This window comes from Telopea speciosissima, chromosome 5 (genome assembly GCF_018873765.1).
Source record: "Telopea speciosissima isolate NSW1024214 ecotype Mountain lineage chromosome 5, Tspe_v1, whole genome shotgun sequence".
Classification (NCBI taxonomy): Eukaryota; Viridiplantae; Streptophyta; class Magnoliopsida; order Proteales; family Proteaceae; genus Telopea; species Telopea speciosissima.
Window position 1 is genome coordinate 22436872 of NC_057920.1, and position 72089 is coordinate 22508960.

A 72089-nucleotide genomic window follows, 5' to 3' on the forward strand; every position below is an offset into this window, starting at 1 on the left:
TTCCTACAACATGGTAAAGCATATGCAATTGAAATTTTATGGACAAAAAGGCCTCAAGATCCCCTGCTCACATGTTAAATCTAAACTCAAATAAAGTTGACCAAATGGAAAACCAAAGTTTTGAAAAGTTTAAAACTATGGGTGGGCATATGCCTATAGGTGAATGACTGAAAAATAAAAAGATACATTAATATTTGATATACATGAAAGGCTATCAACGGTTAAGTTGCACTCTTGCAACCATCAGGTTGTGGGTTCAAAACTTGGAAACATCTTCTCTGCAAAGCAGGGGTAAGGCTGTCTACATTTGCCCCTCTCAGACCCTGCAATAGTGGGAGCGTCATGCACTGGGATGCTCTTTTAGACAAGAAAGACTATATGATTGAACTAACGTTTAAAATTCGATACATTGTTAATGTAGAACATTTTGTAGATATAAAATAGTTAGAATTACCATATCCACCTTTTACATGGGACAAATAAATTTGATATACATTGTAGAAAACCTTTTGCCTTGAAAATTTTGAATTAGACTAAAATAAATAGATGATGGTACAGACAATTGGTCCTTGTGGAAGATATCGAAGTTGTCAAAGATATTAAAGGAGACGAGGAAATAAAGGAAACCAATTTATGAGTCAAAAAGAAATTGGGAGTTTTTATCCTTTATTATAATTTATAAGCAATAAATAAGACTTTAAAAAGGAGAAATAAACAAGGTAATTGGGATTGTATGACAAGAATGAACCTTCATCCAATTAAATCAAACTATCTTAATGTGTTTTATGTTTCTATTCTTTCTTCAATTGTACATCTTCAGTAGCTTGGGTATCATCTGTCTCTTAACACATTTAGCACACACATTAGTTTATTCAAAACACACATCACGCCATCGTTTTCATATCCAAAACACTTAATAAATAAATGAAACCATTTTGGTTACAATCTGATTTACTCTTTGCTAAAAGTTTCAAAGTAATAGAATTTAGGGAAAATTACTTAGACACCCCCTGTACTATGGCCACTTTGCTTACGATTACCAACGTTTGAAACAATTACTTGACACCCCTTGAAACCTGACGGTGTTAGTCTACTGCTAGTGTTTAAATGAAAATATCCATTTTACCCTTATCCCCTATTCAAAAGAAAATAGTGGATAAATTACCCTTCTTCTTCTTATTGCAAACATCCCAGAGTATCCTACCGCCGGCCATTAAAAAAAACCCCAACTATTGTTTTCGTCACGACGACGACAGAATCTTTCTCTCACTCTCTTCGCCAAACCCCAAAAAATTATGTAAAATTACAAATCCAAAGAACTAGTAGAGAGATCGATTAACAGGAATAATCAATCTCTCTAAATTACCCCTGTTTTTATTTGAAAATAGTAGAAGATCTGTCTCCCGGACAAATTGACCATACAAAGCTCGCATTACGCTTCTCCAATCTCTTCTCTCTTGATGTGTCTTCAACTGCGAAGTGGTAGAGAAATTTCAACGAACATGTCATCTTCGAAAGGCTTTGCTGCCACTATAGGAACGCCAAGAAGCCGTCTCAGCTCATTGCTGCGTAAGAAAGGAGGCGAAGAAGGTGTGAGTAGGTGGACGAGCCCAGGTCACCAAGAGCAACCCAACGGTTACCTCTTCAATAGGACCCCACTTCCACCTGGGCAGTCCAGGAAATGGGAGGACTGGGAGCTTCCTTACTATATCACTAGTTTCCCACCAAAACAGGAAGAGAATTAGAATTAGAAGGTTTAAACTAGGGCTTAAACCAGCTAGCCAAATAGACCTTTAACCTGGATCGAGTGGAGCTCTCTAGAGAAAGAATAAATTCTTCGAATATGGGCCTGATCAAAAGAATTCTTGCAGAGAAGCTGCATCTTGAGATTGCAGCAGAGACAATCCTAAAACCAGTGAGCCGATATGAATCCCATGAGAAAATTCCAGATCTGATAGATCTGTGTTCAACAGGCCTTCAAAGGCAGGTCGAGTACTTCTTGAATGGGGCAGGAACAGCCCTCCAAATCTCAGTCCTATTGGTTGTATGATGGCTGAGATCTGGGTCTTCGAATATCCAACAGAAAACAGAAAATATGCACATGAAAAAAAACAAAAAAAAGGCAGCCATGGCTGCTGCTTCAATAACCGGCAGTCAATCTATTGTTTAAACATTTTTTTTAGCCCTTAACAATCAAAAATAAAGGAAGAAGAAGATGTTGCTGACTGTTTTCTGGGCAACACGGCAGCGGTATCTCAGATTAATTTTTTTTATTCTTTTCATCTGAATCAGCCATGAAAGAGATTTATTAAGGTTTGAATCTGAAATCGATTAAGGGTTTTGGGTTATTTTGATTTGAAATTTGTTTAAGAAAAAAGAATTTTTTTCTTAAATCTGTTAGGGTTTGAATATGAAATCGATGGGTTGTAAGGAGAAGGAGGAGGAAGAGGGTAAAAGGGTCACTTCACTGCCCTTTAAGGGTAGTTTAGGCATTACAAAAAATTTAACCGATGACATCATCACTAAACTAACGGACTTGACTTACTTGAAAGAAATGGTATACTGCAGGGGGTGTTCAAGTAATTGTTTCAAACGTTGGGGAGACTAAGCAAAATGGCCATAGTACAGGGGGTGTCCAAGTAATTTTCCCTAGAATTTAATATGCATTACTAAATATATTTATCATTATACAATTTATTGTATCCAATAGTAATCAAACAGTTTTTATTTATGGATTATAATTTATACTAATAAATAAATTATAAGATGAATTATTATTATTGTCACAAAGATTTGCTATTTTTTCCAAATGTCACAAAGTATCTATTCTGCCACGTAGACCGATGATATGGCCATTCTGATTGTTGGATGGAGAGGGCATGGTCTAGATTAGCCACTTGCCAAATTTCAAAGTCTAATTCAATCAAGGGGGAAAAAATGCTGCTTGGTTGTGTGGATCATGCCCAAACACAAGAGCATGAGAAATTACTGTCCCGCCCCTTGAATAAGTGCTGATCAAAAGATTCTTACTCAGAAAAAATTTTAGCGTAATTGAGAGTTTTATTGAATCACTATGGACCAGTGATTTTTATATTTATTAACACTGTTTCGGGTACAATTGATACATCGCAAAATAACCATGTCTTTGTGTAGGTGCAGTGGACGGAGGGTCGTTGGCGTGTGCACTTGGGGGAAAGAAGGAAAATGGAAAAATGGGAGTCACCACCTAGATTTAGGGTCTAGGACTCATGAATGGTGCCCCTGCTTCACAGAAGAGGCGCTAAATTAACTCTAATGACTCAATGGATGGTCTGCCCCAGACCTCTGGGTAAGTGTCAAGTTACAAGCTAGGAAGGTGTTAGACACCCAGCAACCGCCCGGGCGACAACCGATCTTCCTAGACCAAACTCTATTGTGTACTGTTGTGTTATACATATAATGCACCTAATTAAACTAATTTTTTTGTGTTTTATTCAAGTTAGAAAACCTAACCCTATGGTAAAAGTAAGGTTAACTGTACAAAAGTGATTAAGACCCTAATCCTATGATTATATCATGAAGAAGGACAATTACCTAGAATACAAACTTACTTAAGAGCTGAAATGGTCAAAATTATGAAAATACCCCTAGAGGGCCAAAATATGTACAAAGGCATGAAATCATATTTACATGCTGAAAAGATTAAAACATGACTAAAAATTATTAACAGCATACGTATGAATCAACAAAAACACATAAAATGCTATGGAGATGCAAGGTGGTAAAAATGATCAAAATGCCCCTATTAGGGCAAAAATATAAATATGCATGAAAATGCAAGCTTATACTTAAAACATACTTATGAAAGTTAAAACATGTAAATACAGCGACAACAACCTTTCCAAGGCCCTAAACTTGATTCGGTCACAAAATGACCAAAATGCCCTTAAAGGGCAAAATGGTAAAAATGCAAGAACATGCACTTTCAAGTAATCTCAGGCATTTGATATGTCATTAAACATCCTAAAATTACTAAAATGCCAAATGCCAAATAACGCTAGTGGATGGTACATTGGGCCCACATTTGGTTAAATTACCAAAATGCCCCTAAGGGCAAGAATGAGCATTATGCATGGTTATGACACATGATATGCATGTATGCATATGAAAACATCTTAAAACAACTTAAAACAGCCTGTAATGCATAAACATATTTTTTTCCTGATTTTTTTGAGATTTTTTCATCTTTTTTGGGTTTTCACATATGAAATTACCATTATGCCCCTGGTGGCAAAGACGTACATGGGAAACACATACAGAAGTCATCTAAGCATGAAATACAGTAGCTACTGACTATAACAACTTAAACATAACATAAGGAACGCTGTAATTTTTTTTTTATGATTTTCTTGCATTTCTTTGATTTTCCATGTTTCCTAGAATGTAAAAATCAATGACTAAAAAGGAGAAAATACAAAACAAATGTCAAATATTCGAATCAGACCAAACCAAAACAGAGACATACTAATATAAACATGCTCTTCACACCTATATCATTTTCTAAACCCAAATCCAATTTTGTGGGACCCACCCTTGCAAAACCTCAAAATGTTCACAAGGGCAAAAGTGTCCCGAAAGACATGATTTGGACCTCAGGAAAATTGATGGACATCAAAGACAGTGGGATACATATCCCCTAAATATTCCAAGATTTTATCAATCTTGTATTATTTTTAATATTTTTGTAACTAAAAAACAGCCTCTTTATGTAAAGAAAATAAAAATAAAAAATATAAAAATATATAAAAAACACCCTTGAAGCGTGGAAGAGCCTAGGCTCAGCTTGGGTAACCTTGTTTGACCATAAATAGTCGCCAAAAACATCTGAAAGCCGTTCCAAATGTGATTGGTCAGAATGGCAAGAGTGGTGAGCAAGGGGTATTTGTGGAATTTTATATATCTACTGGAGCATGGTCTCAGGATATATCTAGTATTGATTGAAAGAGGGGAGCACGGGCTTCACGCAGGTAATTTTATCATGATTTTTATCTGTCTTTAAACCCTCCAAATGGCCTCCTATTTATAGAAAAAATCTGTTCGAGAAAATGACTGAATGAGCCCTAGGGACTTAATGGCTGGGGATAAGGTGGGTGGGCAGCTGGGGCTTGCGTGTGCCTAGGCCGGTGCAGCCCTCCTTGACTTGGCTGGCACACATGCATGTGGGCATGGGTGATGGGCCTTGTGTGGCTCAGCCTACATGGTGGGGGTTTGTCCCCTGCCGACAGTCAAGCTGGGCCGGGTCAGACTGGGTTGGCCCGATTCGGGTCAACTCAGTTTGCCCCACTTTTTTAAAATTTATTTTTTATATAAACCTTTTAAAGATTCCATTTTAAAGGTCCACGTTCAAATGCTAATATCTTTAAAATCGAATGGCCGATTTCGACGCATCACATATCGCCGCGAAGGTCTCAATCCGTACTTTCCATCCATGTGGCAGATATGGCCGGATTTTGCCTAAAAGTGGCACAGATATCGAGGAAGGTACATAAATGGTGTTTCACACCGATCAAGATCCAAATGATACTAGAATTACATGAAATTTTACATGTAAGTACAATATGACCAAATAAAGTTATCCAAATGGTTTCAGGTCACATCGAGTGGCTCGGGTATCAAGAACCATACTAGGGGTAAAACGGTCATTTTCATAAAAGTTATTCGATTTGGCCGAAACTTTACGTGAAAGCTTAATATGACCAAATGAGGTCATCCATAGTGTTTTGGACTAAATCGGGTGGTCCAGATACCGAGAAACGCGCTAGGGGCAAAATGGTCATTTTCATAAAAGTTATCCAATTTGGCCGAAACTTTACGTGAAAGCTTAATATGACCAAATGAGGTCATCCAAAGTATTTTGAACTAAATCGGGTGGTCCAGATACCGAGAACCGTGCCAGGGGCAAAACGATCATTTTCACAAAAATGTTGGATTTGGGTGAAACTTCACATGTGGACTTCAAATGGTTAAATACGGCTATGTTAGGGGTTTAGGCTCTATTTGGAACAGTTTGGTTACAAAAAGTAGGGTAGGGGTAATTTGGTAATTCTTGCCATTCAGTCACCACATGAGTTACGTCATTGACCATCATTGTCAAGACACACTTCCAAGGTGTCAAAATGTGGTGTCTACACTCTGACATCTTTACCCTTATCCTTTACTTGGTCAACTTTAGTTGGACTGAAACATATGAACCACGTCCTACAACTCATCTTCCCCAAATCGTTTAGGGTTTGAAAAAGGGGAAGATCAGTTGCTGGTTCTTCTCTCCTCTTCTCTTCCCTATTCTCCTGCTCTATTTAGTTTTTCATGTCTCAGTCTCTATTACTAGCTCCTGGAAACCCTATGCTTTTCCCGCCGCCTCCATGGCTGATGAGCAGGAGCAGAAACCTGAATTCATTCTTATGCGGTGGATTTCTTAGAGCTTAGAGACCTGTAAGTTTTTCAAAAATTCTCATTCCCCCTTTTTCCTTCCTGTATTCATTGATGAACTTCTTTGGTTTATAGTTCAATCAGAATTGGTTATTGGTTTCCTTTTCATCTTTCTCCTCCTTTTTTTTCTTTTTTCTATGTATTCGTTGATTTTCCAAGAACCATGAACGCCTTCCCTTGATTAAATGTTGAATTTCTATGGGTGCGGGGATGGGTAAATTTGGTGTAGAAGTGTTCGTGTCTTGCATTTCCAATCTCTGAAAGGGAAGGTTATAGACTCTCCTCCATGACACCCACCCAAAATATTCCCAAACATATGTAGAATCACCTGAAATATTCTTCATCACCCAGGACCCAGTTAGTTACAAAGTTCTCAACCTCAATGTGGAAATCAAGACCTTTACAAACACAGAGACTCTTGGCAAGGCAAGCCGCTTCCTTCACCATAGGATGTAGCTGGAAAGATCTCATTTCTCAAGCTGCTTCCAACCTCTTTCTCGAGCTCCCAAGCCTTCTCCTTTAAGAATAGCTCTCTGACCTTTATTTTGAGATGCAGAGGGATAAGGGTTATAAGGCCCAGCGGCACAGGAGACCACAACAGTGAGAAATTTGGCTACGATGGGGGGGGGGGGGGGCTAGCATCAGCTGGAATGAGTGTGGAGCATAAGTCCAGCCATTAAGCAAATGGGTCAGCCCACAGAGGACAATGAAGGCGATGAACTGAAAGAGTAACCATTTGAAGGGGACGTTGGAGCAACTAACGAAGTAAAGGAGTTCAATGGGGATGGAAAAGTAGGATACAACGATCAGGAAATCCCTCACTCTGGCAATCTAGGATGTTTTCCATGCTCCAGAAGCAACTGATCTTTCCTTTTTCAAATCCTAAATGATTTGGGGAAAATGAGTTTGAGGTTTTTTTTTTTTCTTGAAGGGGCATTTTGGTAACTTTACCCTTTGATTTTAACATTAGATTTGAACATTGTTAGTCATAAACTAACGGAATGGATATAAGTGTTAACATTTGTAAAGCTTAGGGGGTATGCAGAATTATCCAAAACTGGGGGGTAAAACTATATTTTCATCAAACCTCAGGAGTGGTATATGTAAATTACCATTTGTTTTTTTTATAAGTCTAAATCACTAATATTTTTTTTTGGTAAAAAAAAATCACTAATATTAGTGCTTTGCGATAGAGACTAAGAAGTGTTAATGATAATAATAAATAAGTTATAGATAGAGAAAAAAAAAAGGTGTTGCCGTGTTGGCGTTAGAAAGGAGGATGATTGACGGAGGAGGAGGAGGAGAGAGAGTCCCATTTTCTCAGTTTATCCTGGCAAGCAGCCATCATTAAGATCTTCCTCCTATCTCTTCTCGTGCCTCTTTCGCTCCCCCCTGCTTTCGCACGCACACAGTCACCCATACACAGACCAGTGGACGTATTTAGAATTTAGAAGAGAGAGAGAGGGAAGGAGATTCCCGAATTCTCTCTCTCTCCACCCTTCCTCTCTGCTTCTGCTGCTCTTCCTTTCCTTCTTCTTCTTGCCGCCGTCACCTCAATCAAACTACTCAGAGTTGGGTAAGGGTGTAAAGGGATAGAGACAGAGTCATGGGCTGCTGTGAATCGTCTCCGTTACGGGAGACTGAACCAGAGAAAGGCAAAGTACAGCATCATAACCAAAACCCGCCATTTAACCACCCACCTCCCTCCGGTGATGCCGACGCCTCTCCCGCTGCTGCTGGAGTCCCTCCTTTCTCTGAGTTCTCACTTTCCGACCTCAAAGCTGCCACCAATAACTTCAGCTCCGACTTCATCGTTTCTGAGAGCGGCGAAAAAGCCCCCAATCTTGTCTACAAGGGCCGTCTACAGAACCGCCGGTGGATCGCCGTCAAGAAATTCACCAAAGTGGCGTGGCCTGATCCCAAGCAGTTCGCTGTATTGCCTCACCCCATCTGGCATTTGGGTCTTTAATTTTATGCTTAATTAAATCCCTTTTTTGAACATTCTTTCTTTGTTTTTGCCTTTTCTTTTTCTCGCTTTCCTTAGGTTTTGTTTATGTTTTTTGATTGTTGTCTTTTTCGGTTTCTGTCTCTTTCCTCGGTGGGGTTTAGGAGGAAGCGTGGGGAGTTGGGAAATTGCGGCATCGTAGGCTTGCGAATTTGATTGGTTACTGCTGCGACGGCGAGGAGAGGTTACTTGTTGCAGAGTACATGCCTAATGATACCCTCGCGAAGCATCTATTTCACTGTATGTGCAGTTGTGTTCTCTAAAAGTCTAATTTTTGGTTCTCACATAAACACATAGCTCTTCTTACTGGTCTTTCATTGCTCAATTGCTTGAACATGTACGTCTTTCTCTTCTTTCTTTTCTTTAATTGATCTGGGAGATCTATTTGCATCTATTGTAATTTGGCTTCCATTAGTCTTGTCCAGTTGAGTAGCTAATGCCTAAATGAGATATATTTGCTTCTGATTGATATTGCCATATTGGGGATCCTCATCGAAGAATTGTATGGCCGACTATATTATGTTTGTTTGGGTAGCGTAGAGTACCAAATTTTTGTTTGCACAGTCCAACCTTTTGTAGTTTCAGTGAAGGAGGCATCGACCCTTGATTTCTGCCCCTTCAACCCCTCTCCCATGTCTTTTCTTCTGAATTTATGTATGCATGCTAAGGTAATTCTCCTTTGAAAAAATGGTTGTGAGCTAATTAGCAATGCGATACTAGCTTCTTGATGCTCAGGGTTTAGCAATTTATGTGACACTGGCTTTAAATTTGTTACTTTTTGTCAGGGGAAAATCAAACCATAGAGTGGGCAATGCGTTTAAGAGTTGCTTTATATATTGCTGAAGTCTTGGAGTACTGTAGTACAGAAGGGCGACCATTATACCATGATCTTAATGCTTACAGGGTCTTATTTGATGAGGTGTTCTACTTCATCTTCTCTCAGCCGTGTATCTATTTTTTTTTTTTTGTTTTTGTCTTTTGTGCCATGTACTTTGGTACTCAAGTGGTCGTATTTTGATGATGATGCATCTGTGCTTGTAGGATGGTGATCCACGGCTTTCCTGTTTTGGCCTTATGAAAAATAGCAGGGATGGGAAAAGTTATAGTACAAATCTTGCATACACTCCTCCAGAGTATTTAAGAAATGGTATCTGCTTTGCTGGTTGTGGTTTTGTTTTTTTTTTGCTTTTCTATGCTTGTGTTGTTACTGGCCCTGATTAAAGTACCTGGGAACATGTCTTTTACTGAAGCCTGAATCTATAGGTTCCGACATTTGTGTCTTTCTTTCTTTGTTAGCTTAATAAATGAGATTTGAAAGAACATGCATAAAATGAAGATTGTTGTTGGAAAATTGGATTGGACATTGAACATCTAGATTTAGGAATCTATTAGAGTAATTAAGTTTATATGAGATGTTACTGGATCCAAATGTTATACTAAACTTCTGTTTCACGAGCCTGGGGATCATCACCACTGAGCTGTATAACAGATAATTTTCAAAACCTTGTCCTCCTGTTAAATCTTCCAATTTATTGGGAGATTGTCTTTGCATTTCACTTTCAAATTTTAAGAGGTCTTTTAAAGTCTAGCTTGAAGTTTTCAGTGTAAAAGCTTGGAGATTCTCATAAGAGTTAAACTTGAAGCAGATTTTGATTTATTAATTAAAACTTTCCTACTGTATGATGCTTTACTAAAAACTATTAGTAACAGAAAGTGCTAACATAATAACTTGTGGACTAGAAAATTAATTTCAATTAGCAATTTACTGGAACCTTAGTACAAACCTAATCATCACTCCATTTATAATTGTGTTAAAGTGTGTTGTCGAACTCAAGGTGAAAGAGGTTCTAGGGTTGGAAGCTTGCAGTTTAAATAAAGATGACTGGGCTTTTTTGTGGAATTGTGCGGGCTAAAGGTGTGGAAATCTAATAAAAAATTTGGGATTTAAGGTACTGGACAAGTGATGTAAAAGTGAGGTTAAGGTTTTTCAGTAGAACTAGTAATTAAAGTATGAAATCAGTTAGAGAAAAGAATAAGAAATTCTAATCACATAGTATATATGATGTAGAAGAACCTAGAAACCACCCTAGCACATAAAGTGTCACACCTTTGAAGAAATCTGTGTACAAATCTGATGATTCTGATCAAGCAGCAAGAAGAAAAGTTTCTCAAGTTGTGTGAGACTGAAGTACAAAGGGTTCTGTGTAAATATCTCATGAAAAGACTCCTATTTTGACTCAAACTCCAAAAGATATAAATCCCATCATGGGCTGAAATCTTACCAATAGTTTGCTATAGGTCTCCATGACCACATCAATTGGCAGGATCTTGGATTCATTAGATTGTTAACTGACAAAATTTCTATTACTGCAACCTTTATAAAAAAAATTTCTATGATGACACCAAAATCTAGTAACATGGGTAAATTTTGTCTTGCAAAGGTGGAAAAATGACTGAAGGAAACAAGGCCCTGATTCAACTAAGACGTCTATAGATGAGATAAAGACAACTCAATGCTGGAATATAGTTTATAAATCCAGAAAAGATTAAAATTGATAAGACTAAATTTCACATTTAAAGGTTAGAAACTAAAATTTCAAAAATAACCTTGCAATACCAAAGAAGTGAAAACTAAATAAACAAAATGGCAACGGAACACAAACTTACTTGGCTGCTCCACAGATTTTAGGATCCTCTTCTATCTCAATTGGTCCTTTGGATGCCAATGTTGCACTATGTGGAACTCACCCTAGGTTTGACTACCGATCACAAGGTTTGACTCAACAGAATTGCCACTCTTGCTGTACAAAAAGGATGCCTCAAAACTTCATTCAATGGAGTAGACTAGCTTACAAAAATAGAAAGTACTACCTGAAATTAGCAACTGTTTGGAAAATAGAAACTAATGAAAATAGTAACAAACTAATGAAAATAGTAAAAACTCAGCAACTGTTTGGAAAATAGAAACTAATGGAAATAGTAACAAACTGAAAATAGAAACTACCTAATATAAACTGTAAATAGAAACTAAACTATGGCAGCTTAGGATAGAATCTTCCTCCACTTGATGGGCCCACAAAATCTTCTAAAAGTCAATCCCAAAACAAGGCAAATTTTGGCTTTGACACTGTTCACTTAAACAGTGTTTTGGTCTTGTTTTCTTCATATTTTGATATACATCAACTCTCCCCTTCTTGAAAAAAACTCGTCCACGAGTTTGATAAAGAAATTGAATCAGACTTGCATGAGCAACCTTTAGTGGGGAGAAGAAGAAGCAACTGTCAACTCCATCTGCTGTCCTTCGATGGCTCTGATGCCAAATCATGTAGAAGTCAGTTCTAGTAAGAACCACTCTACAGTAGGATCATTGATAGGTCAGAATTGATGCTGACAATTGATATTCAATTAGTGGACAGAATAGGAGATCGATCACATTGTTCAGCAGCAGATTTACTCTTTGATCGCAGGACTTGTAGCAAATCACAGTATCACACAATGAAAATAAAAAAAGGAACCCCAATGGGTCAGCTCAGTTGGCAAAAGACCAACTCCTCAAATAAGAGGTCATTAGTTCAAACCACCTTGGGGCCTATCCCCATCCCCTATCCCCCCCCCCCCCTCCCCCTATTAAAGCTCTCCAATTCCAAAAATAAAAAATAAAAAAAGGAAAAATAGAAGATAGGATAGGAGGATAGGGTAAGCTATCTCAGCCTTGGTGGTGTGAATGCCTGCTCCAAATCTGGTCCTATTCTGATGGTCAGAAGTGTAGATTTGACGTTTTGACTTGGTATTGAAAATAGAAGGTAAAGCTTAGAATTAGAAGGTTAGGGTTTTCAAACCAAACCAAACCAGCCTGTAGAATGTTTCCAAATTCAGATCGAATGGAGATGATGTTGAAGAGAAGCTGCACTCTAAATTTTAGCCAATTATGATGGCTAGAGGCTGAGATATGAAGATAACCCAAAATTAGAAGGTTACACAATAACTTGCAGACCAGCACTGTGTTTGGGCTCCAAGGAGGATCAAGTGTAGGCCTTGAAGGGATGAAGCTTTTCTGTAAGTTTGGTTCAATCCTCAAAAGGTCTGCTGGAACAGGACTTAGACTCCGGAGAAAAGCAGGTTCTATTGTTGCAGGAAGTAGGGCACACACAGATCTGCAGAGGTCTACTTCGATCCTTCTTTTGATGTTGAACAGAAGCAGCAGTCAAGAACTTGATTGGAGAACAACTTCTGGAATTCAGCAAGGATCAATTGCAGCAGTTGTAGTCACAAAACACAACAGAGGAAGGCTCGGTCGGTGTAGAAGAGAAGATAGAAGAAGAAGGGGGTAGGGGGATGGGCTTTCTCAGCCCTGGGTCTCTCACCCACAGATATCCCAGCTGTTGAAACGAGGATTTACTCCCATAACTGAGTGCAAGGATGCCTCAAAGCTTCATTCAATAATTCATTGTCTAACTATTACAAAAGGTCTGCCTATTTAATGGAGTAGACTAGCTTACAAAATTCATGGTTTGAAAACTCGGTTTTGGACCTTGTTTCGCTCAAGCCAAAAATCGAGTTGGACTGAGATCTCAATGAGTTGGTTCACTTTTTTTTTTTGAACTCGTTTGATGGTTTCGGTGGGTTTTTGACCTAGTTTGGGCCTGAAACTTGGTAACAGCCTATTTTGGGCCATTTAAACATAATTGCACTATCAGATTTTCCAAAATCATAGTCCAAAAAGGTGGGCACCAAAAAGCTGGGAGTGGGCGTTTCAGCCTTGGTATTGGTGCCAAAAGGCAGAAGAATTAAATTATCTCTAGAAGACCCCAACCGACCAAACTTGGAGGGAAGCTGAATTTCTCTCACCCAACCTTTAATGCGCTCAATAATTGAGCCAGCGGCACGCCTTATCTCTCCATGCCTTCTATTGTTTCTCTCCTTCCAAAAGTTCCCAAACAATCAAAGAAGGCAAAATCCCTGTGATGTAAGCACTTAGGCTGTTACAGCTCGCCGATTCTTGCCAAAGGATTACTCGACCTCTGACCTCCTGGGAGGGAAGAAAAGATATGTCCAAAAGCCGTGAAAAATAGCCCAATTTAGTAGCCATTATACCAGAACCCAGGCAATGATCAGTAGTTTCCCTCCTTGGCTGCCCACAACAATTGCATTTGGAAGCCAGAGGGATACCAACCGACATTAAAGAATCATTGATGGGGATCTTTCCATTAAGGAGCTGCCAAGAAAAAAGGCCACTTTCAAGGGCAACGCTTGATTCCAGACCCACTTAGCGTAGGATGTAACTGGTGACACAAACCGTACCTCATTCCACGCCGACTTAGTTGAGAAACAGCCATCACTAGGAGTCCACACCAGAACATCGTCTCTATCTGAAAGAGTAAAGTTATCCAGGGTGATACTGTTTCTTACTGTTGCTGAATCAATGTGGTTTAAAATGTCCTCCCTCCAAGAGCCGTCCTCATTAAACGCATCCTTTACACACAACTCCAGATCAACCAGAATACCATTGTCAACAAAGTCAATCAAGAGGCCAACCCCAGCCCAATTATCAAGCCAAAAAGAAACATTGCCAGAACCAAGTAGCCACCTTGAATTATCCATCATGAACCCGTTGTATTCCAAAGTCTTTCGCCAAGTCTTTGAGCCAACCCCCACCGACCTAGCCAAAGTAGCATGAGTATTTTTAGAATACTTTGTCCTTGAATAATTTCCCATAATGCTTATTTAAGTTGTTTACATTAATTGTATTCTTTGATTGCTTTCTATTGCTAAATGGAAAATTACGTCCACCCTTGTAGTTTGAATTATTACGTCTACCACCCCTGTAAATTCATCTATTTCAAAAATCTCCCCTGTATTTTGAAAAAATCTTACAACCATACCCTTATTGTTAGATTAGAACAGTTAAGTGATGATGTCAGCACCCAATTTTAATTTAAATGCCTATAATACCCTTGAAAGGGTAAAATGACACTAATGCCCTGTTCTTCTTCCTCTTCTTCTTTTTCTACACCACCATCACCCACCATAAGGAAAAGACAATAGCATAGCAGTAGTGGGGAAGAAAGCACTTCTAGTGGCAGCGTTGGCATTGATTCTCTCCTCTTCTTCTCCTTCTTCTTCAGCTTTTCTTTTACTGTTATTCTATTTTCTCCCTACTGCTACATGAACTGAAACCTATTTCCTCCTCTTGTCCGGTAAAGCCTCCTGAAGGCACCGTCCCTATTCTCCCTCTACACTCTTCTTTACTTTTTTTTTTCTTTCTTCTTGAAACCCGTCTTCCACTAACCGAGACCACCTGCAACCTATAACCCATGCCCTTTCGTTTCTGAAACCCCAAAAGAAATCCCACTTCTCTGGAATCCACTCACCTAATCAAACCCTCTCCACTCCTCTCCGTTCTCTCTTTCCATTTCCACCATTCCAAAATCCATTTTCACCATAACCGAGACCTTAATTCAGCCTCCATTACCTATCATACCATGGCCGAACCTATTTTCCCTTCCCATTTTATTTTTCAAACTATCACCACTAACGCCCAAATCTCAATCCCCATTACCCATAACTGAAACCCAATTTTTGTTTATTGGTTTTGTCTGAAGAATTCGGACTGAAGGCAAGGGACGAGTGTCGATCGAGGCATATACCCTGTTGCTGTTCACCAAGAAGGCTTTTGCATGAAGGACAAGAGCAGGGTGGGGGCGGAGTTGCAAGAGGAGGAAGAAGAGGAAGAAGAAGAAGAAGAAGAAAAAGAAGAAGAAGAAGAAGAAGAAGAAGAAGAAGGGTAAATGGGTCATCTCACAAGGACTAGGGTTAGTGAAAAAAAAAGATTTTTTCTTTAAGTATTAAGAAAGGGTAAAATTGTCAGTTCCTTCCCAAAACTAACAGAGTTAGCACTTAGGGGTACGGACATAATAGATTAATTTACAGGGGTGGTAGACGTAATAGATTCAAACTACAGGGGTGGTAAACGTAATTTTCCCATTACTAAATTAAGTATAGAATAGGGCCTATTAGTACCAAGGTTCACCTACCAACCTAGGGTTCGAAGTCAAACTCCTATGTGGGTGCCTTGTCGCCTAGGCACCCCTCCAATGCCTTGGATTGCCTTGACAACTATGCTGGTGATTCTATTACTAGGATAATACCTTAGTGATGCATACAAGGAAAGGAAGGCATCGCCAATGGGCCGCACATGATCAGTGGACCCACAAAACGGCATATTAAATATGAGGGTTGTAGCCTTAGGTGGTGTTTCTACCTTATAACAATAACAACAACAACCCAACCTTATTCCAACAATAAATGGGGTAGGCTACATAGATCCTTTCAAAAACAAAGTAGGAAAAACTGAGGTCCTCATAAAAAGGAAAGTAAAAAAAACTTAAAAGAAATTGGATAAGCAAAGTAAGTAATGGAAAGTGAAAGATGTAAGTAAGAGGAAAGAGGATAGCCAACAATTCAGGAAAATCTCAGCTACATGGTGTCGATAACGTGGATCCTTACCCTCCAATAGGCTCTATCTGAGGTCATACTCGGTACAAGACCTAGACTATGCATGTCATTCTTCACAACCTCACCTATAGTCATTTTAGGCCTGCCCCTAGCTCTTTTAGCTCCCTCAATTGGCATCAAATCACTTCACCTTACTGGAGCATCCCCAGGCCTCCGTTGTACATAGCCAAACCACCTTAAGCGACATTCTCGGAGCTTGTCGCTGATCAGGGCGACTCCCACATCCGATATACTACGTTCGTTCTTCACTTTATCCTTCCTAGTTTTGCTGCACATCCATGTTAACATTCTCAACTCCGCAACACATAACTTCGTTATGTGGCACTTCTTATCTGCCCAACATTCCGCCCTATACATCATAGCTGGCGGACAACAGTCCTGTAGAACTTTCCTTTAAGCTTTAAAGGAATGTGTCGATCGCACAGGACTCCGGACGCCCCTCTCCACTTCATCCATCCTACTTTAATTCTTTGTGAAACATCATCAACTATGTCACCTTCTTTGTGCATGATAGACCCCAGGTATCTGAAACAGTCACTTGGCGGTATCTCTCGCTCCCCAATTTTCACTATGTCATCATCCATCATAGTGTGACTAAAGTTACACACCACATACGCCGTCTTTGATCTACTAATCTTAAAGCCTCTTGATTCCAAGGTCGATCTCCACAACTCTAACTTAGTATTAATCCCTGCTTTTGTCTCATCCACCAAAACGATATCATCGGCGAAGAGCATACATCATAGTACCTCATCTTGGATGCTCTTTGTTAATTCATACATGATAAGCGCAAACAAATTAGGGCTTAGGGCTGATCCTTGATGTAACCCAACCGTAATTGGGAATTCCTTGCCCTGGCCCCCCACAGATCTCACACTAGTCACCACACCTTCACACATATCTCTAATTACATCTATATGCTTACTCGGCACCCCTCTCTTCACAAGAACATACCGGATTAAATCTCTAGGTACTCTGTCATGGGCTTTCTCCAAGTCTATAAAGACCATATGGAGATTCTTCTTGCTAGCTCTATATCGTTCCATAAGCCTCCTTAAAAGGTAGATAGCTTTTGTTGTGGATCTACTTGGCATAAATCCAAATTGATTCTTTGAGATATGAGTCTCTCTTCTCAGCCGGGCTTCAATAACCTTCTCCCAAAGTTTCATTGTACGACTCATCAGTTTTATGCTTCTATAGTTATTGCAGCTCTGGACATCACCCATATTTTTGTAGACTGGAACCACAATGCTTCTCTTCCAATCATTAGGCATTCTCCTTGTGATCAAAATCTTGTTAAATAACTTGGTTAACCAACCTACCCCACATTCTCCTAGGGCCTTCCACACTTCTATTGGTATCTCATCCGGTCCTGTAATTTCCACACAGTTTTCAAAACTGGCATCTAAATCTAAATTTCCACCTGAACAACCCTTAAAGCTCTAGATTTCTTTCTCAAATAGCTAATCCCTCCACCAAACACTAGCCTGGACCCCAAGAAAATCTTCTGTAAGTCTCTAACATCCCGCACTGTTCCTCAAAGTCCCACTTTCCTTGTTTGACCAGATTTTCAGTAAATGCGCCTAGGGACTCCCCTTTTAATCTCCACCATCTTATCTTAGGGTTTATAGGCTTCCCCCTCTTACGCTTCTACCTTGGTTTTTTCTATTTATAAGCTCCACCTATGTTTGGTTCATCAATGGCAGTTCTGTAATTTTGGGGCAATGATCTAGATGTGGTTGTTTAGAGTGAAAATGGTCCTGACTAGAGTTTATTTTGTTTGGCTTCCATTAATCTGGGTTTTATTTGTATTTATTAGTTTTCTATAAGTAGTGTTATTGCATTTTCAAGTGTTAGGGGTATGTGACTTTTTTCTTCAATTGCTGTTATAAACATATTACAGTTCCATATATGAGGTAAAATTTGAAAGCCAATACAATTATTTTGGTGAAGAAGGCTCCAATATTCTGAAATCCTTGGTCCTCTCTACCTCTTCCACTTCTCCTCCTCTTTTCTCTCTCTCATTACCTATTCTTCTCCATTTTATTTGTACTATTAGTTTTCTCTATTCTGATTACTTTTTCTTTTCTAGATCTGGCTTCAAAGTTTCTCTTTGCCATGTCTAGACCATATTCCCTAATCTGAATCCAAAATTGGCCCCACTACCCAACATCAAACCAAATGGTCCAATTCCTTTCACCCTTTCCAATCTCACCTTGTGTCTCTCTATTTTTTGAATCTTTGGTATCTCAATTCTCAACCATAAATTTTTTATCTTCCCTTTGCTGAATTCTAATTTCCACAGTTTTCAAAACTGGCATCTAAATCTAAATTTCCACCTGAACAACCCTTAAAGCTCTAGATTTCTTTCTCAAATAGCTAATCCCTACACCAAACACTAGCCTGGACCCCAAGAAAATCTTCTGTAAGTCTCTAACATCCCGCACTGTTCCTCAGAAATTCGCTGCTGATTTGTAATTAGATGATAAAGCCACTGCCAAGTGTCTTAGAATTCCCAATCCAAATATAGGACTTGTTTACATTGTTGATCTTATATCATCCTGATTGAATCCATGAGTACTGAATTTTATTGAGTTGGATTGATTAAGAAAGGAATCAGAATCTAATGCTGCAACTCTTGGAATCTTGGATCTTTACTTAAGCGACTTGGTTGATGGGGTCTGGTTTCTATTGTCTGATGTTGCTTGTTGTTGTATGCTTTCGTGGTTTTGGCCAGAAAGAACCCTTCCTGATTCTGTTCTAGAGGACTCCCAAGGTCACTAGGATCATTTTGTTAATGTTTAACGACATCTTTGTCACAAATTTATGGTTTGTGATGTTTTCTTATCTTTTTAGTAAAGGTTTATTTGTCGAACTCACTGTTGCTTGATATGCCTAGATTAGGAAGTTCCCTTTTAACGTTAAAATTTAATAATGCAAAAGCCCACAGATAACTTCCAATCATAATTAGTTTATCAAATGAAACAACATGAGATGTTTATGTTTGCCATGTGGCTAATGAGTTCCTCGTTATTGGTTAAGCTAGTTGCTACCTTGGCACCCAAAATCCAATTGAGTATGAATGAGGAAGTGGGAGTATGTAAGTGACATGCCCGATTAAAAAAAGCAATTAAGCTGATTTTTTGTTTAATAAAGTATAAAGATGATTTAATATAAAGATTCTCTTAATGGACATTGATTATGTACATGACAATATTGACACTGCATAGTGGAAATAAGATGGCCTCTATTGAGTTTTCAATGTGTAGGAGTGTAGGACTGGCAGATGGGTACAAGTGGGTGGATAAAGGTAGTAAGACCTGAATTAGTCCAGATACATTTATATTTTTCATTTAATTTTGTCTACAACCTATTGCATTTTTATGTGTCATGGATGATAAACATCAACTCTGATACACTTCTCAAGTAATTGATGGCATGCCACTAGTTAAGTCTTCTGGAAATGTGTCACATTCATATGGTATCTATTGTTGGTTAGGGTAGGAGGAGAAATGACATTTAATTCTTGACTTGAACTTGTTAGATTTTTAAGTAGGGGCATCACGTGAGTAGAAGATACTATATCTGTTAATACTCCATGCATTTCAAATTGTTGACTTGGTCTCTTATTATTTTTTCTCCACTCATGAATTTATTAAGTTTGTCCAGTATTTAAACCTCACAAGATTCCAAATGGTTTTCTGTATATCATCCATTTTTACTGGCATTTTTCTGTTAATGTCCAATTCTCGAACTTGTGTCCCGTACCCTAGCGACCCACATACATGGATCTTTAAAGGCCTTTTCAGCTTTGGAACTATAATGATCCTATGCTCAATGTTCCAATGATTTTATTTTTGGGATTTTCAACTTCCTTTTGTTGTAGCCTTATATCTCCTCTTGGCTCTTAGTTGTCTCCTGCATGGCTTTGTTCCTAGCCTTAGTTCTATAAAAGAAATGATGAATATCTCGCAGGACTATTGTGTATTCTGGTTTTGATGAGTTTAGTCTCTGTAAATTATTGTGTATTCTGCCATTTAATGGTTTTATTCTTTTTTTCGGTAAGATGTAATGATTTAATTCAGTCATGTTAAGTTGTGAACATTCTAAGCTGCCACTATGTTCATTATGTTCTTCAAAAGGATGCTTTAATCAGTGATGTTACTTCAGCTAACCATGTGCATGATTACAGTTTTTTAATTCATAGAGAAAATTACACTGCCACCCCTTGAGGTTTGTACTAAATACAGAGCGACCCCCTGTGTTTCTAAATTATACAGCCGCACCCCCTGAGTTCCCACTCCATTAGTTAAGTGTTACGGTGTTGGTTAAGTTTACCTTCAAATGACTAACATACCCCTTTCAGGGTTTAGGATTACAAGTCTCTGTTTCTCACTCTCTCTCGTTGTTTCCACGGAAGTGCTTTCTTCTCACAGAGACCAAAAACCCAAACCCTAAAACCTGGAAAACCCTAACCATCAGTCTTCACACACCCTCTCGCTCTCTCTCTCTCTCTCTGCTCTGTGCTCTTGGGTTTCGTCTATGCTAAGTGATGGACTATAGAAACTCCAACACCAACCATACTTCCAAGCGAAAGAGAGACGACTCTGAACTCCCCATCGAGAATGGGGCACCGCCATCGGTGGCGTCGATCTCTTCCTCAAAGCCGTCGAGAAGTTTCAGAACTCGGTTGAAGTCCTTAACCTCCGAACCCTAAAAAAGATTGTCCTCTACTTTGAATGCCGCCTCCGCGACCTAGAGTCTCGCCTCAAGTACCCCGACCAGCCTGAGCGGTTCGCGGATTCTGAAGTGGAACTTCACGAAGAGTTCGACAAGCTTAAGATCCTTGCTGGTGGTCCTGAGCTCTACCCAGAGCTGGTAAACCTCAATACGATTCCGTCTTCTAGGGTTGCTGAGTGATGATAACACAGACATTGCAATCGATCTGGTTGGATTGCTCCGAGACCTCACCGATGAAGATGTACTTGAAGACAATGCTGAACCGGCTCGGACTCTAGTCGATTCCTTGATGGAAAACAATGCTCTTGAATTGCTGGTTCAGAATCTTGGGAGGTTGAATGAGAGTGACCCGGATGAGATGACTGCGATTTATAACACTCTTGCTACTATCGAGAACATGATTGAAGGTGAGAGGACCAAGTTGTTGCGGTGGCTATTGGGGAAAATCAAGGTTCGAGAGTTTGATAGCAACAAACAATATGCTTCGGAGATTCTTGCCATTCTGTTGCAGAATAGTACTGCTAACCAGAAGACTGAGAAGAGATTGGGGCAGATGAATAGTGTAGATGTGGTATTATAGGCGGTTGCCCTTTATAAGTCTAGGGACCCAAGGACTTCTGACGAGGACGGAATGTTGGAGAATTTGTTTGATTGTTTATGTTGTTTGTTGATGCCTATGGAGAATAAGGGGAGGTTTCTGAATGCGGAGGGTGTTGAGTTGTTGATTATTATCATGAAACAGAAGAAATCAGCTTATGGGTCTGCAATACGGGCATTTGATTTTGCAATTACGAAATACCCTCCTGCTTGTGAACGGTTTGTGGATGTTTTGGGGTTAAAGACTGCATTTGCTGCTTTGATGAAGCGTCAGAGATGGCAAACTCATGATTGACTCCAGTTTGGATTAATGGTGTTTTTGGGAATGCCAGTCAAACCATCATTTTATCCAAACAACAATAGCACCAACATCCCTGTCTCGAGAATCGAGAGAGACAGACACAAGAAATGAAGGCATGGCCACTGGGCAGAGTAGGCATTAGGCAAACTAACCATTAAAACAAAACCAAGTAGATGAAGACACGTTGTTCCACTCTTCCTTGATCCTTCCTTCCTTCCCTCTGTGTGTAGTGTCTGAGAGAGAGATTGGATAATCGAGACGGTAGAGATAAAGCTTTGAGGTTTTGGCCTGTCCTTGTTTCTACTCTTCTTGATTCCCACTATAGTATTCCTTAATGTCCTTCCAATGAAGCCTTCCTTAGTTTTTCACTTTAAGCGGCCATGCAACACCAAAGCATCATCAATGACCAACCAACCTACCCCTCTCTTCTCCTTCTTCTGCTTCCCTGTACATAAGTAAATGCCTTCACATAATTGCATTTAACAACTAACAACTAAACCTCCAATACAGAGAAGCACTCAAGAAATCGATAACGAAATTGAATCCGCCATGATCATGAGTAGTAGTAGTTGCAGAAGTGGTTGGGTGGTTTCTCTAATCCTTCTTCCGATGGCTCTGTCGACGCTTGCAGCCACCGTCTCCTATGATCACCGTGCGCTGGTGATCGATGGTAACCACAAGGTCTTTTCTCCACCACCCAGATTGACTCCAGTTTAGACTCATGATCATTTTACAGACTCATTATCCTATGTTTTGGGGTATATTAGTCATTTGATGGCAAACTTCAACACCATAACATCTAACTAACCGAGTGGGAACTCAGGGGGTGCGGCTGTATAATTTAGAAACACAGGGGGTCGCTCTGTATTAAGTACAAACCTCAGGGGGTGGCAGTGTAGTTTTCCCTAATTTATATTATCTCATCTGTTTTTCCTAGTTGATATTTACTAATACTTTCTGCAATCTTCAAAATATGTAACTTGGCAGGAAGAGTCACTCCTGAAAGTGTCATCTTCAGTTTTGGTACTGTCCTCTTGGATCTTCTTAGTGGGAAACACATTCCTCCAAGTCATGTAAGATTTTTACTTTATTATCCACTCAAACCATGTTTTTTTTAGAGTAAAAATGATGCAATATCAACCTTGGCTGGTTGGACCAGCATGATAGGATTTGGAGACCCAGACCCAAATAGAACCGGTCCAATGGTTTTTGGTCCAACATGGGTTGGAATTAGTTATTTTAGTAGGTTATTTATTTAAGTCTTTTATTTTGAGTTAAGTACGTAGGAGTTAGAGTTAGAGTTCCATATTGCTATTTGTTATTTCAGTTTCATAGTCTAATTAGGAGTCATGTTATTTTCCCTTTATATATATTTGCAAGTAACCCAACAATAGGCAGTGAAGTGATTAATAGAAGTTTATTGAATTTTTCTCTTTGAGAGCATGTGATCTCTTTTCCCCTTCCCCTGCAACTCTTCCTTCTTCTAACCGGTCCTCCACCAAATCTGGTATCAGAGCCGAAGGATCCATCTCCTTCCCCATCAACCTCTCACATTCCTTTCCTTGTCAATCTCTCTCATCTCATTCTCCTACCTCGACCAGGATTTCGTGTGACTCCTCCTTTGAAATTGCAGCCCTCCTGATGTAGTCTGGTCCGACTCGAACTCCACCTTTGCGAGTCGTCCACTGGTGCTTGGTAGAAGACCTCACGTCTACCCCAGTGAGATAAGCTCCTTTCTTAGTCTATATTCCCTATATTACCTCTACCTTTTACCGTTTTATTTCCCTTATATCCTCTTTTCTTTTATTTCCTGAATTACTCCTGGTTTCCTCTCTTATCTCATCTACTCCTTTATTTCTTATTTTGTTCCAAGATTACCCCCTTACTCTCCTTTTTATATTGTTCCTTTTTTATTCCAGAATTGCCCCTCTTTATTTATTTATTCTCTATTTATAGTCTTCATTAATAGTACTCATCTTTTAGTCAATTCCTTTTAAGTCCTATTCTTTTTATTACTTACAATATTTCAGTATTGCCATTCTATTAGGTAGTTTGATCTATTTACTATTTTGCCATTTAACCTTGGTCTTTAAGTGTTTTCTTGTTTAGCTTAACCATGGTAGCCAACAGTGAAATTTTTCAACAATTTAATTTTGTTTAAGGATAAAATTGATGCAAAATTTGATACTCTCAGTACCCGTCAATTCCATTAAGACAATGATGGAATCTATGCAAGCTTCTATTGATCAACTGAAAGTTTCAGATAAAGGAAACAGTCCCATGCTATGTGGGGATTCTTCCAACTCCGTTGCATAGGATCCGCCTCATGATGCGCTGGCATTCCCACCAGGCCACCACCACCACAACATACACCCCCACCGCCACCACCCCCACTTTATGGAGTTGATCATTATGATGATTATGGAGCTGAAAGAGCAGCAAAGTTGGATGTTCTTGATTTTTATGGGGATAATAATACAGCACAGTACCTTGACTAAATTCACAGTTTGGAGACCTTTTTCAGATGGTACGGTTTGACTGAGGCTAGGAAAGTTTTATTTGCAGAGGCTAAATGTTAGCAGTCAATAACAAAACTGAGTGCTTGAGTGATCAATGAGATCACCAAGCCCCTTTATTTATAATAAAAGAGGAGAGAAAAATATAACAATAATGTCCCCCTTATATAGCCGACTCTAACTAATGAGTCGGCTATGGGGGAAAAGTAACAAAATGCCCTTAAGGCTACATAACACTCCCCCTCAAGTTGGTGCATAGATATTACACATTCCCAACTTCAACAAACATGGATGAAACAATTTCCCACCCAAGCCCTTAGGGAAGACATCAGACAATTGATCATCTGACTTCACCAGAGGCATACAAATCTGTCCACTTTCCAACTTCTCCTTGAGGAAGTGTCTGTCAATCTCCACATGCTTCGTACGATCATGCTGCATTGGATTATGGGCAATACTAATTGTGGTTTTGTTATCACAATACAACATCATTGGGAGACGAACAGAAACACCAAGGTCTTGAAGTAAACCTTGAATCCATAGTAACTCACAGATACCTTGTGCCATAGCACAAAACTCTGCTTCAGCACTGGACCTTGCCACAACATTTTGTTTCTTGCTACGCCAAGTGACAAAGTTCCTCCCTACAAAAGTACTATAACCTGAAGTAGATTTACGGTAAGGAATTCCACCCCAGTTAGCATCAGTATATGCCTCAATACGAAGATGACCATGCAGCGACAAGAGAACCCCTTTTCCTGGAGCTGACTTCAAGTAATGAAGAATGTGACGAACAACAACCATGTGTGTGAAGTAGGGATCATGCATGAACTGACTGACCAAACTCACAGCAAACGCAATGTCTGGTCTAGTATGTGAGAGAAATTAATTTTCCCACTAGTCTTTGAAAACGGCCTTTATCAACAGGTTCACTATCTTTATCCTTCAGTCGAGTACTAGCCTCTATAGGTGTATCACAAGGATGGCAACCCAACAAACCAGTCTCAGATAAAATATCTAGGACATACTTCTTTGAGAGAGAAAGATGCCTTTTGAGGAACGAGCAACTTCAATCCCAAGAAAGTACTTTAATTTCCCTAGATCTTTTATTTCAAACTCATGTCCTAGAAAGCTCTTCAGACGGGAGATCTCTTTGCACCATCATTTCCTGTCACCACAATATCATCGACATAGACTATGAGAATAGTGATCTTGTCACTAGACCGTTTGATGAACAGAGTATGATCAACATTACTTTGTTTGTATCCCACCAAAAACATGGCCTTGTGAAATTTACCAAACCAAGCCCGAGGAGACTGCTTCAGCCCATAGAGTACACGTTTTAGTTTGCAGACTTTACTATGAGTTTTGTCAAATGAAAAACCTGGAGGAATCTCCATATATACTTCCTCCTCAAGCTCTCTATGAAGGAAAGCATTCTTGACATCAAGCTGCTACAAATCCCACCCAAAATTTACAACACATGATAATAAAATACGAACAACACTCAATTTCACAATAGGAGCAAAGGTCTCCTGATAGTCGATCCCATAAGTTTGAGTATAACCCTTGGCCACAAGTCTTGCTTTGTATCTATCAACTGTGCCATCCATCTTCTGCTCGACTACAAACACCCATTTACATCCAACTGGCTTTTTCCCTGGAGGAGGAACAAGATCCCAAGTGTTATTTTTTCCTAAGACTTCCATCTCTTCCACCTTAGCTGCTTTCCATTTTGTATCTGCAAACATAGTACTAAAACTCGCAAAATTTCGGTCGAGATATCGAATATTTCGAGTATCTCGACCTGTCCGAAACGAAACGCAAGTCCGATATGAAAAAATGCAATATTTCGAATATTTTGATGAAATTTCGGATAGGAAATTTCGGTCATCTCGTTTCGGAAATTTCGGAAATCTCGGTCATCTTGTTTCAAAAATTTCGGAAATCTCGGTCATTTTTGGCATTTTACACCCACAGAAAAATTCCATATTTCGACCGAGATTTCGACGAAATTTCGGTCAGACCGAAACACCAAAACGAAACGAGATTTAGTACCATGTCTGCAAAGGCCTCATGCCACTTTTATGGAATAGAATAGAGGAGAGAGAAAACACAAAAACATGATAGGAAGGAGAGAGTCATAGGAAACAACATAAGATATGGATGTTGGGTGCATGTGTGAATACCTTTACGAACGACAATAGGTAGTTCAAGAGAAGAAAAAAGATCCTTACCAGACGGAGTAGTAGGCTCTGGCTCAAAGGATGGCAATGGGATGAGTAAAGGCACCGTAGTGGTGGTGGTTTCAACTTACTTCTAAGGAGTTAGAGTAAAGACACGAAGATTTGGATGATCAAGTCTACCTTGGATTTTTTCAAACTGTCGTCTAACAGAGCCAAGAGTAGGCTGCTCCCCCTGAATTGTATCCAAAGAAGACCCTTCTTGAACATGCACCTGATTTGGCACCTACTTCCCCTAAATTGGAACATTGGAAGAGCTCCAGCAGGTAAAGGTGCAGCAGCAGGTAATGGGGCAGCAGCAGGTAATGTTGGCACATCTTCACCAGCCAAATCAATCTCCCCCTGAAGAGGTGACGATGAATAGTAAGCGACGGACTTATGAAAGATGATGTCCATGGAGACTAGGACACGTTTGGTGGGAGGATGGTAGCATTTGTACCCTTTTTGAGTTGCTGAATAACCCTAAAAAAATGCAGTTGACGCCACGAGGATCCAACTTCCCATGGGAGTGATGATTGCAACCATAGCAAACACAATCGAAAACCCTTGGGGAACAAGAAAGGAAGATGAACCCTGGAGGACATCAACTGGAGCACGAAAGGCCAAAATCCGAGTAGCAAACGGTTGATCAAGTAGGCAGCGGTAATAATAGCGTCACTCCAGTACTGGGAAGGAACATTTCGGTCAAACATCAAGGCATGAGTCATTTCTAGTAGGTGGTGATTTTTTCTCAGTCACACCATTTTGAGGAGGTGTATCGACACAACTAGTTTGATGAAGAATCCTATGATCAGCCATATATTTTTGGAATTGACCCTCCATGTATTCTCTGTCGTTGTTACTGCGGAGAATTTTCAGAGGCATTAAATTGGGTCTTGGTTAACTGGTGGAAAAGTTGAAAACACCAAAAGACTTCACTATTGTGCTGCATCATATACACCCAAGTAGTGCGACTATGACAATCAATAGAAGTGACAAACATAGTTGTTACGGCGGCTAGGCGAATCAAGGCTGTTGAGGGGGCTAAAAAACAAGTTGACACCAACAAGGCGACAAGGTGTCTCCTAGGCGACCAAGGTGACACCAGAAATCAAGGCGGGAACAAGGCGCCTGGATGCCAAGGCGTCGTGACAAACCATCTATGGCCAGAAATAGAGGCTTTCCGGGTAGAGGCCCATACATCAGAATGAACAATATGAATAGGCGAAAGACTTATATTAATTGGGAATAACTAGAACGAGTCTGTTTAGCCAAAACATAGGCTTCACAAAAAATCTCATCCGTATTACAATTTTTAACCAACTAAAACTAATGAGATAAAGTCCCAATGGGGAATGGCCTAGCCTACGATGCCACTGATATAAGTCCGAAGAGACAGAATGCAACTGATGAGTGTGAGAGGGAACGACAGCAGAAGTCGGTGAACCACTATCAAGCAAGTAGAGACCACTATGCACTTTACCAACCTCAATCGTCTTCCTTGTCACCAGATCCTGTAAGACATAATGGAAGGGAAAGAATGTTACTTTGCAATTTAGGTCCTTAGTAAGGCTATTAATAGACAATAAGTTAGTAGAGAAAGAAGGAACATGCAAAACAGAATTTAGAGTAAGACTAGGAGAGCCAAAAACAGATCCCTTTCTAGATATAGAAAAAAGAGACCCATTTGCCACTCGGACAGTATCTTTCCCGGAAGGAGTGTACTGATGAAAAAGGGTAGAGGAACCTATCATATGGTCAGTGGCACCGGAGTCAATGATCCAAGGACTGGAGACTATCGCTGCACAATGACTACCAATAGAAATACCTGAGGCAAAGTTAGAAATAGAACCAGAGTTGGTAGCAGGTGTAGAGGACTGGGCAGTGGAGGCATTTAACATCCGACAGAAAGCTTGAAGTTCTTCCAGAGATAGACCAGTGTTTGTAGGAGGGGCTGCAATGGTGTCAATTTGATTTGCCTTAGCAGTAGGCTGACCACGGCCCTTACCAGCAGCACCACGTTTACGTTTTTCTTCAAAATCAGCAGGCTTACCATGTAATTTCCAAGAAGTGTCCTTTGTATGCCACAACTTACCACAATGTTCACATTTGATAGGCTCCGTAACAGATTTAGAGGTTTCAGCAGTAGGAGTAGTAGTAGTACTCGAACCAGACCCAGTATGTAAAGCTGATTGGTCTGCAGTGGAAGGGTGGAGCATATTTGAACGGCAGCGATCCTCAATATGAACCAATGCATAAGACTGCTCTAATGCAGGAAAAGGATTTCAGCTGGGAATCTGAACGTTAATCTGATCATATTTAACGTTGAGACCAGCCAAAAAACTCACTCTAATTTTGTCAACATGTTTGCGGTAGGCAGCAATGTCAATGGTATTGGTGCGTTGATAATCTGAGTAGTGATCAAGCTCCTGCCTGCACTTACGGAGTTTTGTATAATATTGGGAGGCAGATAACTCGCTTTGTTTTGTGTCATGAATCTTCTTCCATAGTTCACACACTTGAGCATCATTCCCAACTTGAGAGTAAGTTTCCTTGGCGGCTTTCCATATATGGGCAGCAATGTCCAATAGAAAATAACCCGGTGCCACACTAGGATGCATGGAGTTAAGAAGATAAGACATCACCAAGGAGTCATAAGAGAGCCAACGATCCTGAGCAGGACCTTCTTCATCAGGTTTAATGGTGGTACCTGTAAGATGTCCTGTAAAACTGCGACCTGCAACTGTGAGATAAGTAGATCGAGACCACATCAGGTAATTGGTCCCATCTAACTTGATGGTAGTTGCAGCAAAAGGTACTCATTACAGTCAGATCCATCTGATCTAGACGAAGATGTAGTAAGATCAGACATAGTGACAAGAGAGTGGAGTCAATCGAACTGCTCATCTAGTGAAGAAATCGGGCCTCAAGTTGGGTTTGTGAATTCCCACATATTTGACCGTTAGAATAAGCCAAAAATGGATCGAATCTCCCTCTGGTAGTGCCAAATATGTCCTCCAAAATTAGCACGTTCTGATGAGCCGATAAAAAACTGGTCAAAAAAATCTGTTCTGGAGAAAATCACAGGGCTGAATCTGAATTCTTCTTGATTCAAATCTGCAGTCTTCAAACAGGACTAGATGTTGACCAATGGCAGCAGAAAATATTCTCCAAAAAAGGCAAAAATCAATCTTCAATAAAGGGAAGAAACCGATCTTCAAGAGATAGGAGAACCAAATGCAGAATCTGGTCAGCATGTGTAATCTTCAATCAAATCATTATCTGGAATGAGGTAGGATGGAGGGCAGCCACTAGATCTGAAAGAGATCACCTCATAGTGCTGCCCTTAAGTGGTGAGAAGAACCGAGAGAGAGAGAGAGAGAGAGAGAGAGAGAGAGAGAGAGAGAGAGAGAGAGAAGGGTTGTAAGGGAGTGGCGGTAAGATGAAGGGGAAGGTTAGGGGAAAATTGAGAAGAGCAGGGAAGTGACAGAACTGGAGTCTGGTGGATCAAGCAACAACAACAAAATCGGACCCGTGGCATCAGTTTAGTTACTACTTGGGCTGAAATGCATGAAGTCATGAACAAAAGATTCTTGCCTACTGACTACAAGCAGTGCATGCACCTCATTTTGCACCCCTATTATTACGCCACTCGATCTGATTTTGAGTTGGATGAAGAAATATTAGTGGCACAGTTCCACAATGGTTTGCACCCCTAGATCAGTGCTGTACTAGCATCCAATCGACTGCCTACAATGGAAGATGCAGTACGAGTTGCATATCAGGTAGAAAAAAATCTGAAACAACCGTATACTCGAAGGAATTTTCCAGACACTTTTCCTAGGGGTAATAGTTACAATCAACAACAATCTTTACCCCAAGAAAATTCATTCAACAAACAACAGGCTACTAATTCATCTATGGCAACTTCACGGCTTAATCGGCCATATTCTCCACCTCGGCGTGATTATGACAGGGCATCTTCACGACCTACCCGACCATATTCTCTGCCTCGGCATGGTTTTGACAACTCTTCTATAATGCCAAACATAGTTGTCAAGGCGTCGCCTTGGTCGCCTAGGCGGGCGCCTTGGACACCTTGCTCTCCTAATTGGTGTCGCTTGCTTTTGGGCCCTCTCCATTGCCTTGGGTCGCCTAGCCGCCGTGACAACTATGATGCCAAAGATTGGCATTCATGTTTTATATGTAAAGGATACAGACATGTCACTGCTTAGTGTCCTAACCGTTTAGTGGCTTATATTGACAAGGATCATTTTATCCCTTGTGTTCTAGAAGAATACCTTGAAGTTGAGACAGTTGATTTACCACCAGAGCATGCACCGGGTGAAGTCAATGGCAATGATAGTGATGAGGAACGACATCTTGTTATGTTCTTCGTCTTGTCTAACCACTCACATAGTCACTGAGGATGAAGATTGGCATCGCAACAGTATCTTTCAGACCTGTGGGAAGTGCAATGACTAGTTTTGTAGTCCGGTGATTGATGGAGGTAGTTGTACTAATGTCGTCTCTGAAGAAGTTGTTTATAAACTAGGACTACAGACAGAGCCACATCCAACTCCTTACAAAGTTGTATGGGTGAACAACACTAATCTCAAGGTTACAAATACGTATTTACTCACCTACTCTATTCGATAATTTGTGGATACGATACAGTGTAACATCCTCCCTTTGGAGGTCTGTCATATTCTTCTTGGTCGACCATGGTTGTTTGATAAAAAAGCACAACATTGCGGGTGTGCGAATACCTACTCCTTTAAGCACGGCAACAAAACCATAAAGTTTCTTCCCACTAAGGATCTCCCTGACATTAAACTCAAGAAAGTATCGGGTTCGTTCCTCCTCCAGCGTGTTGCTTCAGCTGGCCTTCTTGGTCCTTTTCCAAACTCGACAGTTGAGTTCTCTTTAGAGGAGGAGAATTGATGCAATATCACTTGGTTGGTTGGACCAACATGATAGGATTTGGAGACCCAAACCCAAACAGAACCGGTCCAATGGTTTTTGGTCCAACAAAGGTTGGAGTTTGTTATTTTAGTAGGTTATTTATTTAAGTCTTTTATTTTGACTTAGAGTTTGAGTTCCATATTGCAAGTTGTTATTTCAGTTTCATAGTCTAATTATGTAACACCCCCAAACCCGGTCTAGGGTTTTTGGACATTAACGGTCCACAAGATCTATATGTCTCAGGAGATATGAACCAAAGTAGAACCAAAACACAAGAGATACATATAAATGCGATAGAGAATGTCTTTAAAACTGATTAAAAGTCTAAAGTTGTTTACTTATTACATCTCCAAAACTTAAGTAAAATAAAATATATCTTAAATTAAATTAAAACTCCTCAACTTAAAATAAATCCAACAAGTCTTAAAGATGTCAAATTTAATAATAGTAAATGTCTTCATTATAACCATACGCTTCATCCTCTTGATTCCCTACAAGGGTCTCATCCTGATCATATGTCTGCTCATCTGAAAACATGGTGAGAGGTAAGCCTTGGGAAATGCTTAGTAAGCAAGACAAACAATACCACAAGTTTGAAAACATTCACATCTTAACCAAGCAATAAAGACTTACATACATATATAGTACCTATAATCCTACAGTGAAAACATTTGGTTCTTACCACCTCTACCAAATATTGCAAACACAATGGTGAGGTAAACTTGGCAAAATCCAAAAAAGAAGATTACCTAAATAAGAGAAATAAAAGTAAGGCAATACGACACTCCTTGATAGACTAGCATGATAGCCATCATACACTGATACAAGGCCCTTGTAATAGCAGCACTTGAACTACAGCAATGATGCACCATTCCATACTGTCCCCACTCAATATCAAGAAACTAATGGAGAAACTAGTGACCAAACTTGCCCCAGACCGAGTCTAAGCCCCCGAAGGTTTTACCAGTAATGCCCTCCTAGAGAGTTTTTGATCATCTTCCTCTTTCTAGTAGTCCATGTAGTTTTAATAAAGATAAGCCCATAGCTCAAAAACTCACCAACTCACCCCAACATATATCTCCCATGTTGGTAAGGTAAAAGAAAAGAACATCCATGACTGTACATATAGATATACAAACAATTTCGGAACATAGGATTTGCAACTCTCAATTCCACCATAATAGTGACTTAAAAGGATTTATGAAAACAAAGAGAAGTTTTAAAAACAAATAGATTTCAGCAACGTATCATAGCATACAATCAATGATAACATCTCCAATTGAATTGGAATGTAAAGAGTTAAATCCCAAAAAAAAAAACAGCAATTATGCAACATGTAAAATATATGCAAAGTGTTTGAATTAAGAAGAACAATCAATGAACTTCATCACACAATCAGCATACATATGTTGCTTTTATTTTCTCATAAGCATGTCATACTTTAAAAAAATCCAGCATGCACATATTTTATTAAATTATGAAGAACATTCAATTTCTTCTTATTCCATCAAATGCATACTTTAATTTAGGTTAAAGTAAATATTTGAACTAAAGAGAAACATGATAAATCATTGATTAAAACAAGATTTCAGATTTGAATTGAAGAAGAAACATAATTTGGTTTTATAGAACATAAGCATGTAGAATTGCGTAGTCTCTCTCACCTTGTTTGGAGTAATGAAATTTTAATGGGGAAAACCTCAAATCTGGAAATGAATCTTCAATTGAAGCCATACAGGTGATGATCCTCCTCTTCTAAGATTGAGAAGCTTCAATGGGGTCCAAGGAGCAAAGGTAATGATGAAATCAACTCCAAGGTATTTCTCAAACTCGGATTTGGGAAACACAGGTTTTCGACAGAAAGACATACCTTTAGTAAATCCACGATATCTCTTTACTCCGATCTCCGATTCGGGTGATTCCAGTTGGGTTGCGAAGCTAAGGGACGAGGCTACGCTTGATCATGAAATAAGATTTTCTCAATTCAGCTCAGAAAAGGGTCGAAATTTGACGTCAAGTAACTGGTTCTGCACAGTCTGAATCTCCTTTTTCTCCCTCCTTTTTCTTCTTCTTCTCTTCATCTCTACAGCCCACTAATTTATCTCTCTCTCTCTCTCTCTCTCTCTCTCTTTCTCACGTTTATTCTTCTTTCCCTTCCTCTCTCACGATTTTGATAAAGGCGAGTGAGGTTTGGTATTTGGTTATGGGAATTTAATCCTAACAAGAAAGGAAGGAGGTGGGAAGAATCCGATTCAGTCTCTAACTAGATCTCTTTACTTGCCCTCCAATGAAAATATTTTAAAAGGAATCTCGACTTAAGATTTTTAAATTAAAATTTAGATTAGGTAGTTTAATTTTAGCTTAATTCCTTATTTTGTTGGGATTTTATTTTATGAGGATTTTCTCTCTCCAAGATTGAGTTTCGAACCAATTGGAGATTGCCACCTCACCTTTCCTTATCAATCCATAATACTTCCCTAACTAAATTCTTACAAATTTAAAGACCTCCCAAGCTAGAATTGTGGAAGCTCCCTTTTAAGCCCTATAAAATTATAAAAAAAAAAAATCTTTAACTCTACCTCTAAAGAATGGAATCTTAGACCTCTAATCACTTGAACTAATTGTCTAACCACTAGGCTAGGTTACTAGTTATGAATTATTTTTCAAATCAAATTATATATCTTTTTAACAACCCTAATTCTACACTTAGGCAAAGAATAAATCAGAATAAGGGTGTAACACTATGACACACTACTTACCATGCATGCATGTGTACACCTTCAGCTAGTCCAAGATCCTACACTTTAGCTTGCCCTAATCTAGCATTAGATAAAAGACCAAATTACCCCTAGTCCAAAATCTGGGTATTACAAATCAGGAGTGATGTTATTTTCCCTTTATGTATGGGCAATGAACTGATAATAGAAGTTCATTGAATTTTTCTCTTTGAGAGCGTGTGATCTCTGTTACCCATCCCCTACAACTCGTCCCTTCTTCTAACCGGCCCTCCAAAAAATAAATGTTACAAGGTCTGGTGTTGTTTCATCATCAATAAGTCATGTTGCCATCCTATGTGGCAGACATGAACAGACGAGGGTCGGTCCATTTGATAAGAGGACCGCCCACTCATCTTACATGTCAAATTTCAGCCGAAAAAGCATGGAAGTGATTAAAAGTGAGTTTATAGTTTAACATAATTACGCAAGAATGTCATTTTCTTGTAATGGAATCTTGTGCGTATTTCTGTAACTTTTTCAACTTAAACTCACTTCTGAAGCACTTCTGTTGTTTTGATTTAAACTTGACCAGCAAAATGGGTGTGGGGTCCTCAGTAATGGAGTGAACTCAACCGAATGTCTAGGTTATATTAGAGGTGGACATCTAATCTTTAGGTCGTTCTCTCCTTAAAATATTTTATGTTTTTTTAACTCATCAAGGGAAGTCTAATTTGAACCAAGTACGCTTTAATTTGTTAATTTGATCTTCCATTCATGTATGCAGGCTCTTGACATGATACGTGGCAAAAACATTCTTCTCCTAATGGATTCGCACTTGGAGGGAAACTTTTCAACTGAAGAGGCAACTGTGGTTGTTGGGCTTGCTTCTCGTTGTTTACAATATGAACCTCGGGAGAGACCAAATCCAAAAAACCTTGTTGCAACACTCGCGCCACTGATCACGAAACCTGATGTGAGTTATTTTATTTGGGTTCTCATTGATGGTTGCTGTTTTGGATCTGTTGACATCCTACTGTATCGGCTTTACTTGTACGTGTGTATGTATGTCTGCATGTGTCCTCATTAATTTGCTTCATATGTTCTCATTGGTCGTAATAACAAGCACTGGACCATTGATTATCTCTGGTGTCTTATAATTGCAACAGGCAAAAACCCAGACCCACTGATTAGAGAATGATGCTCACCAACATATAAATTTGTTGGGGGTGATTAGATCTAAAAGGGTTGAATTTCTGATCAAGAAACTGAAATTTAGCATATGATAGTTGTCTTATATCTACACAGGGAGAAGAATGTTTCTTGTCTTGCCATATGTATATAAAAAATATTGACTATACATTGCCTACATTTGTTGTGGATCCTGTAGTGGTGCTTCTTGAATACAGTATAGTGTTGCTTATTGTTCTTAGAAACTTCTTAAAAATTACAAGGTTTAGTAAAGTGGCATAACCTAACCATAGAAGCTATTTAACTTTACCAGAAAGAATAGGAAAATGAAAGATTCTCTTAGAATATATTATTAATATAGTTGACAGTATACTCCCGATGGTATCCATTTCCTGGATCTTTGGAAATGAAAAGTCATGCCCATAGTTAGCAAAAAGGGGAACGGTACTAAAACGGAGTTTTACGGTATGGGTTTTAAACAGTAAAAGATTGCAAACGGACGGTCAAATAAAACGGTCAAACAAACAGAGAACGGTAAAAAACGGAAAACGGACGGTACGGGTTTTAAACGTTTATATTTAAAAAAAAACGGAATAAAAAACGACACTATTCTCATATAAATTGAGGAATTTTTATTCAAAATACATACTTCTATTTCCACTATCCATGCATTGACTTTGAGTTGAAGGTGATAACATGAAAAAATGTTGCCATTCGAGTCATCTTTATGTCGGTGAAAGAATCAAACCGATCAGAGTTTGGGAGAGAGAGATATGGTCAGTTAAGTCCAAGGTTTTAAAAAACGCCAAAAAAATGAGAACGTGTTTTAAACGTGTTTGAAACGGGAATGCTTTCCGTTTGCTGTTTTGTACCGTATGTTTGGGAAGCATACGACAAAACGAGTTTAAAACGGTAAAAAACGGGAACGTGTGTAAAACACGTTTTTGCTAACAATGGTCATGCCCCAATTCTTTGGATCAATATCTATGTTAGCATCCCCGTACCCAGGTATCAGGTGGAATGTTGTTTAAAAATTGCTTATCCAAGTAAGGGGAAAACACTCCAATCCGTGGCCATTTCATAGGGATGGCAATGGATGGGTAGATTAGGTGATTTTCTAATCCTTTCTTGTTGGTCCATTGGCAGTAGTGGTAATGGGTTCTCATTGTTGGCAACCAAGTGCAAACATGTTCGTAGATGTTTTTGGGAGTTTTTGGAAGTGTTTAGGGGCACTTTAGTCCCTTTACATCACTTATGGGCAGTATGGTAATTTAGAGAGAGAAATTGGGTGGTGGGCTCCACACATTGTGGACCCACAAAGGGTGTTTAACATGGCTGAGGTGGCATCTAAGTGGTCGGACAGTGAAATGGTTTAGGTGATGTGGTCTGGTAATGGTGTAGGAAAAAGAAGAAAACAATTGGAGCATTTGCTACACTTTTAAAGTCCATTACTTAAAAGATTAGCATTTGCTACATTTTTTAAGTCCATTGCTTAAAAGAGCTTCCCATACTTAGCCAAATTTTGGCCTCATTTCCTTATGGAGCTTCTGTAAACATTTTGAGTTTTTTGTGCAACAGGGGCTTGAATTGAAATTTATTAACAATTCGGTCTACATGGGCATGAAAAGATAAAGGTAGGGGCTTGGTTGCAATATACAAACATTAAGGCTCTAAGGCGTTAAGTCTTCAATGATTGGAGTTTTGAAAATATTCCATTTAATAGAATATTATTGGATTTAAAAAAGCACTAGTTGACCATACTTGAGTATTGAAGAAATAATGTAAGATTTCAAAGGAGAAGGCACGCTTCTCAAAGAGTTACTTTAATGACTTTATTTTTGAAGGTTTTTCAAAGATAGCTTTTTGATTCCAAAGCATGGAATCTGATTGGTCTTCAAAAGATGGATGGTTCCTCCATTCTTAGCCCGTGTACTGAGAGTATATTTAGATTCCAAAATCTATTGTTTGGTTTGCTGTTGTAAAACAACTTTGTCATGTTGCCAAATCTAGATTCAAATCCAAGGGCTAGCATCATTTCCAGCCAAATTCGACAAGATGGAAGGCTTTGCTTCTTTTGTGCTGTACGAGACACTAATGGACACGTTACCTGTCATCTTGTGCGGTGATTTTTTGAAGTGTGTGTAGCTTGCATAAAGATGCATTTATAAAGATTCTAATCTTTTCAATCTTATTAATTGTTGCTTTTTGATGTATGACACGATCTGGTACACCATAGTGGTCCTCTGTTCCTATGCATCACCACTTTACCATACACCTTATACACAGATTCCATTTGAATTTTTCTCATTGGTTGAACTTTAAAGCCTCATAGCTCAGCCATCCGGTGTCCGTTTGAGCTCTACCATATATCAAAATTTACAGAAAAATGCCATCTTCAACCCAACAATAACAGAAGGTACTGCAGAAGCTCATTTTTGGAAGAAAGAAAGGGAAAAAGGGTTTGAGAGAGGGTGTGAGTGCATCAAAGAACTTGAAATGATTCACCTTCTTTTGTGAGTATGTTTTGAACGCATATTGAAGTGAGAATGTATGTGTTGGTGCTTTATTGAAGAAGACGAGAAGATCAAAACTATTGGTTGTGCAGTATCGATGGTGGTTTAAAGCTTTTCAATGATCAAGTGAAAACAAGAAGGGGTGCCAATGTACTTGAAGATTCAAGTTTCCTCTGTCTTGAGATCAGTTCAAGATTCCAGTGATACCTGGAGATTTCTGTGAAGCCGCTCAGAGTGATATTGTTAGGGGTTAACTTTTGAACTTGTAAGTCTTTTGTATTTTTGCATAGATTGAATATTGTTGATAAATCTATGGCATATGTTGTAAGGGAGTGGGACTTGCATTTACTTTGTTTTTGATTCATATACATTGTAACCAGTTGAGTGGGTGCTTGACTAGAAGAGGGGTAGGTGCCCTAGCCTGAGTGGGTGCTTAGGTGGAAGCAGGTGGTGCATCACCTGGACTGTCGTTGCAGTTGAATTCGCAGTCTGTATTGAGTAAATACAAAACCCTGGTTAAGGTATTACTCCGTGGATGTAGGCAATTTGCCGAACCATGTATATCTTGTGTTCTGTTCTTGTATCTGTTTAGAAGTGTTGTGTTCTGCAGGATGGGGTGCATACCTGGTATGCCTGGCCATATGGTGGTTGCAGTGCGGGTGTGCATGTGAATTGTGTGTGTTTGTTTGCACAAGCAAGCTCAGTGGCAAGCAGCTGAGTGTTACAGGCTAACAGGTCATTTAGTGCTACACGGTTGGAAGCAAAAATTTGAAAGAATTTTTAGACCACGATTCACCCCCTCTCAGTGTCGATTTGGAAACTACAATTGGTATCAGAGCTTGGTACCCTAGGGAGGAAGTTTAACAGCTTTGGGTTTAGACTTGAGAGGTAGTAAAATGGCATCACATGACAGTCATGGTGGTCACAGTAGGATTACTTATTTTGATGGAACAAGTTACAGATTTTTGAGAATAAAGATGGAGGCCTACCTGAAATCATTGGGTTACAATGTTTGGATGGCAATCAAGGTGGGATATACTCCCTCCACATTTGAGATTGTTGTTGAGTCTGAGATGAAAAAGTTAGAGAATGATGCAAAGGCTCTCAATGCTCTTCATAGTTCCCTATCTCCAACTGAGTTTGCCAGGATTGCAGGATGTACAACATCCAAGGAAATTTGGGACAAGCTAAAGAATGCTCATGAGGGATATGACAAGATAAGAGAAGCAAAATTGCAACATCATGGGAATATGTTTAAGGGTATGAGAATGACTGAGGATGAGGTCATTGAACATTACCTGAACAGAGTAAATGAGATTGTCAATTCCATTAGAAGATTGGGGGAGCAACTACTGAATTAGTAGTGGTGAAGAAGGTACTCAGAATTCTACTAGATTTTACAATCCAAAAGTTTCAGCAATTGAAGAGTCAAAGAACTTGAATTCATTAAGCCTGGATGAAGTTCATGGAATTTTAACAACTTATGAAATGATGATGATCAAGCCCAAGCCTACAGATAAAGAAGCAGCTTTCTAGGCTCTTGAGAAGTTAAAAATTAAAGAAGAAAAAGAATCTTAAGATTCTGATGATGAACTCATAGCCTACTTGGCTAGAAAATTCAAGAAGGGAATAGGCAAACACAAGGGAAAGTCTCCTTTTAAATCTTCAATTGTGGAGGCATTGGATACTTTGCTTCTAAGTGTCCCAAGGAAGAGAAATTAAATGAATCTGAAGATGAAGAGGAAGAAAATAGTGACAAAAAGGGAAAGAAAAAGTGCTTTCCAAAAAGAAAAAAAACCTACTTCAAGAAGAAAAGTTTGCTGACTAAGAAGGATTGTTCCTCTTCTGAAGAGGAAAAAAATGAAGAAAGTGACTCAGATGATGAAGTCCTATTTATGACCATTGAAGGTGACAGATCACTTGCAACACAAGAAAAATCTTATGATGAAGAAGAACCTGAGGGTGAAGTGGACTATGTGAGTGAGTTGTACTTTGCTTTGATTAATCTCAAAGAGGAGAGGAAGAAAAACAAAGAAATGAAAAATCAACTTGAAAAGTTAGAGACAACAATCAACGAGTTGACAGTTACCATAGAGGAAATGGATCATGTAATAAATGATACCACCTCCAGTCTATCTCTCAAGTGCATAGAATGTGAAGAACTTGAGAGAAAAATTGAAAAACTAAGAACAAAACTTGAAGGAGTGAGTACAAGAGAAGAGTTATCTTAAAGCTGCTACATCATCTACCCCAGTGATTATTTTGAGATCTAAAGGCAAGGCAGTTGAAACTGAAGTTACTGAGACTACTCATCCTACTTCTAGCATGGCAAGAAACAATGTGCTAGATGAGATCTAGAGTGTCCAAAGATCACCCCACATCAAAACTGGACTTGGCTTCTCTCAAAGTGAATCTTCAAATACTATGAAGACCAAGGGAAATGGAATTGCAACAAACCCAGTAAGGTTTGTCAAGGAGCAACAGAAGAACTCATGTGTTGACAAGTCTACCAAGCAGAGAATGGACAGAGAGCTACACCAGAGTTAGTTATCAAAAGTTCAGAGATCAGAACAGAGATTCAAGACAGAGTCAGAGTTTCAAATGGTATTGCTATGGATGCAACAACTTTGGGAACAGAGTGGCAGATTGTAGAAAGTAGAACAGAGCGGTGGCATTTAGTAGCAATAACAAGTTTGCTCCTTTGGCAGAAGTCAGAGTAGAGTGTTTTAGGTGTTTTAGAGTGGGACATATTGCAAGGTATTGCAATACTATTCTTCCTTCACAGAGGCATCCTAGAATAATTGAGAGGGGAAACTCCCCACAGAAGCAAGTACAGAGACATACACAAACAACTCAAAGAAAAGCTAGAGAACCTATATTAGTATCTGACAAAGTAGTGAGAAAGAACAAAAGAAAAGCAATGATGCTTTGATTATGCAGACAACCTTCAAGGCTCGTAGCAGTGAGGCACCATGGATTCTTGACAGTGGGTGTTCCACCCATATGACTGGTGATAAGGAAAGGTTCTTGAACTTGAATGCAGTGGAAGGTGGTTCTGTGAGATTTGGTAACAATGATGGGGCCAAGATTGAAGCTAGAGGTTCAGTTAAGCTGTACAAGGGAAAGCTCAAATCCAACAATGTCTTATATGTAAGTGGGCTCAAACACAATCTCCTCAGTGTGAGTAAGATATGTGATGGTGAGCATGAGGTTCTTTTCACAAAAGAAGGATGTGCAACCAAGAAGACAAAGAATGGCAAGACTGTGGCACAATGAACTAGAACTGCAGGAAATATGTATGTCTTATCGGATGTCAGTGAAGATAAATGCATGTTAAGCTAAGAGGATGAGAATTGGCTATGGCATTGAAGGTTGGGATACATTAACTGCAAGAATCTTGCCAAGCTTAGTAAGAGGGAAGCAGCGAGAGATCTTCCCAAGATCAAGAGACCTGCAAATCATGTTTGTGGGCCATGTCCAAAGGGGAAACAAATTAGAGCTACTTACAAGCTCAAAGAAGATCACACAGGTAACCCCCTAGACTTGATTCACACAGACCTGTGTGGTCCTATGAGAACAAAGGCCATTGGAGGAGAAAGGTACTTCATGCTTCTTATTGATGTCTGTAACAGAATGAGCAAATGCTACACTTTTGAGCAATGGACTTCAAAAGTGTAGCAAATGCTCTAATTGTTTTCTTCTTTTGCCTACACCATTATTAGGCCACATCACCTAAACCATTTCACTGCCTGACCACTTGGATGCCACCTCAGCCATGTTAGGAACCCTTTGTGGGGTCCATAGTGTATGGAGCCCACCACCCAATTTCTCTCTCCAAATTACCATAGTGCCCCTAAGTGATGTCAAAGGACTGAAGTGCCCTTGACCACTTCCAAAAACTCCCAAAAACAACTACGAACATGTTTGCACTTGGTTGCCAACAATGACAACCCATTACCACTACTGCTAATGGACATGTTGGCACTTGGTTGCCAACAATGACAACCCATTACTACTACTGCCAATGGACCAACAATCTCCCCCTTTGAAATTGTTGGCAACAACCACAAGTGCACTCTCTTGGTATCGTAGTTTCCAGATCGACACTAAGAGGGGGGGTGAATCAGGGTCTAAAAATTCTTTCCAAGTTTTGCTTCCAACCTTGCAACACTAAATGACCTGTTAGCCTGTAACACTCAGCTGCTTGCCACTGAGCTTGCTTGTGCAAACAAACACACACAATTCACACGCACACCCGCACTGCAACCACCATGTGGCCAGGCATACCAGGTGTACACCCTATCCTGCAGAACACAACACTTCTAAACAGATACAAGAACAAAACACAAGATATACGTGGTTCGGCAAATTGCCTACATCCAAAGAGTAATACCCTAACCAAGGTTTTGTATTTACTCAATACAGACTACGAATTCAACTGCAATGACAGTCCAGGTGATGCAACACCTGCTTTCACCTAAGCACCCACTCAAGCTAAGGCACCTCCCCCTCTTCCAGTCAAGCACCCATTCAACTGGTTACAATGTATATGAATAAAAAACAAAGTAAATGTAAGTCCCACTCCCTTAGAACATATGCCATAGATTTATCAACAATATTCAATCTATACAAAAGTACAAAAGACTTGCAAGTTTAGAAGTTACCCCCCTGACAATATCACTCTGAGTAGCTTCACAGAAATCTCCAGGTATCACTGGAATCTTGAACTGATCTCAAGACAAAGGAGACTTGAATCTTCAAGTACACTAGCACCCCTTCTTGTTTTCACTTGATTATTGAAAAGCTTCAAACCACCATCGATACTGCACAACAAGTAGTTTTGATCTCTTCTTCAATGAAACACGAACACACACATTCTCACTTCAATGTGCTTTCAATACATACTCACTAAAGAAGGTGAATCATTTCAAGTTCTTTGATGCACTCACACTTTCTCTCAAACCCTTTTTCCCTTTTTTTTTTCTTTCCAAAAACGAGCTTTTGCAGTAGGTTCTGTTATTGCTAGGTTGAAGATGGCATTTTTCTGTAAATTTTGATATATGGTAGAGCTCAAACGGACACCGGATGGTTGAGCTATGAGGCTTTAAAGTTCAACCAATGAGAAAAATTCAAATGGAATCTTCGTATAAGGTGTATGGTAAAGTTGTGATGCATAGGAACAGAGGACCACTATGGTGTACCAGATCGTGTCATACATAAAAAAGCAACAATCAATAAGATTGAAGAGATTGGAATCTTTATAAATGCATCTTTATGCAAGCTGCACACACTTCAAAAAATCACGTCACAAGGTGACAGGTAACGTGTCCATTAGTGTCTCGTACAACACAAAAGAAGCAAAGCCTTCCATCTTGTCGAATTTGGCTGGAAATGATGCTGGCCCTTGGATTTGAATCTAGATTTGGCAACATGACAAAGTTACTTTACAACAGCAAACCAAACAATAGATTTTGGAATCTAAATATACTCTCGGTACACGGGCTAAGCATAGAGGTACCATCTATCTTTTAAAACCCGATCAGATTCCATGCTTTGGAATAAAAAAGCTATCTTTGAAAAACCTTAAAAAATAATGTCATTAAAACAAGACTCTTTGAGAAGCGTGCATTCTCCTTTGAAATCTGACATTATCTCTTCAATACTCAAGTACGGTCAACTAGTGCTTTTTCAAATCCAATAATATTCCACTAAATAGAATCTTTTCAAGACTCCAATCGTTGAAGACTTGAAGGCTTAAAGCCTTAATGTTTGTATATTGCAACCAAGCCCCTACCTTTATCTTTTCATGCCCATGTAGACCGAACTGTTAATAAATTGCAATTCAAACCCTTGTTACACAAAAAACTCAAAACGGTTACAGAAGCTCCATAAGGAAATGATGCCAAAATTTGGCTAAGTATGGGAAACTCTTTTAAGCAATGGACTTCAAAAGTGTAGCCAATTGCATATGGTTCAATTCTGGCATAATTAAGGGGTAGGCATCAGAGTTAACTTTGGACCTGATGTAAGTTTGGGTGTCTGGACCAGGGAAAATTGATTTGATGGCAATTTGTTTTTTTTTAATCATTTATGCAAGGATAGTTCAAAATTGTATATATATAGCAATGTGGACCATTTTTTTTGTCATGTCTATAGGACACCGTTTCAAATTTGGAGTCAGATTGGTCAAATTGGCCAATTCGGATTGGATAAGGCCATGACCGATCTTGATTCCGGCCGATTCATGCTCCAAAACCCTAGAATCGTATTTTAGATCTGAGGCTCAATTCTAGGGTTTTTGGGAGTTGGGGCCGATTACGGCTGCGGATCGAAATAGGCAGGGACCTATCTGATCCCCGATTCAATGCTTTGAAACCTTGCTTTAGGGGTGACAATACGATATTACATATCTTTGTAAAGTTTTTTTTAGGGGTGTCAAAAAAACCCAGCCATCCTGACCTGGCCCTAACCTGCCCTGAGCCCGGACAGGGCTGGGCCGGGCCTGGGGATAAGGAAGGGTCAGGCTGGGTTTCACAATTGCTAGGCCCTGGCAGGGCTGGGCCTGGGTTGAGGCCTTGGCCCTGGCAGGCCCAACCCGATCCTGTAATAATATATTGTATAATATATATATATACTAGCAAACATGCACGTGTGAACATATGCTTGGGGAGAAAGAAATATGAGGGAGCAAAAATTGTGGAGAAAAGGGGTTAAGAAGCTTTTTCAAACATAGAAAGATTTCCAACAAATAACTTAAACAGTACTTAAATATCACAACATTCCTTACTTATTTATCATGGAATATCATAAATTTTAAGTTCACGTCTCTTTTTATGTTGTAAGTAAAAGATTATAAAAGTGAGAGTTTCAAAACAAAGAGAGAGAGAGAGAGAGAGAATTATATATATATATATATTTGAGGGAAGAGAAGAGATATTAGATAGGAAGGGGAGCTTGTGGAGAGAAGGAGTTAAAGAATTTGTAATCATATTTTAGAGAATTGTTGTATGAAGTAGCAACTGAAATATGGTGATTCCAAATTGGACATAATCTAATAATTCTTTATTAGACTTCCTAAACTAATCATATTTTCGTCTCACTTAGGTGTGATATAGTTATGCTGGTGACATGGGTCAATTTATTAGATATATGTATCAACATAAATAAAAATATAAAACACTTAATTAGTCATGATTCAACAACAATATTTATTCATAGATCAACTGGTTATAGTGTTGCTCGAGATCAACTAAATTATAACTCTGACTAATCAATCAAAGGAAGGGGAAAACAAATTCATGGGTGGAGGGATTGAAAACATAACTGTTTGAAGTAACACATCAAAATAAATGGTGCAGTCCAAAGATAAGATGAAGACTGCAATTCATAAGTAGCAATCTAATTTCTGAATAAATTGATGGCTCATTGCATCACTGATTAGAAATTTTGAGTAATTTATCGAACCTATGTCCTTCACAATAAAAAAAAAATAAATTGAAAAGCCATTAAGGCCAACCTACACAGATTCAATGTTGCATTTATCCAAAATTTCAGGGTGGCTATGTATGGACGCAGGCAGCACACGATGAGGCACAACATTCTTTTACCCATATTATAGTAAGACTGAGCCTGCTTGTGTTGAGCTAAGAAGAGGTTGAAGAGTCTTGACAACGATTGTCATATTTGGTTGTAAGTCTGCTTCATATTGAACACAAAGTGCTGCTACCTCTGCAAACTGAAACACAAGCACATAAACACATGAAAAATATTGATTTCCATACAAAAAAGATTTATAGCAAGATTCTTATATTGTAATACCTATTAAAATACAAACTACATGAAGAGAATATTGCAACTAAACCCATATAGCCAATGATAAGTAAAACACATAAGAACAAATTATTTAAAGGGTAAATACACGTCACCCCCTGGTTTTTGAAAAAACTCAAATCACCCCCTCTACAGTAATGGTGCTAGTTTGCTGTTAGTTATTGGTGTGAAAGGACTATTTTACCCTTGTACTAAAACATTAGAATTAAATTTACAATACTACCCTTCCTTCGTCTTCAACATTGGTCAAGAGTGGTTTAGGGATTTAAATTTATTTAACTGGCTGACATCATCACTTAACAGCATAAAACTAACGGTAGAGACTAATTTTCATATTGGGGTCTAAACCAGCGGGTGATTTGAGTTTTTTCAAAAATCAGGCGGTGATCTGAGTTTCATTTGAAAACCAGGGGGTGATGTGTAATTTACCCTTATTTAAATAAGAGAAGAGGGAAAATGACCTTATTGGCAGTCTTCAGCGGGTATTCTTTGTTTACTTTGGGACCCAAACATTAGTTGACCTTGTCCTTAAGTTGCTTAAATTGTACAATGTGGTAGATCCAAGTAGGAGAGGAAGAAATGGTGACAGAGCTTGAGGTTGAAAGAATACTCACCCACATAAGCAAACTTTGTTGCATAGGAATAGTGTGTTCTACTGGCTTTCTCCATGTCAAAAGCTCCGAAAGAAAAACCCTGAAACTATAGACATCATTTTACTGAGTCAATTGGGCAGTGATAGCATACCTGAATAGGGACAAAGGAAAATTCACTAAAGAGTCCATCATCAGAATATAACAGAAGAAAGAAAAGAAAGAAAATAAGGTCAGTACGAAGTAAGTGTACAAGGATTTAGAGATTTTAGAAAGTAATAGCAATTGTGGAAGGCTTTAGCCATGACAACATACTGAACAGAAAGTCACATTCTCATTTATACTTTGGGATAAATTTCCTGGTTTGTCAAGCTCTATTCTGAAGAATGTAGATTGAAATAATGTATCAAGATTAAAACCCAAGATATTAAGCCGTATGAATTTTTGTCCATTCTACATAAATCACTTCCATCGAAAGTCATACATGACTCATCAAATTGCATAATAAAAGCAGACAATATTCTCCATATATATGAGATAGAAATGACAATGTATGCCCCATGAAGGACATGAATGCCCAAATGGAAAATTTCTGAAACTTCAGAGACAGAGAGACCGGTTAGATGAATCAAGATTGATAAAGAGGGTACCATAAACAAAATAGCACAACTAGATCACAAAAACATAGTCGAGGAAATATGAAATAGTTGCACCAATCCCATGTGCATGGTATGGTTTCATGGGCATTCTAAAACATGCCAAAATTGGGTACATATAAACAATATGAGTGGTCTTCCTCTTGCAACCATGATTCCTGGTTTCATAAATTTAGCACACACACATAGAAGAGAGGAGAGAAGCTGTAAGTTGATACGAAACTATAAGTTGAGGTTTTGGGAGAAACAAAAAAACGAAGAAGATACCAAGTGGTAAGTTGATACGAAGCTGCAGTGGGTAGTTCTGAAGTTCTGTTCAGCGAGATTTTTTATTCTTCTCAAACATCATCTTATCGAAGAAGAAAAAAAAAAAAAAGATAAGAGAACTACAGAAGAAGAAAAGAGAGAAATTCCAATTCCCTAGTCAGGCGGGCGGGTTATGGCAGAGAAGAACAACCAAAAAGTACAACGAACTAAATTGGTGACCTTTTCCCCCTGCTTTGAGAATTTGAATGGATAATTGTTAAAAGATGACCAACTCATCCTTCCTCACTCTCTTTTTCTCAGGGGGACACTAAACGGCATCCCACTTGTATGAAGTATACAATATTGACCATGAGAATTACTCAACTCTTTTACTTAGTTGAAGCCAATCTCTTTGGACAGAATAATGACCATAACCAAGCCTTGACAGAATACGCCCCATCTTTTTAAGTCTAAGCGTCTCCTACAACAGCCTTTTAATACAGAATCTGCAGGCTCTAGCATCCATGGAAAACAGAAATCCTATGTAATAGCTTTCGCTCAAGAAATGAGTAAGAGAAAAGAAACAAAAACAGGTAAACGAAAAAGTCTAGCATCTAAATGAAATAAGTGAATTAAAAGGAAAATAATAAACCTGAAAAATTATTCCGGCACCACTTATCGGCTAGGAGACTGAGTTCTACCTACGTCTCCATGTAGATTCTCCGCCATAACTGCTTAAAGGAACAAGGACAACAGATCAATCAAAAGCCACAGAATAGTGAACGCATGCAAAATTAAGCAGACACGGGAAGGCAGAGGGGAAAAAAGAGACCGAAGAAGAAAGTAGCAAGTAGCAGAAAATGAACCTTTGGGGCCATATTACTTCACATTCTGACGGTTAACCGCCACTGCGTCACCCCTTTAGGAAAAGACGATGAAATAAAGGGTTAGGTTAACCCAGATACGTTAGTAAGTCCAAGTTGGTCCACGTCTAGTGGGTTTCCGTTTAGAGCAAATGCTTGGATAATCCAACACAGCGGAAATGGTTGCGTTCCTATAAGGGCGAGGGAACCTGGGAATGATCAAAATCACGACCCTCGACGGAATAATATAAGGGAGCACTACCTGGAATCTGTTCGACGGTGCCGGAGATGATCAAAACATGTGGAGATTCCAGTGAGAATCCTTGTTATTCTTCCGGCCAGATCAAATGATGGTCTCGAGAGGAACATGCAAATGCAACAAGAGAAATTCAGAACTTCAACTTCGTCTCTTGCTGTGTTGATCAACCGGATAGAGTGTGAGAAATATAAAATATTCGTGTGTTATAAAAGGAATGAAATTACGAAATAAAAAATGAATTAGTATATGCTTGTTATAAAAGGAATGAAATTACAAAATTGGGAATGGAAGAAGCAATTTCCGTTTTTGTTGAAATCACTATCTCTCTTTCTTATTCAATATCTTTTTTAAGGCACGGTTGATGGAAAGAAAATTATTTTAAAATGAAAAAATACATAAATAAGAAGGATACCAATAATTTGGGGAAATTGTGAAAAGATGAGAAAAAAATTAAAGAAAATATGGTATTTGAATAAGAAAGAAGGATAAAATAGTCAAGTAAAAAAGTAGCCACAAAACATGAGTTCATGCACTTATATAATAGTATGATATTTTATATTTATATTTTATTTTAATTTTAATATTTATTTATTTAATACTAAGGATACCTAAAATTATGAAATTATAAGAAAGAATGACATAAGTGGAATTTTAGATTTTTTTTTTTTTTTTTTGGTAGATAGAAAGGATAGACAAGGAATGGAAAGTGAACGATTGAAGGGAATATAAGGAGAAAAAGAAGGAAATGTGGGGATTGAATTAAGAGAGAGAGGTCTTAATGAGGGTTTTAATTTTTAAGGAAAGTGGGAGAGAGAAGAAAAAAAGAAGGGAACATAAGGAAACGTGAGAGATTGAGAGGAGAGAAAGACATGTTAATGAGGGTTTTAGGTTTTATATTTTATATTTATATATTTATATATTTATTTATTTAATACTAAGGGTACCTAAGATTATGAAATTATAAGAAAGAATGACATAAAGATTAAGTGGAATTTTAGATAAGAATGAAGAGTAGAATAGGTAACTGAAAAATTTGCCACAACGTGCTTTTATATAATAGCATGATATATATATATATATATATATATATATATAAATACATTAATATATTATATAATACATCAAAAAGTGGGCTGGGGCTTTGTTAAGTGGGCTTTGATATACATTAATATATATCAAGTCGGCTGTGATGCCATGATGGGCTTTGTTAATTTCACTATTCAATGGGCCATCAGGGCCAATCAGGGTCTGGCCGGGCTTGGGAAAACTCTGGCAGGGTCGGGCTGGGTTGAGGGTATACTTGGCCCTGGCAGGGTTGGGCTGGGCTTGGGTTTAGGTTGAGGCTCCTAGGGTTGGGCTAGGGTTAAGGCCAAGCCCGGCCCATTGACACCTCAGTTTTTTTTTCTCTTTTTGAGAATAAAGCTACAAACTCTATAAAATGTTGATTCATGTTATGTGCTATCTTGCTGTCTTATTGGTAATTTGGTATCTCTTACGTACATCACTGATTTCTTCTCTCTCCTCCCCCCCCCCCCCCCGCCTTTTTTTTTCTCTTTTTCCTCCTCCTCCTCCTGCATACTATCCTTCAGCTTGTCCCAGTTTGATCTATCACTTGGTCTTAATTAACTGTTGTCCTTAGATTTGCTTTACTAACATGTATTATTATGATACATCTAAATGTGCATAAGCATGTGTGTTGTCCTTAGTTTCACCTTGTTTTTTGTCCTATATAAATTACGATCTTAGTTTCAACTTGTTTTTTGGCCTATATAATTTAAAGATCGTATATCCAAGATGAAGTTGGGGCATATTTCACCTTTGAGAAGGAACTTGATATGCTCTGTTATGGTGATATCCAAATATGTATAATATAAATGATACATCAAATATATATTGCATTGTCACTGTTTCTGGATTCCAGGCAGGAATTGTGTTTGTTTCATATGGGTGATATATTTTAATATAATCTTTATCCATTATAGTTTTTTCCATCCTGTTCTTCCCCCATGAACATGGATTTTAGTGATGGAGGTCTGGCTGGAGGTGGTGGTGGTCATTGTGCTTCCACTGTAGGTTTCCTTTAACATATCTGAGTGGAGGGTAGCCAAACTGTACTTCGGTGGGAATCCTGGTTTGCCTACTTCCCTTTTTGTCTCCTTTTGGTGGGGATGTTTCTTGCCTATCAGTGGTAGAGGTAGACACTGCCATTCAAGTGGGGTCATTACGATGAATTAGGCCCTTACCAGAAATACTTTAATTATTCCTTCCAATCAAAATGCCTTTTTTGCTTGCTACATGGCGACGTTTCCATTAGGTCAGGGGCCAGCTCTTTGATCCGGTGCCTGATCATCAGGACTTTTGGTATTCAGGTTCCATCTTATGTGATGCTTGGAATTCCAAAGCATGAGGATTCTCCTCCTACACCACAGCATCCTCTCTCTCCAATGGGTGAGGCTTGTTCACGAATGGACCTCACAGCTATCCACCAGATTTTGGTGATGACACACTACAGAGACGATGAAGGAACCAATGAGGTAGTTGACCTGTACTGATTGGTGAAGGATCTGGCATTTTTTTATTGTTTTTTTTTTCTGCAAGAGATATATTTGTCCATGGTTTTTTCTCAGTTATCTTTCCAAGAGTGGACACAACAAATGCGAGATATGCTGGAAGCAAGGAAGCGTGGGGATTTTGCATTCCGTGATAAAGATTTTAAGACTGCAATAGATTGTTATTCTCAGGTATGTTTCTCTTTGCTCGATTGCCAACTGCTTAGACTAATCTTGAACAGGTGAACCTTGAAAATGTTGCCAATGGAAATTTTATGATTGTCAACTGTTATCTAATTGTTTTAGGACAGTGATGCCCATAGTTGTCATAGTGTCTAGGCGACCTAAGGCATTGGAGGGGTCGCCCGTCGCCTAGGCAACCACTTGGCAACCATGGTGATGCCTTTTCATAACATTTCCAATGCAGTGGAATGCACCCTAATCACTGCCCATGTTTTATGGGCCATCACATATTTTAGAATCTGGTTTTCTGAGTCATAACAAAGGCAATGCGACAACATGGTTGGACCAGTCTTTGCGTTTTGTTCCTTTCCCTTTTCCCATTTGGCTGGGTCAAAATATCTAACAAGTCGAACACCTCTCACATGGCCTTCATGCGTTGTGTAGTTCATTGATGTGGGAACAATGGTTTCCCCAACTGTTTACGCACGACGAAGCCTCTGCCATCTCATGAGTGATCAACCAGATGCTGCTCTCCGAGATGCAATGCAAGCACAGTGTGTCTACCCAGAATGGCCTACAGCTTTCTACATGCAGGCTGTTGCGCTTGCCAAGCTTGACATGCACAAGGATGCAGCAGACATGCTGAACGAAGCAGCGGGGCTAGAAGACAAGAGGCAAAGAGGCGGGAGAGGATCTTGATCCTGAGAACCCTGTTATTATATCCCCAATAATTGTATCAATCTGTCCATTGTTGACAAGAACACACTGAGATTTGAGTCATGCGAGTTGGGATTTGACCGCTCAATCGAAAAATGTATTATAGCGAGAAGAAAACGTTCTTTATTTTTTGTTGTATTTTCTTCAATTTATTTATTTTCCCTTTTGTAAGACAGATTAACTTACCTGGTTTAAGATGTGTATATGTACGGAATATATATGATAAAGCAGGACATTCTGAAAGGCCAGAAGGGTTTGGTTGGCTAAGCAATGTATGACTCAGCCTTGCTAGAGCTCTTCCCCATCTACAGCTTATGAAGGAAACTCTGCTTGGCTCTTGAATGTGCCGTTTCCGCTAGATCTCTCACTTACACGTCCAACACATACGCAGTGGTCATGGAATAATCTTTTTGGGAGGACATCTGTGAAATCAAGGTACAAAACCTCATCTAATGACACAGATGGAACCTAATAATAATAAAGGCAAGAGAATGCTAGCCGGTTGTGTAGCCCCTCCAATAGCACAGGGGCCAATGAGAATGTGTGGAGGCATTGGTTTGGATGAGATTTTCGATTTTATTAAGAGCTGAACAGTCTTTTACAACGTGACGGATTAGCATTCTTTTTTCTCTAATAAAATTCGTAATAATGGGATCACTTTGACGGTCCACCCATTTTTTTTACAACTGCAAGACATGACAATTCGGAATATTTTGGTTATGTTTTGAAATCAATCAGGATTGATTGGTTGGGACTGCAACTTGGAGGTTTGGGTATGGGGGGGGGGAGTGTTTGGTAGTGAATGCCGTCTTCAACTTGGAGGGGAGTAAAGCTTTTTTATTCCAAATAACAATAATGTACCTGACGTTTGAAATATTATGTTTGGAATACATCAAGATTCACAAATATTATGTTAGGGATGATACATCACATTTCATAAACCTAATGTTTCAGATACCTTCTCTTTTCATATTTTCCCATCTAAGTCCAAAAAATGGTATAACCTCGCCATTTTCTACTTCTTTTCTCTGGCACCCTCAGCAGCTCCCACGATGTCACCACCGGCGGCCATGCCCCCTACTCTGCCTTGAGAAGGCCATCACCAAGCAGCACCACAACCCAACTCAACAGCAAAGGTGGAGGGCTGTTTAGTATAGCAACATGAAATAGCGGAGGCAGAGCAGCACACAGCTCATGACCAGAGGATTGCATAGTAGGGGCGTGGAAAGTACAAAAACAGAGGAGCTCACAACAGGGGGAAAGTACAGTCAGCTGTCGGCATGTGTGCGGCACATTCCAGTCGTTGGATGACCCCCTGGGCAGTCACTGGGCGTTGGGCTCCCTGGAGAGGAGAAAACAAAATTAGATGATTGTTTGTTTAAAAGGACACTTTCATTGTTATTCCTTATAAAATTGATTAGATACCATAGGCCAAGCCGCAAAGGTTAATATGCAATCATCATCTAACTAGTCCTTCACTAATGCTCCATTCTATGGGGGTACAACGGGTAGGTTCGGCTGGGTATTTTGAAAACGCAAGCCCAAGCCCAGACCAAGGTAAGCCAACCTCAATCCTCTATTTAGGAAATCCCAATGCTAACCTAGCCCATCTGAATATAGCTCAAAAAGCCCATCTCAAATGTGTAAATTTTAAGGAACGAGTTTTCTTTCAGCCACGGTGTATAGAATCCATTCATTACGGGGCTTCAGATGCCTTCGAAGAGGGTATTGCATCCCACCCAATTCATTTTGAATTTATCTTAAGCATTAAAACAGATGACTCAACCCAATTCAACTAAGTCTTTTCCCAATTAATGGGGCCAGTTACCTGAATCTTGTTTTAACAAAAAAGGGCGTACCCAGTGCACGGGATTCTCACCACTGTGTGGTCTGGCGAGGGTCATAATGACCACAGCCTTACTCTTGCTTTCACAGAGAAGCTGTTTCCAGACTCAAACCTGTGACCACTTATCACAATGGAACAACCTTACCATTGCACCAAGGCTCACCGCCCTCTATGAATCTTGTTTTACCATTCCACCTTTTTTTTTGATGAATGCCACCACCTTATTTACATAGAAAAGATAAAAGCTTAACTTAAAAAGATATTAATCTAAAAATTTCAAACTAGTAAGAATTGATAACTATACGAGAAATTATTTTTTCATAATATCTTTTAATTTATAAAAAATATGGAGCATAAGTTTCCTTATACATCACGTGGGTAAAACACCAATATTTTTTTTAATTGGGTTACAAGAAGTGGTATTTTGCAAAGTAAAGTTTGGGCCACTCAAGGATCAAGGTAGGGGAAAACACTAGGAATAAGCCACTCAAGGATCAAGGTAAGGGAAAATAATAATATTCCATTGAGATATATTTTCTTTATTTTTTTAGGACATTAAGAAAAGATGGGAATGATATTTTTGTAGCCTACTAAATGAAAGCACTTCGAATAATAGTGTTCTGAAAGACTACATTATCCATTCAGACAACACATGTTGTAGATATATACAAAGAATTAGGGCATTTGAAGTAAAAGAAGTTTTAAGGAGGATAAAAGTAGGCAAGGCACGAGGCCCAGATGAGATCCCAATAGAAGTGTGGAAGAACTTAAGAATTTGTAGTTTATCTTGGTTATCCAAGATGTTTAATAAGATTATGAGCACAATGAAAATGCCAGATGAATGGAGAAGAAGCATCGTGGTTCCGATTTACCAAAAAAGGATGATATTTATAGCTGCGATAACTATAGAGACATAAAATTAATGAGTCATACTATGAAATATGGGAGAGGGTTATTGAAACCCACTTGAGACAAGAAAGTACTATTATGAAGAACCAATATAGTTTTATGTTAGGAAAATCCACGATGAAAGCTATTTAATTACATAATTAGCAGACTTATGGAAAGATTTAGAGAGTACAAGAAGGATCTCCATATGGTCTTTATTGACCTAGAAAAAAGCTTATGATAGAGTATCTAGAGAGTGAATCTATCAAGTACTAGAGAAGAGTAAGTGTTTCAAGTAAATATATGGATATAATTAAAGATATGTTTATGAAGAATTGCATTGGATTGCATCAAGGATCAACTTTAAATCTTTATTTGTTTGTGATTAACATGACTGATTTAACCAATGACATTCATGATGAGGTTCCTTGGTATATGCTTTTTGCTGATGACATTGTTTGGTGGATGTGACAAAAACAGAGAATCAAAAGGTTTTAAGATGAGTAGAACGAAGACGGAGTATTTGGTATATAACTTTGATAATACTAAGATAGATAATAAGGTGGTGAAAATTGATGAGAGGGAGATTCCATAAAGTGATTATTTTAGGCATCTTGGTTCAATCATAAATAAAAAAGATGATATAGATCGAGGATGATGTTTCACAAAGAATTAACATAGGATGGATGAAATGGAGAGATGTGTCTGGCGTGTTGTGTGATCGACATATTCCTTTAAAACTTAAAGAAAATTTTATAGGACAATCATACGACCAACTATGATGTATGATGCAGAATGTTGGGCAATTAAGATGCATCATATAGAGAAACTCAGTGTAACAGAGATGAGGATGTTGAGATGAATGAATAGCAAAACTAAGAAGGATAAAGTAAGGAATGATTATATTAGAGCTGGTTAGGAAGTAGCTCCGATACATGATAAGCTATGAAAAAATCATTTAAGGTGGTATGACCATGTTCAACGGATGCCTTTGGATGCTCCAATACGATGGAGTGATTTGATACAGATTGAAGGAACTAAAAGAGCCAGAGGTAGATCTAAAATTATCTTAGGAGACGTAGTGAGGTAAGACATGTATAACTTAAGTCTTGTATCAAGTATACTTCAAATAGAACTGACTGAGGGCAGAGAACCATGTAGCGGACCCTATTTAGTTGGGATCAGATTGAGTTGTTGATGTTGTTCTTATTTTTGAGTATCATGGTGCACACAAATCCTTGACAAATTCTCTCAAGATTAACGCAACATTTGGGAAGCAAAGCTTCGCATATTACAGGAGTAAATGTCTTTTGTTTTCATTTTTCACTTTACAATTATTTTAATGTAGTTTGATATAATTTAACAAAGGTTCCTTTTACGTATCACCATACGTAGTAAAATATAACACTTTAGTCCTTGCTATGTGACTGTACTTTCTCTACTCATTTAAACTTGAAATTGTACCATTGAGATGTTTGCATGGTCTTCTATCACATTGACTAATCATGTACTGTCATGTGGTAAATAACGAAACGTTATAGTTCACTAACCATAGTAACAGGGAGGAAAACCATTTAACAAAATTTTTTTACAAATTTATTTTTCAGTCAATACTCCTAAAAATGATAAAAAGTTGGGAGAGGGTTGGGGATGCTGCTAGCTTTACTAGAGCGCTAGCACCTCTGCCCAATAGAGAGGGTGGGATGGGGAGGGCAAGGGGTGGGAGAGAGACAGACTCAAGTTGGACACCGCTTTGACTTGCACTTTATAGCCATCTTAAATTCTTCACGTTTTAAGGGAAGGGTTTTTTTCTATTTTCTTAAATTAAATTATTTAAAAAAATGGCAAAAATTCGCATGAACATAGACCTTCTAGAACTGGGAATTCTATTAGACAAAATTATCCAATTAGTTCAAACCAAAAAGAATTGTTAACTTTCAAACATTCCTTATAATTCTGGTCTTATGCATAGTTGGAAAATTAGATTGTTTTACTCGATTCATCTTTTTCAAAACTTGGAGAATCAAACAAATCAAACTTGGTCAGAGAGTTTTTTTTTTTTTTTTAGTATCGTCCTTCTTCTTCTTTTTCTTCTTCTCCAAGTAAAGAAGAACTAAAGCTATGATTGCTTCACAGGTGAGAAGAAAAAAAAAAAGATTAATATTGAAAGTAACAAATAAAAATTCTAAGGTTTTGTTTACTTATAGACTAAACTTATGGTATATGAATAATATGTGGCCCAATGAAAATAAAAAAATGTAAAAAGTAACTCGGTGAATTTGTATGACTTGGACAAAAACAGCAAATCAATATAAATTCGAACAGACTTTGATTTGGTCTGATCATTTTTTAAACTTGGATGAGCTTTCATGACTCTGACCAGGTTACATATATTTTTGGATCTAGATCTCCTACAGCCCAGCTGCCCATAGCAGCCTGTGCGACGTGACAGGGCTGCACGCGCAATGATCGCCTTACCCCTACTCGGGGAAGGCGCTGGGCAGGCGGTAAGGCGGTCATTGCAAGTGGCCCAGTCTGTGCCGCACAGGCTGCTACGGGCAACGGGGCCGTAGATGAGGCCATAGACGATCTGTATTGTATATTTTTTGACTCGACGAATCAAGACCTAATTTTCCAACTATGGTCTTGTCTTTCAACAAAAAAAAACTAAGGTCTTGTCTAACCATAACCTTTACTTGTCCTTATACTTGGAGAAGGAATTTTAAACAAACAGGGTTTGAAACATGTTCTAGCTACGTTGAACCAGGATTGACTCAACTTAGTCAGAATCAATCATGACCCATCTCTCTCGTGAATGAATGATAAAGCTCAATGAAGAAGAAATATAAATGATGAAGACCATGTAAACTTGCAACATATCCATTTAACCCTTACGGTTGTCTAACTTAAATATGCAAAATTAAGGGAGCTAAGGGCCTACATGATAATACTTTTGTTTTTCTATTTCTTTGTTTTGTTTGTTCTTAGGAATAAATCGAAACAAAAAAATTGCTGAGAAATAGAAAAAACAAGAAACTCCAACTTAAAGCTTCTCTATCCCATAAATAAAAGAAAGAAATAAGGGGGAAGTTGCTCTTTAATGAGCACATGCTTAATTTGATGGGCAAAATAATAATTTCATTTTCAAAATAAAACACCACCTCCAATGCAACTTCAACCACCACCACCACCACCATTGACGATTTGACGCCACCGCCACTGCTACCTCCACCGCCACCACCACCACCACCATCTCCATCACTACTGCCAGTCTGCCACCACTACCACCACCTCCACCACCATTGACGACACTGTCACCACCTCCACCGCTACTGCCACCTCTTCCAAGTACCACTACCACCTCCACCGCCACTACTACCACCACCACCATCGACGCCACTATCACCTCCACCTCCACCACTGCCACTACTACCTCCACCGCCACCACTATCACCTCCACCACCACTGCCACCACCACCTCCACCATCATGACCATGACCACCACCGCCACCACCTTCACCTCCACCAACACCGCCACCATGTCCACCTCCACCAAATTTTTGGGTATTTAATGACATTTTTGTAAATTTTATAGAAGTTCTAGAAATAGAAATGATTGTGCATAACAAACGTGTTTTTGTTTCTTTTCTGGCCAATAAATAGAAATTATTATGCGTTACCAAACATGTTTTTTTACCTAGAACTATGGCCCGATAACAGAAATACAAAAAGTCATTTATGAAAATAGAATCATGTCCCTGAAACAGAAGTGCAGGCCCTTTGCTTCCTTTTGGTTAAAAAGATGTGAAGTAAAATAAAATCCCTAAAATTAAGAAAAAATTTAAGAGTTAAATAAATGCGTGATTGGGGGGACAAAGTAACAAAAAATTTGAAGCAATTTTACTCACTTTTCATTCCAACCAACAAGTTTAGTAAAATTTCTAGCTCAAAGTGCAAATTTTATCAATTTACACTTCTCCCAATCTTCACTCACTTCATTTCTAGCCGGATGGAGGCAAAAGCAATTACGCCAATGCGAAAAAATCGCAAGGTCTTATATTGATACAAAGTTTGTTTCTCTGACTCGCTAATCTTCAATAGAACTTTACGGCGAATCAAGTGAGTAATTAATTTAAGAGAAGGTGTTCGTTGCCAGGTTGTGGCCTGAATGCCAGCGTAGGGGTCAATGGGAGCGAGCACACGGGCATTGAAAGGGAGGGGCAAAGTGGTCATTTTAGTGCCCCATGTGAGAGGGTGTAGAGGGCACATCGGGCTTCATTCTTTTTCCCATAGGCTATATTTGGATGCAAGAAAAAAAAGGAAAAATAAAAAAAAATGAATTTGACAGAAAAATAAATCAATCATTTTATCATCATGATTCTTGTCTTAATTTAAAAAGAACCAAGTGAATTGACTTGAGCAGATTCCAAGTTAGATCCAATAATTTACGAACCTCTATGGTAATAGTAGCTTAGCTAGGATCACTACAAGATATAAGACTTCTAAAGGTGGTAAGAAACCACCGCTAAAGGTCTAGTGATCGTCGCTGGGCTAGATTAGAACCACAAAAATGGTGAAATAGAATCAATCAACGCCGTAGGGCTCAAAATAAAGATTCGACCCCCTTTGTGAGGAGGCATCCCTTCTCCCGAAGTTACGGGGCTATTTTGCCAAGTTTTTTAGAGAGTTATCCCGCTCCCTCTGCAAATCAACCGTCCTATGCAACTCTCCTCCATCCTTTTTTTCCCAAGATTTGTCTACCTCATTGCTACGAAGAATCGCATTGAGCAATGGAACTTCTAATTCCCCAATTTACTCATCTATTCAACGATACACATAGCCCAAATGATTTTGTCATCAACTTTGTGATCGAAGTCCTCGAGAGTCTCTCGATTCTTTCAAAGTTCCCCTTCTCCCTTTGGTTGCAGCATCACCAACCAAATGTAGAGAGATAATGAAGCTCTTCTCTAGTTCTAGTTTTTTGAAACCACTACTAAGGATACTCTTTTTTTGTACAACTACTAAAAGCTAGCCAACCTTTAGCAGCGGTTATTAAAAAAAACGCATCTAAAGGTGGACTTTAAGGGGCAATGACATACTATTGCTTCTACTAATTAGAGTTTCTAATGTGTCCAATGAATGTGAAGCTCTGTAATGCGTTAGGGTTTGTGACAAGCATTAGGGTTTTTCGCCGCTGCTGTCATCTGAAGCTCTCTAATGCGTTAAGGTTTTCCACCGCTGTGCGTTAAGGTTTTTCTTTCTGCCGTTGTGCGTGTTAGTTTTCTCTGCCGTTAGTGCGTGGAATCCTTACTTTCCATCTCCTCCTCCGGTTCTTCCACCATGACCCTTAGAACCGCTACCGGAGATGATGCCGATGATGGCGACGATGATAGGGACGACAACAAACCTACCTAGAAAAGCATGGATCATCATCGCCCCACCTTCCACTTTGTTTCACCGCCCTCTGTGGCTGCCCCCCTTCCGCCCTGCTCCACCGCCCCGTGTACCCACCCCCTTTCCATCTTGCCCTACCTTCATCTGCGCCCACACCCCTTCGACCCTGCTCCCACCATGGCTGTCACCGCCAATACTTTCTACCCTCCCCCTTCCCCTCCCTTGAAGCTCCCCGTTCTGTGGTTCATTAGGTTTTTTTGCCATCATCGACAAACACTCACAGTTTCTGTGCTCCATTTTTATGTTTCAGTTTCTCGGCTTTATGTGGACAACATCGAGGGCCTCCCAATCAAGGGAGGTTTTTCTCTTTTCTTTGTTTATGTGTTTGCAGATGATGACGACTCGGGTACTGGTAGCACCAAGGTTATTGTCGGCTCCGATGGTCCAGCCGCCGTTCAATCTTCAACAATCCCCTCCTATTGCTGGACGAAGCTTCACTCGTCGATCCAGCAGATCCTGACAGATCTGTTCGAAAGTAGGTTGTGGTAGCGATTCTGGTGGTCTTCTTGTCGTCAATTGAAGCTCCACTCGTCGATCCAACAATTCTTTGCCAATCCGGCAAGTCTGTTTGAAAATAAGCTGTGACAGCGTGTCGGCATGCATGGGCAATGTGGCGTTGGACTGCTCGGCACGTATGGGGCCTCTCTATTGGCACTTATTTGCATGCGCTAAAAGCACTGTAAATGCACACTTTTCTTGTAGTGGAGTACAAGAGCCCCTGGGGATGATCCAACTTGCAAGTTTTTCTCAAAGGTTGTATTTGATTGTCTAATGATGAATTTGGTCATCAATGGAGGAACAATGGAAAAAAAAAAAAAAAAAAAAGTGAAATCAACTAAATAATAAAATTGCAAACTTTTGTAATCATGATTGTGTATTTAACTTAAGACGTTAATTGAATTTTAAACAATTTTTTAGTCCTATCATATTTTTCTCTTTTGGTTATTCAAATCCAAAAAATGTTGGAAAAATGAAGATTTAATAACTATGTGGGAAAAGGTTCTCTGAGGAGTAGGGTATGCTAGCACATATGTGTCTATTTGTCTCTTCCTTGCATAAAATAATAGTACTGGATTCCAATATAGTTAGAGAACCCTCTCCCTAACTATATTTAGGAAGTTTTTGAATTAGTTTCACAATCATTATAGGTAATCATTGAAAAATTTTCTATTATTTTATTGGAAAAGATGGGCACATTGCCAGGGTGTCCATCATGTGTCATCCTCTCTCCTCTCCCTTCGAAAAAGACGCTTTGCCCTCTTGTGCCTAGCCCTCTGATAGATTTATGCAATTAGTTTACCGAAAGTTGATGGAATGCCCAACCCTCTCCTAATTTTATTTTAATTTCATTTCCCTACACTTCATTTTACGTCCAATGAGATGAAGTTAAAATGCATAATTTTCCCATCTTCCTCCGCACCTCCACCACCCCAAGGATAAAAGGCAACAAAACAAAAAATAAAAAATAAAAAAATCTCATGATGATATGGTTTATCCCATTTGTTTGGTTGTGAAGACATTAAGAAAAAGTACATTTTGTAACTTTTTTTTTGTATTTGTTTTGCGAAAATCTTTTGCAGCCAACTTCATTAGATTTTGGTCTTCTCTTCTTCAAAAATAAAAATTTGAATGCACTTTGTAATGGTATAGTGTTAGACTTATCCTTCATTTTCCATTTGATTTTCTAGTCAAGTTTTAGAAAGGTATATACATTAGTAAGAAAGAAAAAAAAATATTGAAAAGTTGGCTAGTATTAGTAACTAAATTTTGCCACTTGAAAGGTGATGTGGCAATTTCAATTAAATGGGTATTAAGGTAATGGTGTGAATTAGCTAGACAACAAATATCAGACCCTGATTTACTCATATATCCTACCATGTATGTTCATGCACACCTTCTTCCACAGATATTTTTATAGGTACAAAGTCTTGAATTTTTTTTTTCAATTCTTTATTTTGTTACTTAACAAACTTCGTTTGCGTAGAGATTTTACATCTGAATTGGACATCGTCTGGTCTACCAATCAACAAAATTCCAACTTTTCCAAAGTATGGCATTATTTTAGATTTTGGTGTAGAGATACCCTCTACATCTATTGGTGTAGAGTATCTACCTCTGAAAGAAAATGAATAATGGTAGAAAGAGAAACATTATTAATTTGCAGCCAACGTTTAAGAGAACACAAATATCTTTACAACCTATTTTTTTTCTTGTATGGTTATTGTTCTTTTCCATCTAAACTTAGCCTTATCTAGCTAAGGTAATTAATGTTAAAATATATGATTTCTGGTCTTTCTGACCTCCTCCTTTTATTTCTAGGTAAGCGGCTGAGTTTTTTTTCACTCATGATGAAGAAATAATCCCCTCACCATTGCCATTGGTATGCGTCTGATTGAGCTAGGGCAGGGTGTTTTCGGTCCGAAACAATTAGGGGTGGGGGTTTATATTAACGAAGGAATCCAATCATAATGTCAAATCACATATGATAAGGAAATACAAGAAAACTTTCACTTTTGGGTAAAAAAATAAAGAAAGAAATTAAACCTTTCAAGCACTTAACTCGATCAAGGTCTTACAAAGAGGATTTTTCCAACAAAAGATAAAATAGGAAGTCACATAAAAAGAATATGGTTACATCTAAAGAAAAAAAGTAGCTAAAACAATTGAGAAAAAGACAGAAGAAAAATATGTAGTACCCTAATCACAAAATAGCCCTACTGTTGAACCTCAGAACAGTTCCAACCACCGAGTCTGATTTGCTTGGGCTTGGGCTCCAAACCAGCCCATGTGAACCTTCCATCTCTTTCTTTGGGGTTGAAATCCCACATGCCCATAAGCCCATATGCATCTTGCGGCCTCAAGTAAGTTGGAATGACACATCCACCGTAAATACTTATAAATCAGTGGGACTCTCAGAGTTTTGGTTCCTCCATCATCTGAAGTCCACCAATGCCTAGGAAAAAGTGAGAGTTAGACATAGGGGTAAGGGCCCAATTGTCTAGCCCTAGCCAGGGGCTCCGAAGCTGGGTCCAGAATGAGTCCTGTGTCCAATCAAAGCTTAGTTTGGGCAATTGGAGTTCCTTCAATTCTTTCCCTTGTCTAATTCCAACAGAAGCCAAAGCCTTTGCTTCTTCTGCTTCTACTTCTTCTTCTTCCTCCTTATTCTTCTTTCCATGATCATGGTTATGCATCACTTGTTCATTATCTTCTTCTTCTACTACTACTTCTTCGGCCTTCAATAGAATATCCCATGCTAAGGTTGGCGTCGCAAAGCACTCTTGTTGCTCGAACATTGAAATTTCAGCATCCATGGTCATGGGTGAAGATGTCAAAGAGGTTTCTTGTATCTTCATCTCTTCCTCCATGGTTGCCCTTTGCTCTAACACTTTAAAGGAAGTTGCCTTCCTATAAATCTTGCACAATACTATGTCGTCCTGCATAAAAAATTAATTATACGATAGGTTAGAAGATTTGATGATTTAATGCATTCCATTAATTCTTTCTACAACTTTTAACGATCAAGTTCATGCATATATATAATAGTATACCTTAAATAAAGATGATTTGAACGAGGAATTGAGCATACGATACTCGTTCATGATCCAATCAGTCTTAGACCCACGAGGAGCTCTGCCCATGTAGAAGACAAGGGTCTTTTTTAGGCCAATAAGCCTCTTTGGGTTGGATAAGCTTCTGATGTGACGATCAGAACCCGTGGCTTTCCAAAACCCATGTTCGGTGGTACGGTTAGGCCTTCCACCGTTGCCATGCTTCCTGTCTATCGGCACAAAGAAATACCATTCTCTCTCCCCAATCTTAGCCAACCCTGCAATGCATTTACAACATCAGCCATATGCATAGATAGAGAAATTAAGAATAAGAGAATTAATTTATGAATTATTATTACCAGGTAAGTCCCAAGGATCGTAATGGTAGATGTTAAGGAAGCCGATGATATCGAAAGGGAGCTTCTTCCCAAAAACCACGTTCTTGAGATAGAAATCAAGCAGTTCTTCTTCCGTCGGGTGGAACCGAAATCCCGGTAACAGCCTCTCCGTCGCCGGCATCGTTGTTGTTGTTGTTGTAGTGTTACTATAATCTATTATTGATTTCCTTTGCTTTTCTTCTTGTAGTTGGGTTATGTTGGTCGGTTGGGTGTTCCACTGCTTCCTCTGTTCGGTTTAGTGCTCTCCTTTTTATAGGAGAGAAGCCGACTCGTAACCTCACCTAGGACTAATGTTGAATAACAGTGCTGGTGGTGGAAAATTGGACTCAATGATTTCATCTTTGAAACTTGAAAACTTGAAAACTTGAAAAAAGTGGAAATTCTAGTCGTTCAAGTTATGGATCCCACACGGTTATTCTTGGGGGACGGGGGGGGGGGGGCAACTTTGGAACGGACTAAACCCAGCGCCGTAGAGGGGTAGACACACTTGGAAGACTCTTAAAAGTTTTTTTTTTTGGGTAGAAGACAGAAAGTGACAAATATCGTTCTTCCTTGGGCAGTGCTTCCCTCGCTCTTTCTTTCCTAATTTATTCCAAGAATTTATTACTGGTAAAACTTCCCTGACTTTTACCAGGATTTTTATACTAAACTTTTGAGTTTCTAGGGATTTGGTTCAGCTTTTTCTTGGAAATTAAGTCTTTTTGTAATTTTATGTTATAGCCTTTACCCTCTTCTAAAGGTGGACAACCTTTGTGCAATGGGGAGGGAGGTTGTTCCATTATGATCAAGTGGTTACTTTGGAGTCTCAAAATAGCTTTTTAACAAAGAAGTTGAAAAAATTCAGCGCTGCCCCAATATTAAGCACTAACTTGGAATAATTTTCTTCGTTTTCAAGTTTTAATATTTTTCAAAATATTCTTCAAGATTTCAATTTTGGCACTTATGATTGGAACAGCAGCCAAGTTTTGTCTAAAGGCACCCTTTAATAAAAGAATTCACTTTAAGTTTAACATTTTTTTATCAAGATAATAATTTTAACATCAATAATCAATCAACCCTTTTTAGTAAAATAGCTCTAACATCAATGAATAGATGACACGTATCAATAAAAAAAAGAAATAATAAAAAATGCATTAAAGACTCAACGTGAAGACCAGCACCAATGGTCTAGCTCTCCAACAAATCTACAAAGCAGAGGACCAAATTAACGCGTTTCCAAATCCATGATGATGACCCTTAGATTTATAGACTTTTCCCAACGATTTGAAGAAATTAAGGGTTAATTTTCTCATATACATATCACCAATATTTACTCCAACTTTTCTATTCTAAATTTCCTTTTTTATTCTCTATAAGAGTACTTTCGCCTTTCTTTCTTCCCTGATAATTTAAAATTGGCGTAGGGCAAGACTCCCATGAGTTTCTCTCTCCTTCCCATATGAAGAGATACCTATACCTCCTTATTTTGAGGAGGAGAGAGATAGATACATGGCAGTGCTGGTGTAGGTTACGCTTTCGAATAGAAAACTATTTTTCTTTAAAATTTTTAAATTATCCTTTTGAGCTTTTCACGGTCTCTCACCAATTCCACTGCATGTAATCCCCCCTCCCCAACATATCCATTGTTACGTGACCCCTACCCATTCACCCTTGGCTGGTTGCCCATATCTCCCTCTCCCTTGCTTTTCTCTCTCCTCATGATTGTTAGAAAATGAAAATATTGGGTTCAATATTGGATATTGGAATCAATATTAGATTCCTCTAGCAATAGGAATTTTCCTTGGGTGGAAAGATTTGATTGCTTGGTGATTGAGTTCCTTTAGAAAACTCATTCTCCTTACTTATATGTTTCATCCAATTAGGGATAAGAGAGGGCAATAATATAAAATATATTGGATTGCCAAAAACACAAGTGACTCTCATATCCAAAAATGTGGAGCACCTCCCTCCTTGTGAAAACCGTTCTCTCTTCCCTTCCCTCTCTTGGCGTTTGATCTTGGAGATAGTCTAGGGTTTTGAGAACCTTAGAGTGTGGAGGAGTTGGCTTGATCGTAAGGGAACGTAAAACTGTGCGTGGTGCGTGGAACAACGGTAAAAGGACTATCATCAGTTGGAGGTTTTGCATCTGTGAAACTCTAGGTAACAATCGATCCTTCCATTGTTCCTGTTTATTGAATAACATCTCCCATTAATAGCTATTGATCCTGTTATGCTTCCGTTGAATCACACACTAATTACCAACAGTGGCATCAGAGCCTCGCTATCTATGAGAATGTTTTCAATTTTTTCCATTATCATATGTGATGCCTATTGTTTTTTATTTTTCATTAAAAAAAAAATTTGGGAAAGGGATACATGCGAAGAAGGCCACGGCATGCTCTCGGCTGTGTGGTTTGGGCGTGGGCATGAGCACTAGGACGCTTTTGTCGTGGGTGTGCATGCACAGCGCGCCAAAGGCCACGGTCTGCTGCACTCGCCCGCTGCATGCCCCACTAGTTGCACCCTCCCCCCGCTTGCCGTGCACCCCTCCTGTCGCGTGTAGCCCCCTACCGCGTGCTGCCCCTATGACCCGGGTGCTCCAACGTACGATGGCCTACCCTCTGCCGTGCTGCCCCTGTGACCCGTGCGCTCCCTACGTGCGATGGCCCCTGCCGCGCCTTGCACGTGCTGTTGTTGGTGCTATTTGCGCGCGCTGGTAGCCTGCGGCCTCCCTTTTGTTTTCCTATATGCTACCTTGTGTAACAGAATTTTAAAAAAATAAAATTCTGGTTAGGTTTTTTAAAGGGAGACCACTTGGAGAAGATGCGTGGAGAGATTCTTGCCTTCACCCACCTTCTCTAATTTGCATAATGACTTATTTTATTTTTTTATAAGCATGTATGTGATTATTTCATGGGTGCATTGGATGCACATGACCATAGTGACATGGCATGTCACGGTGAGGGTATTTTTATGTGTTTTTGGGCATTTTACATATAAAATATTAAATATTAAATTTGGGTATCATGTATGTAATGAGGACCATGGTTATGGGATTTAAAACATACATGCATTAGATGGATGTGTGTACTAGGCATGGCATGGATGTGATCATGAACGTAATTTTAATTTTCCTTTCTTCTCCGGCCCTTCATTTTATGTAAAAGTTTTGTAATTTTCCTCAGGCAAGTCAAATTGGTGGATTGATTTTTTGAGTTTTATCTTTCATGTAAAGGGGTTGTAATAATTTTTTAAATTAGCTTAAATTATTTGATGTAATCGCTTCAAGATCGTGATTATGATAGTAGATCAAGGATCTTGACGATTCATTGGTGAGAAGATTGGAGGAGGGACTTGCCCACTTGGAGTGTTCAAGTTGTTTATAGTTCTAAATTTATTTTCCTGCAATAGTTAGTTGCATCTGCATTATCACATAATTATTGCTATGTGTGGGAGTGACATATGAGGCTTTGATTATTCTCATCCATCTTGTAATCAAAGTGAGTTTATATTGGATGTGAACTCATGTTGATTAAATATGCTATCCCATAACCATTGGTATATATTTTTCTTGTGATAGATATATTTATATGCTTATACATTGGATGTATGGTTGTGATTCTATGCATTTCCGTTATCCCTCTTTGATAAAAACAAATGTGATATGAAAAACCCTGATCGGTGGAATTCCCATGGCCTCCCTTAGTTGGTGAGTGTATAAATTTTATCGATCTACTCTTGTAGATACTGAAAGGATAATACTTAGATAGGTTGATAAGATTGTCTACACCCATCTCACATGTGATAGGAAGAGAATGTGGTCAGTGGTACGTGTACTGCGTTAGTAAATATTAACTCACAAACGTCATAATTCCCTCCAAAATTAAGGGTATATATTTGACTTGAGTGAATGTCAGCCGATAGGAATGGGCATAACACTCAGGTAGCTAAATCACATTGAAAGTCTAAGTGACGGACATAATAGTTCACTCAACCAACATGCAAATGATGAACTCCGATACAATAAGTCAGGAGCATAAGGGTTGATAAGTTCCAATACATACCTTTTAAGCAAGAGGGAAGCTTAGGGTATGATTGACCATTGATCGTTTTACCCCGTTTTTCAATGGTTGTCGACCATGCTATTTTATACATCATGTAAATTTAATACTATGTCGATCCAAATCAACTACACTGCCCTCATTAAAGACCATATTTTGACCGACCCAAACTATGTTGACTGGAGGAGGAACATCAGGTTACTCCTATCTGCAGAAGGTCTGATGTCTGTCCTGGATGAAGAAGAACCTGAATTCCCCAATGAGAAAAACTCTGAAACCAAAGTGGTCTATGAGTTATTCTGTCAGAAAAACTTTAAGGCCAAGCTCCTCGTGTTAAGTTCTCTGGATAAGACCATCGTTGATTTGTCAAGGATTTGTACTTGACAAAGGACATGATGGAGGAATTGAAGGAGATGTATGAGAGAGAAGAAAGACATGTCCATCATCAACTGGTGACACTTCTCAATGGCACGAAGATGGCCCAAGGAACTCCAGTTATAGTTCATGTAATGAAAATGCGAAACTTGTTCCAAGATCTGGAGAACATTGGGACGTCTTTTAAGCTGAATTATAAGATGGATGTTATCTTCTACTCTTTACCTCAGGATATCTACGGATAATTTATTATTAATTATAACATGAATAAACTCTTCGTCGAACTTCCTGAGATGAACAACATGTTGTAAGAGATAGAGGCTGCATCCAAGAAGTAGAAAGTGGAGGTCTTGACCATAGAGGGCAAGTCTTCTTCCTCTAAGACTAAGGGCAAGAAGAAGAAGAAGAAGACTGACAAGGGTAAAGCCCCTAAGGTTGGATCAATAGGGAATTAAGAAGAACAAGAACAAGGGAACTTGTTTCTATTACAAAAAGGACGGACATTGGAAGAGAGAATGTCGAGCTTTCCTAGCATCTCAGAAAAAGAAACTGGAAGGAGGTATTTCTGAAACCTTAGTCCTTTATAAGTCTAATTTGTCAGAGGAACCTACTAATTCATGGTTGGTGGACTCTGGGTCAACTGTCCATATTTGCAACATGTTGCAGGGGTTCAAGTTGACAAGAAGGCTGAGTAAGGATGAAGTTCGTCTGAGAATGGGTACAGGAGTAGAGGCTGTTGCTGAGGTCGTTGGAGAATTTACTTTAGTTTTGAGAGATTGTTTTTATGCCCACTCTTTCAGGAGGAACATTGTTTCTGTTAGTAGGAATGGTTATACTTTTCAATTTGGTGTTAAGTTAACTATTCTGTTTAACAATTCTTTTATTATTACTGGCTTACTAGATAACGGATTATATCTCTTAAAATCGGTATTTGATGTGAATGAAATCTCCAATACATCTATGAAAAGAAAAATAGCTCAAGAAAATTCAACATATCTTTGGCACCTAAGGTTAGGTCATATTGGAGTAGAAAGGATAAATAAGTTGATAAAGGATGGTCATTTGGATTCTCTAAAGGTAGAACCTTATCCAACCTGTGAATCATGTCTACAAGGAAAGATGACCAAGAAACCCTTCTCTAACAAGGGAAGAAGGGTTGAAGCTTTGTTAGAGTTGATACACTCTGATGTGTGTGGGCCCATTAATGTTCAAGCGAGGTATGGTTACGAATACTTCGTAACCTTCACTGATGACTACTCTTGTTATGGTTACATATACTTAATGCATCGCAAATTGGAAACATTTGATAAATTCAAGGAGTTTCGAGCAAAAGTTCAAAAAAAAAAAAAAAGAGAAAAAATTGGGATTGTATCAAGTGCCTCCGATTTGATCGGGGAGGAGAGTAGTTATCAGATGAGTTCAGGGACTATCTAAAAGAAGTTGGGATTGTATCTCAGTTGACGGACCCAGGGACATCTCAACAGAACAGAGTCTCAGAGAGACAGTATCAAACTTTGTTGGACATGGTTCGATCCATGTTGAGTTATTCAGAATTACCATTGAGTTTTTGGGGTTTTGCGCTAGAAACTGCCATCTATATACTGAACAGGCTACCGACAAAATCTGTATCCAAAATACCTTTTGAATTGTGATATGGGCGCAAGCCCAGCCTCCAACATACTAAAGTGTGGGTAGGGGTGTCAATGGGGCGGTTCAGTCTGGTTTTGGTTCAGGCTTTTTGGTTTCGGTGTGACTTTTAGAGAAATCGAAACCAATCCAATAAGAACTGTTCGATTTTGGCTCAATTTTGGTTCGGTGCAGTTTGGTTTCGTGTCGGTGCCGATTTATGATAACGGGTTGATATCGATTTGGATTCGGTTTGGTACCGGTTTTTTATAACTGGTAGGGCTTGGTTAGTGCTTATTTTTCTTCTATTTCTCTTTTCAACTACATAAAATATTTCATTAGATCAAAATCTCAAATACAATACATCTTGCCATCTTGGCATTAATGCTCCCAAGTCCTAATCATCCTGTTCAAATGGATCCTCTATGCCTATGGATACAATTGGTTGGGTAATCACTCACAAAGGATATGAGAGCCAGGTCAACCATCAGAGCGACCACCAAATTTAAATCCTTATTTTATAAGAATCACTAGGTCAGCCATCAGAGCGACCATCAAATTGGATTGAACATCATGGAATAGCAGTTCCATAAGAAAAGGAAATGACATAGGGATACCGGATACCATATGGTGCAACAAACAAATTCAGAAATCAAAGGGAAAATTGAAAACCTAAAAGAACTCAATGGGAACAAGTTTAAGAGGATGACCTGATCGCATCAAATATCTCCCAAGAATCCAAAATATAAAATGCTTAGTGCCTTAGTGATGCACTGATGCTTGGGAATTTTCCTTCTCCAAATTGATTCTGCACAGTTTAAAAACCCAAGTTTCAACTTGAGAACTTGAGATGGGAAAAAAAAAAAGGGGAAATGAGAGTGAGAGTCGAGAGTCTGTGACTGAGTGTGCCTGAGTGCCGTGAGAGTCGAGAGCCTGTGCCACTGTGCGTGTGCCGCCATTGCCGGTGCCGCTGAGAGTCGAGAGTTGAGAGTTGAGGATGAGGTCCGGTGCCTGTGCTGCTGAGGCGCTGAGAGAGAAAGGGAAAGAGTCGAAAGACTGAAAGTTGAGTTTAGATTTTATGACATTTAGCATTTAGGTTTTAGAATTGGGTCAGGTCGGTTTGATCTAGGGCCGGGTCTATTGATTGGGTTCACCGGTTCACCGGTTCACTGTCGGGCTAGACCGAACAAAAATTGAATGATCTCTAAACCCCCAAACCGAATCAAATCCAATAAAAGATCGGTCTGGTGTGGTTCGGTCTCATTTGGGTTGGGTCGGGCCGGTTTAGTTGGTTCGGGTTAGGTATTGACACCCCTAGGTATGGGGTTGCATAGCACATGTGTGGAAGCAACAGACAGATAAGTTGAAATCTCGTATAGATAGATGTTATTTCTTAGGATACCCCAAGACTACTATAGGCTACTATTTCTATGACCCTGTTAATCGCATGCAACATTTCTTGAGGATGACATGATCTCATCGAGATCAAATTCAGTGGTCATAAAAGAAATATCTGATGACCAGGTACCCTTTGCACCCTTAGATAGTCCGGTTAACACACCCGCTGAGGAAAAACAACCTCAAGAGCCTAGACGGAGTTAAAGGTCTATCCGACCACCAACACGTTTGAATCCTTCTTATAGAGGATGATCAAAAGGTGGAAGAATTCCATATGGTGTCTGATTGTTCAGACACAGATCCTTATACTTATGCTGAGGCTCTAAAGGATGTTGACTCTGAGAAATGGCAAGAAGCAATGCGCAATGAGATAGATTCCATGGATTCTAACCATGTCTGGACTCTTAAAGATCTGCCATAAGGGGTACAATCCATTGGCTGGAAATGGATCTACAAGAGGAAGAGAGGTGCTGATGGTCAGGTGAAACATTTCAAGGCAAAACTGGTGGCGAAGGGATACACTCAGAAGGAGGGTATCGACTATAATGAAACCTTCTCACCGGTAGCGATGATTAAATCCATTAGGATTCTATTATCGATTGTTGTATACCATGATTATGAGATTTGGCAGATGGATGTACAGACCGCTTTCCTTAACGGATATCTTGATGAAGTCATATACATGGATCAGCCAGAGGGTTATGCTTCCCCAGGGGAAGAAAACAAGGTATGTAGTTTGTTGAGGTTCATTTATGGGCTAATATAGGTTTCTAGAAGCTGGAACATCTGTTTTGATCAAACTGTCAAGGATTTTGAATTTGAGCAAAATATTGATGAACCATGCGTGTATAAGAAAGTCAGTGGGGATGCTGTTTG

General features: G+C 39.0%; 2 protein-coding genes and 1 pseudogene across 2 annotated transcripts; 2 read left to right on the forward strand and 1 right to left on the reverse strand.

Moving 5' to 3' along the window:
* Positions 1-7982: 7982 nt before the first annotated feature.
* LOC122661986 (serine/threonine-protein kinase BSK1-like) lies at positions 7983-51764 on the forward strand. The gene is made up of 9 exons (XM_043857521.1): positions 7983-8401; positions 8578-8713; positions 9259-9392; positions 9515-9620; positions 22614-22699; positions 34831-35019; positions 50561-50725; positions 50819-50932; positions 51368-51764. The coding sequence occupies exons 1-9, from the start codon at positions 8075-8077 to the stop codon at positions 51620-51622; spliced, it is 1512 nt and encodes a 503-aa protein (XP_043713456.1). The 5' UTR covers positions 7983-8074; the 3' UTR covers positions 51623-51764.
* On the forward strand, positions 20415-21620 carry LOC122661715 (annotated as a pseudogene).
* Positions 51765-61937: 10173 nt separating the features above from the next.
* On the reverse strand, positions 61938-63895 carry LOC122662871 (NAC domain-containing protein 6-like). Its single transcript, XM_043858578.1, has 4 exons — positions 63736-63895; positions 63377-63654; positions 63023-63262; positions 61938-61943 (listed from the first exon to the last, which is right to left on the reverse strand). The coding sequence occupies exons 1-4, from the start codon at positions 63893-63895 to the stop codon at positions 61938-61940; spliced, it is 684 nt and encodes a 227-aa protein (XP_043714513.1).
* Positions 63896-72089: the final 8194 nt, after the last annotated feature.

Excerpts from the sequence above, each read along its gene's own strand:
- LOC122662871 (XM_043858578.1), bottom strand. The coding sequence starts at position 63,895 with ATGCCGGCGACGGAGAGGCTGTTACCGGGATTTCGGTTCCACCCGACG. Across the intron at positions 63,655-63,735 it reads CGATCCTTGGGACTTACCTG|GGTTGGCTAAGATTGGGGAG; the intron begins GTAATAATAATT and ends AATGCATTGCAG. Across the intron at positions 63,263-63,376 it reads TCAAATCATCTTTATTTAAG|GACGACATAGTATTGTGCAA; the intron begins GTATACTATTAT and ends TTTTTTATGCAG.
- LOC122661986 (XM_043857521.1), top strand. The coding sequence starts at position 8,075 with ATGGGCTGCTGTGAATCGTCTCCGTTACGGGAGACTGAACCAGAGAAA. Across the intron at positions 8,402-8,577 it reads CTGATCCCAAGCAGTTCGCT|GAGGAAGCGTGGGGAGTTGG; the intron begins GTATTGCCTCAC and ends GGTGGGGTTTAG. Across the intron at positions 9,621-22,613 it reads TCCAGAGTATTTAAGAAATG|GAAGAGTCACTCCTGAAAGT; the intron begins GTATCTGCTTTG and ends GTAACTTGGCAG.